At 38.6% G+C, this 72089-nt stretch overlaps 2 protein-coding genes across 8 annotated transcripts in view; both read left to right on the top strand.

Annotated features, from left to right (window-relative positions):
- Window positions 1-1975, top strand: part of LOC109423328 (14-3-3 protein zeta) — a 27294-nt gene extending 25319 nt beyond the window's left edge. For both annotated transcript variants that reach the window (XM_019698271.3, XM_062843853.1), the window contains exon 7: window positions 95-1975. In XM_019698271.3, coding sequence (XP_019553816.1) covers window positions 95-250 — 156 coding nt within the window. In that variant the 3' untranslated portion in view covers window positions 251-1975. The remainder of the gene's footprint in view (window positions 1-94) is intronic.
- A 17534-nt stretch (window positions 1976-19509) lies between these two features.
- LOC109423326 (ATP-dependent 6-phosphofructokinase) lies at window positions 19510-51857 on the top strand. 6 transcript variants are annotated; one of them, XM_062843859.1, is made up of 4 exons: window positions 19510-19659; window positions 19990-20148; window positions 42551-43047; window positions 51536-51857. In XM_062843859.1, exons 2-4 carry the CDS (start codon window positions 19999-20001, stop codon window positions 51720-51722), a joined length of 834 nt encoding a protein of 277 aa, XP_062699843.1. In that variant the 5' UTR covers window positions 19510-19659; window positions 19990-19998; the 3' UTR covers window positions 51723-51857. The 6 variants fall into 6 exon arrangements, with proteins under 6 accessions (XP_062699843.1, XP_062699838.1, XP_062699842.1 ...); XM_062843854.1 differs by lacking the exon at window positions 51536-51857 and adding an exon at window positions 44090-45588; XM_062843858.1 differs by lacking the exon at window positions 51536-51857 and adding an exon at window positions 43517-44072.
- The last annotated feature ends 20232 nt before the right edge of the window (window positions 51858-72089 follow it).

Raw genomic sequence — 72089 nt, 5'->3', positions numbered from 1 at the left:
TACTAATAGAATATTATATTCCAAAACCACACATATTAATATATCTTTCATAACTTTTTCCATATGCTCGACGACCCCCACCGCACCGCAATAGGCGTTCGATGACGCGATTGCCGAACTGGACACCCTGAACGAGGATTCCTACAAAGACTCCACCCTGATCATGCAATTGCTGAGGGATAACCTTACCCTGTGGACCTCGGACACCCAAGGCGACGGTGACGAACCGCAGGAGGGTGGCGATAATTAACCAAACTAAAATTAATGAAAAAAACAAAAAAACACACACTTAAATATAATAGAAATTCCTTTTGACTAATTAATTAAAAACAAAAGAAGAAACAGAAAAACACACACAACAAGACAAGGAACAAGACGAGAAAGAGCAGTGGAAAACACAGGCAAAAAAGGGAGAAAGCAGAATCATTTCTTGCGGAAATTGCTAAGAAGAAAATCAACACACACTTTCTTTGTGGAGTTTAACCAACCGCTCTCGCCATCTCGGGGCATTCGCAGCCCCGGGGAAAATCAAAACCGCGGCGGCGAGAGCGACTAGAAAGGAAAGAGAGAGAAACAAAATACATGTTTGTATGTATGTTCTATTTATCCCCCCTTCCCGATAATTGTTTCCATTTGGGAAACAGCCCGAAAAATTATGAAACAAAGCTTCGTTAATATAAATAGTTTCACTTCACAGAAAAAAAATGAAAGAATTGTTATTTTTTGTTTTTGTTTAACGAAACTAGAGAAAACAGGCAGCGAGAGGTTTTTAAAAAATCGCTTGTAATTTGTAATTACGCATCAAAACTACAGCAAATCATACAAAAAATACAGAGTCAAACAGAACAACACGGTACACGAACACACACGAGCATTTTTTGTTTCTGTTTGACAGCTCTCTCACCGCCTAGCATTTTTATAGGAGCGAGAGGGCAAAAATTCGTGCAATCAGCAGCAGCAAGTGACATTTATGGATTTTTCGTTTTCGTGTCAATGGAAGAATCGGGAAGAAGACGGACGTTTCTTCCGCGGATTGGTTTCATTTTCTCTTTGAAATTTTTCGGCTTTCACACGATGTTTACTCACAAAAAATCGTTTATTCCAAAAAACGTAAAAAAAGAAAATCATAAAAAAGAAACCGAATTGTATTATTCTATGCCTCTGTGTCCCCTCTAATACGAAGAATTAAGACAAAACAAACAAATCGCTAATCGGTGGAAGGAGATAAAACAAAACAAATGGTAAAACCAACACTTCTATAAATGTACACATCCCAATTGAAGTTTTTGTGATTCACACTCTGGATCCGCCATGTGAAATCGCTTTTTTGGACCAGCGACCGTGTGCGATCCGCGTAAAAACCAATTTCCAATCAGATCCTTTTTACAACCAAATGTAACACAGCAATTGTAAGGAGAAACTCTTTAACTGTTATTTGCAAAACCATTTAAGAAAAAGCAAGCAACAATGTCTTTTTACGCATTCAAACACTTACGCGACAAAAGAAAATCCAATTGAAAAGGAAGAACAAACAACAACTACAACAACAAACAACATCAATCGTTATTCGTCGACCAACACCGGCAAGACGAAACCCAACATCTTGAAAGCAGAGCAACGCCATCGCTCCGCGCCAAAAACCAACATCATATGGAAATTATTACTCTGAAAAATTGAAGAAAAAGCAAAGAGGAAGAACAAAACGCGCATAAACAAACAAAAAAGGTTTTTACTAGAAAAAAAAATACATCCATCCTTCTTGCACTGAACGAGGAGGGCTGGACGAAACGAGCAAAGCAGCAGCCAGAAGAACAAAAGAATGCTAGCGCTACATATTCTGTGAAGAATTGTAACCAGGAATATTTTTTAATTTATGGCGTTCACAAAAATACACACTCACGATTTTTCATGTATTATAACAACAACAAAGTATGGAAAAAAAACAAACAGCTAAATAAAAATGGAACAACATTAACTGTCCGATAACTGGAGAAAAAAAAGCATTGCCGACGAGTGTCCGATTCTTTTTTTTTCACGATATCGTTTTCGCTCTGAAGGAAAATTGCTGCTTCTGTTGTTGTGGTTGTTGTTGTCATTTTGTTTTCTTTTGTTTGTTTTCTTTAAAGTTCCTTTTGTTTTTGCTTGTTTTTTTTTTGGCAATTTTCTCAATCTTTTTTTACTACTAACTCTGCTGTTCGTCTGCTGTGCGAATTATCCTGGACCCAAAAATAGTCATTACATAATTCAGATTTGTTTTTTGAATGAACATTATGTGTTTCATTATGCACATACAATCACACAAATCTTCAAAAAAATGGAGACCGTGCTTCAGTTGCTGGTAACTTTATGCCTGGTTCAGCCCGGGTAGAGGTGAATGGCAAACCAAAAACAAAAGAATAACAAATTTTATTGTCATAACTTGTTTTGTCATTCATGAGTTCTTCATGAAGAGCTTAAAACAACATGTGAATAGCATAATATGATATCATATCAAAATATGTCATTCGCTTGTCATTTTAAAATTTAGAAGAATAACTACTTAATGTCTTATTTTGCTATCATAACAAATTTTGCAATTGGTGAGATATTGTTGACATTTTGCGAGTTTGATGAACTCGCAGTTTTGACACTTACCAAGAACAACATAATGACAAAATTTGAATTTTGGTTATTCTAATGGTAAATTTCGATATTTGTTTGCAATGACTTTCCATCCAAAAAACTTATAAGTTTTCATTTTATACCCTTCTTTTTGATGACAAGGGAATAACTAATTTTGATATTGTTCTATTTTCAATAACTCAATAATGGTATATTTTGCGATTCTCTATCTTAATTTTTTTGTTCTTGGTTTGCCATTGTAATGTCAAAATTTGACATTCTTTAGTTATTTTATCGAACAATGTCAGTTATTATTTTTGCCCTTTTGTCACTTATTTCAAACAAACCAATGACAAATTTTACCATTCAGTAATTCTTTTTGAATGGTAAAACTTGCAATTGTTTTGTAATTCTTTTCTGCGCGGGAGGCAACATTCAATTCACAATTGAAAGCTCGTACAGCCCCTGACGGTATTCTTTTTAACTATAACGAACCAAAAGCTATTATGCTGCTTTCACTTTCTACTCTATTCACGGTAGAATTATGAATAGGGGAACAGAGCCCAAAATGCCAAGATGGGGTAAAATGGCCCAACTCATAATAGTTATTTATGTAACGAGTTGCAAAAAGTTGATTTTTTCAGCACGAGTCGTACATTTATCCAACGAGGCTTGCCGAGTTGGATAAATACGAAGAGTGCTGAAAAAATCGAGTTTTGCAACGAGTTCCATACAAAATTTTATGCAATGATTTTTTCATAATGCAACTCATTTGAGTTGCATAATGTTCATAATGCAACTCAAATGAGTTGCATTATGAACATTATACAACTATTTTTTATTATGCAACTCATTTCAGTTGCATAATGAACCAGTTCGGAAAAAATGACCATTATGATACCAAAATGAGTTAGATAAAATAAAAATTATGATACTGAATTGCATAAAATCATTTTTGGAATTTCTCATCGTAATAGGCTGTTTTTCCTCACGCAAAGCTGTCAGGAAAAGGCCTACTTTCCCACACCAAATTAGCAGTGCTGTAATGGTTCATTACCGCACTGGTTTGCGTTGCGTAATGAGCCATTACAGCACTGTTTTCAGTTTTGGTTAACTTCTTGATGCTATCTGGATGCAGATTTGAAAACTTGTGCAACTCATCAGCAGTGCTGGAAAATTCATTTCGTCATATCTAAATTCAATCCCCTACAGCTCATTTTAGAAGCTGAACCTGAGGATATGGTGTATGAAAAACTTGTGCGGCTAGACCAGTTCTGCAAGAAAGTCACGAAAAAAACGATATTTTTCGAATATTTAAGGTAAATGTCACGGACTTCCTTCGAAAAATGCCAATGATATTCACGGTGAATATCATTTGGCATTTTTCAAATGTAGTCCGTGACATTTACCTTAAATAATCAAAAAATGGCGGTTTTTTCGTGACTTTCTTGCAGAACTGGTCTAGCCGCACAAGTTTTTCATACACCATATCCTCAGGTTCAGCTTCTAAAATGAGCTATAGGCGATTGAATTTAGATATGATGAAATGATTTTTTCAACACTGCTCATCAGTATAACCTGCTACGATAAGCCTTTCTTAAGCATGGCTATGAAAATCAGTTTGCAGATTGATGAAAATGTTTTGTTAAAAACGATCCTCAAGTGGTAATTCATGAAATTGCAAAAAACGTTGTACACAACTCGGTGCAGAACTCGATTTTTACAGTGCTCGTCGTAATTATCCAACTCGGCAAGCCTCATTGGACAAATGTACGACTCGTGCTGTAAAAATCTTCATTCTGTACCTTGTTGAGTTAACTACTATTTTGAATGGGACTTGATCATTACTATAGGTGGATGGTGTCAAGATATGTTTGCATTAAACATTCTTCTAGAAGCTAGGCCGCCAAACAAAAGGAAAATTTTTGATTTCCCAATGAAAATTCCGGTTTTTCGGGTGATTTTATTACCAGTCTTGTGTTTCCAAGGAAATTGAGGCTTACATCGAGGCGCATGGTTGTTGATGTCTACGCTATCCATGTTAGGGGTCATTCAAATATGACGACCATTGTTTAGCGGGGAGCGGGTGATATTCCATGTATTGATTATACGAAAAAAGTGGGACAAAGGGGGGAAAAGGAGTCGGAAATGCCCAAAAACTGATGGACGTAATTTTTGAATGTTTTCATAAAGTGGCATCTTACCCCATGGCAGATGGCCTTTTTGCACCACTTCCGTTTTACGAACCATTTTTTTTTAAATCGCTAAAAACCGATGAAAATGCAATATTTTTCTGAAGTATCGAGCAAATATTGTCTAGTTACTGTTACCGCTTTGAAAGCCTCACAAATGAGGCTATTTATCATTTAAAACGATGAAAGTTTGAAAAATGGCATCTTACCCCACTTTCCCCTACGAGGATGTTGAGGGTCTATCTAGGAGCTGCCGTTTGCCGATAGACAATTGGGTTTTTAAATTTTGAAAAAATTATCGGTTTTAAAATTTTATACGAAAGAACACCTTTTTATGAGCCACTATGTTTCTTTTCAGATTTTTAGAACTTTATTATGATACCTAAAATCAATTTCAAAGAGATTTTTCAATATCACCTTTTGACAGCTGGGAAACTGCTTGACAGTATAAAATCCGACGGGGGGTGATGCAATAAATCGCTCCCATACAAACTTCAAATTGATCTTTAAATGGGTTCCCGGGCACCAAAATTCATGAAAATTTGGATTTTTGCTCAGAATATGGAACTATCTCAACATCGCTAAAAAAAGTCAATTAAAGGAATATTTCAGGATACTTAAGTAACCTACTTCTATCAGGGCATGGGCTCAGAAAAGCGTCACTGTCACGAATATTAACAATTGTTGAAAAATTGCAAGTGCCGGGGCTGGGATTAAAATCCATGACCATTCGCTTGTTAAGCGAATGTGTAGCTAACTACGCCACGGGCCCCGACATCAGTTCTCTTCAATTGCATCATAAATAAAATGTTACAAGCGTGGAACTTTAACCGCGATTATCTCGGAAATTATGTTTTTGCAACTACGTACTATAAAAGCTATGTTGTAGTTGCCCTTTCAGTATCACAACGGCCTACTTTTCTTAACTAAATTAATCGGTTGCATTATGATTCATAATGCAGCTCATTTCGATTGCATTATGAATCATAATGCATTTGTTTCTTTGACAACCTGAGTTTCCAATTGGTTTCCACGGTCAGACTTGGAACGGTTAAAGCACGGCTTGCTTGATCGAAATTTCGTGTCTAGCATGATCGAACACGTGAGCGTTCCCACCACTGGAAAGCACGACCATGGGATGGGAGTAATCAAATTCAAGTGATTCACTTTTCAACTGTTGCAAAAATAACTGTTTTGAAAAGTGCCGTTACGGTGATCACGATATCATAAAAACTAGTTGACCGATTTGCATTTTTTTAATCGTTCGAATTTCAAATCTACTGAACGGTACACTTTAACGAAAATGTGCCCTATAGGTATGGTGTACGTTGTTTATGGGAATCGTGCAAACATTCCCAAGGTTCAGCAGCCTACCGCATTGTTATGTATCCTATCGTTTAAAATAATGATGACATAATCCCACATTTGCGCCCCCAAGATCCAAATATAAATACCAACAATACAATTACGGAGCAGTTTTCAACTACCTACGTCCGGGTAAGTTATTACAACGGTAAGTGAATAATGCTTTGATCTACTTAAAACAACGGGATAGTTTCGGTACGAACTGTGTAATTACTGGAAATGAACTAATAGCAATTAGTCACTAGGTGTTAAATACACAATGATTAGAAAGCTAATGCAGCCAGATCAGGAAGTTATCCTAGTAACTTGTCACAGAAGAATACAACCTGCGCTGTCGAAAATTCTTCTGTGACATGTGTGTCACTTGGGTAGGAGGAAAACCATATTTGAAAACACTGGGTGATACCATCATCGTAACTTTCCCCTGTTAGAGCGCTATTGCCCATGGAGACGCATGGTTGTTTTAGCTGCAAGCGCTTTGATGGGGTTGAATGACCCACCCGGGTGCGATGACGTCGTGTTTCCGATTCTAGCATGTTGTACCAAGCTTTAGGGCAGAGCTTTATTGCTTTATCATAAACTCTATTATGATCAATAATTAATTATTAGGAATAATAAAAAAACATCAATTATAATCACAACGGCTAGAATATAAACGACACATAAAAATGTGCATATTTTCATTAAAAAAAATAAAAAAAAATCCAGTGGAGAAATGGTGGTGGAAGCAATATTTTATAACAAAAGTTCTATAAACAAATGAAAACAGGCATAAATAAATCAAAATTACCCATAAACAATACATTTTCAAGCTAAAAAAACGATTCAAGATAAAAAAAAGTCAAAATCCGCAGCAAATAACTCAACAATTTCTGGACCACTGGGTGTTTCGTGTGTTGTCCGTTGTTAGTGATGTTCAGTCTGTGCAACCACTGGTTGAAGACGGTGTATACACTGCAATTTTTTTTGTTGGTATTCAGTAAACATAGCAGATTTTTTTTTGTTGAGCTGACTGCATTCAGCAATACGAATCACTGAGTGTCAGCAATTACTTTTCAACTTGCTAAACCATCCAGCAATTTTGACAGTTGATCAGCAACGTTGTGCTGAAATTCATATTCATATTTTGCTGATTTTTTTTGTGCTGAAAGCATTTAAAAAAAATGTTAGTTTGTTGTGTCTTTTCTATACCAAGCCAATGGGTTTATCTAACAAGGGAAGGTTACGATGGTGTCCCCCGGGAATTTCAACCTGACTATTTTAGTTGGATTCTATATGTGGAAATATGAATAAATCCAAAGCTTTTCGGGTGATGGACCAATGCTGTAGCCAGGAGGGCCCCCAAAGGTTCAAATCTCCCGAAAGGCTTTGGATTTATTCATATTTCCACATGTAGAATTCATCTTAAATAGGAATCTTTAAGGGGTTATATATGATGAAGTGCGTGAAAATATGTAAAAGTTTGAATTTTTGTAAATGTATGTAACCATATTTTTTTTTATTTCTCATTTAACCCCAAGTAACATTTTTAGTTTCTCATAGCCTACAAGCTGTTGTTACAATCAAACCATTAAAACTTGTTTTAAAGCAAAGTGATCCTTACAGCTCTAATAAACCCGTGATAAAACCCTATTAAACCTAAAATGGCCCACCCTACAGGAGGTTGTTAAAACCATTCCTTAAAACGTTATATATGCCAGTTAGTTTTGTGACATATTCTTGTAGTATATTATGCAGCATAGATAAGATTTTTTTATAGCACGCAATAAGATCAACATGCAGTTTTGAGGTTCTAAGAACACCTTAAATGAGCGATTAATACCAAAGACTTGAAATGAGTCCGCAACTAAAATGAAAACGTAACTTACAGTACCAGTACATTGCAAATTATTAATAATGCAAGAACGAAAATTACATCGGTCATCCATGTTAATAATATTTATATGCAAATTTCCACGGAGAAATCTCTGTTGCTATGACGAAAACATATATGCCAAACAAGTTTACCGGTATAATGCAATACATTGTCTCTAAATAAGACGAAGCGCCACTTCATTTTGAGGTCTTTGTCATATCGAAAATAACAATTTTAATCCCCCTTGCAAAACCATGAATTTAAATCACAATCCAATCATCAACATGGCGCACCTGCTTTGTAAGCAGGAATTGATTATAGTGATGGAAAATATGGATGCCGTCAAGTTAAATCCTCCTGGTTTTGTTTAAGATCGTTTAAGATCAGTAAGTGTTAAAGCAACATGTTCTAGAGTTTCTGTTCTTTATGAATGCGTTGCAAAGACTAGCATACACCTATTTATTCCTAACGCCTAAGTATATGCGATTCTTAAACACTATTAGGTTTTAAGGAAATGCGGATTCAGATTAAATGCTCTTAAGAACTCTCCGCTTGGCCGCTAGTCGTCAAAAACGTAAACAAACGAAAAACTTTTATATTTTTGTAAGATTTTTAATGGTGTTTCGTGTTTTTTAGGCTGTTTGAGTATTCGGTAAGTAATATGGTAGCAATCAATCAGGATCTCCGGCTGCGGCTGTGAGCAAAAAAAAGTCATTATTCGGACACAGCTGTGAGGGCGGGTTTAGAACAAATGATACAATCCTCATCCATCAGGTGCTTCGGAAACCCCGATCACAATCGGACTCTAGAGAAGGAAAATTAGTGAGCTGATGGGACATTAAACCCACTCGAAGTTATTCAATTAAAGTTTGCTACAATAAGAATTAAGAATAATTACATCTGGTTGATTATCCATTCGTTTATGTAGCTTATTGAATCTATTGATCAAAAGAAGATCGTATTTCAGTAACATTCTTAAGCTTGCTTTAATGCTTCCACTGGTAATCCTGATAAGGTTTAAGGTTGCTTTAACACGAATTTAATTTATTTATCTAGTTTTAAGAGCGATATTATATAACATGCATGCGGCTATGAAAGAAGTTTTAGGTTCAAGTTTAAATACGTACTTAACAGTTCGTTTACACTATTTTTTTGCTTGTCAAAAAGACAAACAGATAAGCTTTATTCGATGGACTTCTAGGTATCTACACACTGTTTTAAAGTGCTTATGTTGTTAATGCTGCTTTGCAACATAAACTTCTTTAGTAAACCTAAAAGGGCTTTAAAATTCCATGACAAAACCTCAATAAACAATATCTAAGATCAGAAGGCATAGAAATTGTTACTTGGCACGTCATACATAGTACAATATTAAATGTGTTAAACCAGCTTGAGAACATAAAAAATAGTACTAATTTCCATTTTTTTTTTAATTCTGAAAATCGTGTTTTTTTTTAAAGAGGCTTGCCGTGACTATGATTACAGTCAAACGGCTCAACTGAAAGCACTAACCCATAACAAAACCATTACTAGAGAACCTTGTGGTGTCCTGGAACGGTCAGTATATCAAAAAATGGTTTTCGTTTAGTTTGCAAACGGGAACGATTAAAAAAAATCTTTTTACCCTTCTTACACCCATAAGAAGGGTATAAATATCGCTCGAAAAACCGACTTTCGATCCGACTTTCGATTCGGCTCGGAGGGCCGAGTCTCATATACCAATGAACTCAGCTCGACGAACTGAGCAAATGTCTGTATGTGTGTGTGTGTGTGTGTGTGTGTGTGTGTGTGTATGTGTGTATGTGTGTATGTGTGTGTGTGTGTATGTGCGTTACAAAAAAAGTCACGCACGTTTCTCAGCCGTCTGTCAACCGATTTGAGTTCTCTTGGAAGCAAATGAAAGCTACTACATCCTAGTGGAACGCTATTGAATTTTTTTTCGATTGGACGTTTGGTTACCGAGATATCTCTCGAAGAGTACTTATGAGTCATACTTCTAAACTTTTTAAGGTTTTTGACCAAGTGTATCATAATAAATATTTCGACCGTTTGTCAATCGATTTGGGTTCTCTTGGCACCAAATGAAAGCTACAGCATCCTTGTAGATCGCCCAGAAATTTTATTTCGATTGGACATTTGGTTACAGAGATATCTTTCGAAGAGTACTTCAGATTTATACAACTAAACCTTTTGAGATTTTTGACCAAAAGTATCATAATAAATATCTTAGCCGTCTGTCAACCGATTTCGGTTATCCTGGCACCAAATAAAAGCTACAACATTCTAGTAGAACCCTATACAATTCCATTAGGATTGGACATTTGGTTAAAGAGATATCTTTCAAAGAGTACTTGGGAGTAATACAGGTTAACTTTTTGAGAGATGTTTGACCAAGGGTAAGGGTACCATAATAAATATCTCAGCCGCCTGTCAACCGATTTGGGTTCTCTAAGCACCAAATGAAAGCTACAATATGCTTGTATGAGGCCCTGAAATTTTATTTCGATTCGACATTTGATTACTGAGATATCTTACGAAGAGTATTTCAATAAGTTCTTTTTTTTATTATATTCACTTGTTATCGTGCACTTGTTTTTGACCAGTCTATGGGAAATTATTTTTCAATAAATGATGCTGACCTCATACAAAGTGTATACTAGCAGGTTATTGTTTTCAACAAAATATAAATAACAAATTACAAATACACAGGAATTTTATGGAAACTAACAATATGTTAAATGAAAGCTTTGAAGAACCAGACAGCCAAAATAACTAGCTAATGCCAAAACTGATTAACTTAGTAGATATATCATTTTTGTCGTTTTTACACCATAACCATGAATACCAAGTACTTCGGAGCTAATTTAATTGACTGATTTAGACAAAGTGTATCTCGCTGATTTTCTTACCCATTTGTTAATCGATTCAAGATCTTTTAGCAGTTAATAAAATATACAAAATTCCAGAATATGTAAGCTATTTTTTAAACATTCCATACAAGACTCTAGGAAGTGTCTGGCATTTCTGGTAGTTTAGTCCATGGTCCATGATGCTATTTTGGAAACCAATCCACTAGATGCCAAATCCACAATATTTTCTAGAACTTTTGGTCAATTCCACAAAACAAATATGTTAAATATAAATAATACAACAATAATTTCAATAAGTGTAAGAAGGGTTCTGTGCACCATAGGTGGATTAAATCGGGTTTTTAGCATTAGCATTAGCATTAGCATTAAGCGAGTCGCACAAATTCGTAGATGGTACAGTCCTAGACCGCTGGTATGAGGATTGCCTCCTGCCCGTCCAAACCAAAGCACAAAGATTTGGTACTAATCTCTGACTCTTAGACAAGACTGACGCAATCCTTGCGACTGCTGAGAGATGGGAAAGGATGGTTAGTTTTGGACACCTATGAAAAATGTAGACAGCTCTACGATCTCTCAGGCCTAGGTGTCACGGGAATTTGAGTGTTGAAAGTGGAAGGGTAAACTCCAAAGGATACGCTTGGTCAACGTTCAGGCGCACCATAGTTGGACTTCTTAGAATCAGTTGTCTGCCCGAATCATCCTGGTTTCCTCGTCATCTTGATGGCATTTGGTTGAATTACTAGATTCTTCGGTTAATAATCTGAAATATAAAATAATATTAACATTGTACGTCAAATAAACTACATATAAGTGATACAATCGCCATAGTAACATATTTTTACAATATTTTTATATCATACGATAAATGTACCTGATTCCTGCTGAAATAAAATGTTAATTAGCAGTAGATTGAAACAGAATAAACTACAAAACACAAAAAAGTGCATCAAACTTCGATCTTGGAATAGTTATAAATAAATATCAAGATCAAAATTTGATTTGGTAGATCTTACAACGCAACGCACCATTCTAAGGTGGTCTACCCACGTTACGGAGTAAAAAATAAAAAAAAGGGGTCGTTCAAGGACACGACACACAAACAGCGAACACTAAAATGAATTGGTTGAAATCGGTTTAAAACTGTTTCTGCAATCGTAATCACCGCATAGATGTTTTTTTTTGGAAAAACATGATTACGAGATAATCGCCTTTAAAGTTTCAAGTACACAAGCGCCCGTACAGGAGGGAGGTGCATAACGGTATACAGGCATACCTCGATAGTACGTACACCACCGCTTCGTTTAGAGTACGTACTATCGAAACGTACGTACTATCGAATCACAAATTTTTATTTCAAATTTCATTTTCAAATCAAAGAATGTTATTTCTAGAACGTCAGGATTGCCAAAAAATTACATGTGGCCTAAGGGTCCGTTTATTAATTACGTAATTTTGCTTGTTTAGGATCCTATTTTTATTGGAAAAATCTTCTTGTGCTCTGGGGATGCTTCGTAGAGGCATGTCGTCTCTGGGAACTTATATTGATTTTATTTGAATTATCTTTTAGAACCATCCAAACTGGTCTAGATATAATCAAATCGATCTAGATCAGTTATATCTTGTTATAGAAACATTATAGAATTATTTTCTCCTGCAATATTTATTGCCGTGATATTTTCAAAACCTTCTGAAGATTGCTCCTTCTAGGACACCTCCAAGAGTTTAATTTTTTTTACGAGAATGGATTCCTAGAGGTACCCTGGAGCTCTTGGAGGAATCCCGAAACTATCGGAGGAATTCAAGGAAAAATTATTTGATGAATCTTAGAAAGAATTCCTGTAGGAATCTTGGAATGAATTCTTGGATAAATGCCTGAACGAAATTCCTGGAGGTATTCAGGAAGAAATTCCTGAAGAAATCCTGGAAGTCCCGAAAGTATTACAGAATAAATTCTTGGTAAAGTTTCGGAAGGAATCTCTGAAAGAGACCCTGGAATCGCAGAAGAAACTGTGGAATAATCCCTAAGGAATCCCAGAAAGAATTCCTGCAGAAATCTCGGAACCAACACTGAGAGGAATTTCGGAACTGAAAGAAACTTGAAACTTGAAGAAATCCCTAAAGCAAGCGAGAAAGCGAAATTTCTTTCCCCGAATCCCACACTTCGGGTTCACCCAGAAACAATTGAACTGGTACAGCCTATAGGACAATGCAAGCCGCGGTTTCTAAAGAATTTTTTTCTAAGTTTTTGATGTTTTGTGACTTTTTTGTTTACGTTCGGACTTCAAGAGATTTCTTCGAGAATTTCTCAAAAAGTCCCCGGAATCCTCCAGGAATTTCATCCGAGATTCTCCGAACAGTTTCTTTCGGGATGTCTCCCGATTTATTTTTTTAGGGCTTCCAGATGGTTTTCTTGTAAATTCTAGCAACTTTACCCAGAATTTCTCTAGGAGTTCTTCCGGAAATTGTATCAGAAATTCTTACCGAGATTCCTTCAAAAACTCCTTGCAACAATCCGTAAGGATTTATTCCTGGAATTTCATACGAGATTCTTCCCGGAGTATCTTCTGGGAATTCTTCAGGAATTTCTCCTAAAACCCTTCCAGAAATCCTACAAGATCCCTGACAAGAACTCCATTCAGAATTCCTCTAAAAGCTTCTCCGAGATCCCTCCAGGAAATTCTCCCGGTTTTTTTTTCGGGAGCTACTTCTGATTTAAGTATTCCTTCAGGGATTCCTACAATAATTTTACCAGGTAAACTTTCTGGGATTTTTCCAGGATTCTTTCGGAAATTCCTTCCGGGATTCCTCCCTGAATTTCTTCTGGGTGACTGTCAGGAATTACTTTTCAGGAACTTCTTCCGGGATTCCTCTTAGAGCTTCTTCTAGGAATTCTTTCAGAAACTGATTCCGAGATTTCTTCGAGAACTTTTTCCAGGAATCATCTAGGGACTCTTTTTTGGTTTCTACCAAAAGCTTCGTTAGGAATTCTTGCAGACGCTTCTGGATTTCTTTCAGATGTTTGTAATGGAAATCCTCCTGGAATTCATGATGTTTTTTTAGGGTATTTTATTTTTGGAAACCCTCATGTAGTTTCTGTAGGATTTTCTTGAATAAACAAAAAGCATATGCATCTTAGTTATAGCTCCCTCCTAGAGGAATTCTAGAATAATAGTTTGTGGAGAAACCACGGAAAGAATACCTGGAAGAGTTTCAGGAAAAATTACTAAGGTAATCCTGGAAGGAGTAATGCAATGTACAACGTTCTATTGGTAAAAAAGCGTTTAGTTAACAACTGTGCAAGTGTTTATATACCACTAAGCTGAGAAGCAGTCCTCCCCAGCTGGGATGTAATGCCAGATATTATGACTGGCAGAAAATACCTCTGTAAAGTGAAGAATACTGCAATCATTACATCAAACGTATTCGTTCATGTCTTCCATTTCGTTACATTTTAAAACTGCTTATAGGTTCCCAAACTTTTTAGGTGCGCGGCCCCTTTTGTCAGTTGACGTGCTTTCGGCGACCCACCATAGAAATTCCCTCATTTGTTGGTTGTTACAGTCAGGCTCGGATTAAGGATTGTGGGGGTCCAGAGCCCGAGCGGATGTGGAGAACCCTCGGAGAAATGACCTTTTTTCCTCATTTTCGAACAGTGCTTGAGAGATATGAAAAATAAAGCTAATGTTAGCAACCAAAAAAGGTTTTTGTGGGGGCCCCTAAAATGTGGGGGCTTAGGCCTCCCCGGCCCCCCTTAGATCCGGCCCTGGTTACAGTAAATTATTCAATTGACTCTCGTGACCCCCTGGATGAAGGCCGGCGACCCTCCTGGGGGGTCGCGACCCACAGTTTGGGAAACCATGACTGAAAATCCGTGTTATAGGAGTCTGCATAACAAAAAATCATAGTATCGGAGTCTCTGCTATACGTCTACTAATGATTCGAACCCATTTTTGTAGTTTAAAAATTAAATAAATTTTGGTGTACGTACTATCGAGGCAAAATGTACGCACTAACGAGGGTACGTACTATCGAGGTACGCCTGTATCTTAGCTTCTACTGCTTGAATCTGTTTGAAAATTTGAGGCAGCGTTCTTGAGTTTCTTGAAATGTCTCTGCCAATGCCCTAAGAGAGTACTTGCAAATTTTGAAATTGTCTTACTGTAAGACAATTATTGAAATATCGCTCAAGTTTTCGCGACCCACAAAAATTCAGTCCACGACCCACCAGTGCACAGTGGGAAAAAAACAGTGCAAACCTACACTAAATTCTGTATCTCATGAACGCATCCGGCTTTTCTTATGAACAAAACGGTTTTAGGCGTAAAATTGTCTGGAAAATCGAAGGGAAGTGTTTAAACAGACCGCACGGATCATTATCCTGCTCATTTTACCCTAATTCCCCAATTGTTATTAACATTTATATGAAACTAGCTCTAAAACAATTATGAAACATGAATGCGGTCTGCCTTGAAGGACTTTTGTGAAGGATTAAGATGTAGAGAATTGATTTGAACGGATTGTAGTGACCGCATGAATGTATTTATGCTTATTTTACCCTAATTCCCCTCACATATAGAGTTTTGTATGAAATTAGCTTTACAATTCGCAGGGAATTTAAGAGTGGTATGCTAAGAAGGCTCTCTTTAGTGAATTATGATACAAGGAATTGATGAGAAGTGATTACAGTGACCACGCGAATGTAATTATGCTCATTATACCCTAATTCCCCACATATTTTGAGTTTTGTATGAAATAAGCTCCTTACTCGCAAGAAAATTATGAGTGGTATGCTAAGAAGGCTTTCTTTAGTAGATTATGATACAGGGAATCGACTAGAAATGGTTGCAGTGACTGCGTGAATGTAATTATGCTTATTTTACCCTAATTCTCCACATATATTAAGTTTTATTTGAAATTATCTCCATAATTCACAAGAAAATTATGAGTGGTATGCTAAGCAAGGGTTTTTTAGTGGATGATGATACAAGGAATCGATGAGAAGTGATTGCAGTGACCGTGCGAATGTAATTATGCTCATTTTACCCTAATTATCCACACCACATATATTGAGTTTTGCATCAAATTAGCTCCATAACTCGCAAGGAAATTATGAATGGTATGCTCTGAAGAGATTTTTAGTGGATACTGATACAAGGAATAGATTAGAAGTGATTGCAGTGTTTGCGCGAATGTAGTTATGCTCATTTTACCCTAATTCTCCACATATGTTGAGTTTTGTGTGACATTAGCACCATAACTCGTAAGGAAATTATGGCTGGTTTGCATGAAAGGTTTTGTTTACACGGTGAAGAAAAAATATTGCAGTGACCGCGTGAATGTAATTATGCTCATTTTACCCTAATTTCCCACATATATTAAGTTTGGCATTAAATTAGCTTTATAACTCATAAGAAACTTAAGGGTGGTATGCTATGGAGGGTTTCTTTAATGAATTACTTATGCTGCAAGGAATTGATTAGAAGTTATTGCAGTGACCGCGTGAATGTCAGTATGCTCATTTTACCCTAATTCCCCACATATACTGAGATTTGCATGAAATTAGCTTTATAACTCACAAGAAATGGGTGGTATGTTGTGAACTATTTCTTTAGTGGATGATGATACAAGGAATCGATTAGAAGTAACTGTAGTATCCGCGTTAATGTAATTATGCTTATTTTACCCTTATACCCCACACATATTGTGTTTTGTATGAAATGGTATGTTAAGAAGTGCTTATTTGGGGGATGAGGATACAACGAAAATGATTACAGTGACCCCGTAAATGCTATTATGCTCATTTTACCCTAGTTCCTCACATATATTGCATTTTGCATGAAATTGGCTACATAACTCGCAAGAAACTTATGGGCGGTATGCTGTGAAGGAGTTCTTTAGTGAGCTATGATATGAAGAATCGATTAGAAATTAATGCAGTGACCGCGTGATTGTTATTTTGGTTATCCTACCCTAATTACCCACATATATTGAGTTTTGTATGGTATAAGCTCTATAACTCACAAGAAACTAATGGATACCATACCATAATTACATTAACGCGGTCACTGTAATCACTTCTAATCGATTCCTTGTATCTTGTATCATAATCTCTCTTGGAAACCACTCATAATTTTCTTGTGAGTTATGAAGCTAATTTCATACAAAACTCAATATATGTGGAGAATCAGGGTTTAATGAGCATAATTACATTCACGCGGTCACTGCAATCATTTTCAATCGTTCCCGTGTATAAAATCCACTAAAGAAACACTTCCTTGGATACCATCCATAATTTTCTTGTGAATTACGGAGCAAAACTCAATATATTTGGGGAATTAGGGTAAAATGAGCATAACTACATTCGCGCGGATACTGTAATCACTTTTAATCTATTCCGTGTATCATCATCCACTGAAGATACCCTTCTTAGCATTCCACTCAAAATTTCCTTGCGAGTTAAGAAGCTAATTTGATGCAACACTCAAAATATGTGGGTCAAATGTGTGTCGCTGCCGTAAGATAGGATCTCGTGTCAGATTGTGCCTGGCCACTGCCACAGTAGTAGCAGCGTGGGTAATAGCGGTGTTGTGCAACTTCCGTCATCTCCGTGAACCTCGTTAGTAATGGAGTGTAATGCGCTGCTGTCTGTTGAGTGAAAATAATCGAAGTGCTGATTCTATACAACCCTGGATCATATGGCGCTTCCATTTTCTTATTGATTGCGTTCGATTTTAGGCAGATCAATGCAGGTGCAGTGCTGGAACTAGGTGAGATCTTTCTGATTACACTCTTTATATCCTATATAAGGCCGTTACAAATATTTATTTCACTTTTTGTCCCACCACTCTTTGGCTGGTCGAGGGGGGGGATAAAAATAATAAAGCATTTAATCTGAAAAATATTTAAAACTCATCGGATTTGTTAAAGAATTTTCACCAAACCACGAAATTTTGATAAATATTTTTTCATCTGCCCCCTCAAAATGCAAAATCCAGCCAAAATTTTTTGAAGGGGGGGAGACAAAAAGTCAAAATATAATTTGTATCAGCCTAAATACATAAAAATTGAAAATTCGCTATTTTCAATGTCCGTTCATCTATTGGAAGCTGCTTCAGTTCTGGGCTCTTTCTAAGTTGATGATTGGGCTAATAACTAATGCTTGCAAGGACTTGGCCAGGTGTGTGGAGCTGAGTGGGTCTATAACATTGTTGATAGTAGCGACATCATCAAAGTCAATGGTTATATTCAGCTTTGCAACTCCATCCAAGATTTGTGCAAGTATTATGCTATGCTATGCTACGCTATTTGAAATGTTTCTTGAAATTACGAATGAAATAATCAAAGTTTGCCTCGGTGATCGCGTCGTTTAAACAGGATAATAAACAGTTTACGCTGTTAAGTGAATTCCCCTAATATTTATTTGACAATTATAGTACCGCAACTGATGCCATAAGGGCGTGGCAAACTAAATGTTAGTCACACGAACAGTCACGATATTGGGCTTCTGTGGCTAATTTTTCTATTGTGAGAATCTAAAAAGATATCGATAGCCATATGATTTCGTCATGAATGGATTCATTGGCATAATTCCTTCCTCCCAATACGAACATACATCATAAATGGACCTGACCCGAATAATATGCCAACGCCCCTCCACGAAAGCAATTCAATGCATATTCGGTCATCAGCAAAACCGTCTCATTTTAGAAGAAGCAGGTAGGTACACACTGGTTTTTTGCGCGCGCACATCTCTAACCGCCACCATACGCACCTAGTTACTGCTCTTGGCGCGCCGCGAAGGAAACCCTGAAGAAAGGCCATCCCGAACAGCTGCTTGCCGCACGTGATTAGTTGCACGCCGCCGCAATAGATCGTCTTGGTGATGGCGACCTGCACTATTCTCCGCGTTGTTGCGGACGCAACTACCTATATGTATTGCCCCTCTCACGAACATTATGCTCCCGCTCAAAACTCGCTCGAAAGATGCCGGTCTCGCAGCCAAAAACGCACGTGTATCGGTGCTTTCACCATCAAGCGTGACTAATCAGCCCAGCCGGCTTCCTTTGCGAGGGGTGGTGATTTCATTCACTGCAACACAGCGAAGCAATGTTTCGTCATTCGCAGTGATAAATTTCATTCATTTGAAATTGTAGGTACCGGTAATTATAGGGATGGTTTGATCGATAATACAAAGTGGGACGCTCGAGAGCGTTGTTTATACTTAGAATTTTCTCGCTGTATAGAGAGGGAAATTCCTCGCGGGTGAGCTTTCGCAGATGGAAAATGTCATGAAAGCTCGCGTCATAAGAGTTTCGGGCAGTGCAAGCTACGACTCACTGAATGCCCTGCGAATTCGAACAGTTTCGAATGAGTCTGAATTGGTAAGTGTCAATCTCAAATGAAATTTGCTTGATTTTGTTGGAAAGTTATCTGAAGTGTAACAATTACGAAGATGCAAAATTATTTGGTAATGAATTTAACCTTGCAGTGTAAGTTTCATCTAGAAATGTGCCTTATTTCACCATAATTAAATCAATAAACGCCAATCGAAACAAAATGGTCGCCATCGAGCCCGCTGGGCTGAATAGCGCTCGAAGCTTTCCCGAAAGTCACCTTGAGATGTCATTCTGTGTAACCTTTCGGGGGCGAGCAAAAGGGAGTCTTCGACGGATCGTATAATTTAACTCCAGACTGTCGTTCGAGTCGTTTCGCAGTCTGTCGCGAGATTTTCACTGGACAAAAGTGAACATCAGCCTGATCAACCGAGGTCCCAAATGTTAGTATTCTAAGTGGTAGTGCAGTTTAACGATCTTAATTGGAGTGTTAGGTCAGTCGAGGTTCGATTATCATCGACGACCGTAGTGTGACAGTGAATTTTCTGTTACAGCATCGTTGACCGTGAAAGGGAGAAAATAGTTGTGCATTTCTTTGCCTGTTTCTAGAGTGAGAGAAGAGGGGCCTGTTTGGTTCAAGTAGTGTATAAAGAAAGTTGATTGTGATTGCGACGCTGGCAAAAACGAAGAAGATAGTGTTCTAAGCAGTTGTAGTGTGTTGATGTGTCTTGCTGAAAGAAAGTAAAAAGTGATTGTTTTGTTCAACTTTACAGCAACACAGTATGGCACCATTACCTTCAGTTCAACGGTTCATCCAACATGGTGCGCATAAAGGCAAGGGAATTGCCGTCTTCACCAGCGGCGGAGATTCTCAGGGCATGAATGCGGCCGTACGTGCCGTTGTCCGGATGGGCATTTACGTCGGATGTAAGGTAAGTTTCGCACATTCTCATCTGTACAACCACCGACTCTGTGACTGTGGTGGGCAAAGCAGTGCGCATTCTAAAAATACGCCACCCGCGCGCTCAATCGAAATGAGACAAACTCTTCTTCATATCCTCGAAGTAGGCCACCACAATCGAACAGTGTGCTGATCAATGGCCAAGGCAGACTAGGATTAGACGAATTCCTTTATCCAAGGTCGCACACACTACTTTCACTATCAGGGCCAGGCAGCAAGCTGTGATTTGTTTGTGCATAGCGGAGGTGGGGGTGAGATGTGAGTTTGACAGTAGGCCAGGCCCATGCGTAGTGCACATCGTTTGCACGTCCTTTCTACTTTCTGTTGCTATCGTTACCTATAACTCCACTCTAGAAAAAAAAAGTAATATATCGTCCGTCTGATGATAAGTGCTTCGACCTTGTGGCAATGTTGAGTGATGCAGATACCGGAGTGGTCGTCGGTCAGCAAATCAGATGAAACAATTCAAAGGGAGCGAGAAGAACGGGAATACACTTGAGCCGGGGCACCGCGTTATGTGCTCTTGATGAATTTCTGAACTGCTGCTTTTTCACCGGAATGTTTTAATGACTGACTATACTTTTCGCAGCGTGCTGCGAAGAGCGAACTAAGGTCACGCGACTCTTTTCGGATACTTTTAGGTTTTGAGCAGTATAAGGAGTGACAAAATTAACGAATATATGCCATTCTGAGAAACCCATTATTTTATTAATATTAATTGACATTTTGACCGTGCAGAGGAAACATTTGATTGGAGTGATCTCGACCTTATTGCATTGTTAGAATGTATAAAGTGACCGGCACAAAAAAAGATCCACCATCTAGTGGTTACAGTTTCTAATGAAAACTGCATGCAAAAGTGATAAAATATATCTTTCAATGAATGCATAACATCCATTTTACATTGCACTAAGGGCCAGAATCGCAATCCAGCGGAACTAAATTATTTACTCCAAAACGAAGCATTTCCGAAACATGGAGTCTTCGACAAAGTTGTTTGACATCAGCAGAGGCATCTATTGCTAAGAATGAAGTAGTTTGCAACTCGTCCGCATAGGTGGCGCCATCATCCAACTTCTATGTTTTACGTCCTAGAGACTTGGCGTCTTCGGCAAAGTTGTTTATTTTGGAAAAATAAATAACTTTGCCAAATAGTCGGGGCCCGTGGCGCAGTGGTCCACACGTTCGCTTCATAAGCGGATGGTCATGGGTTCGAACCCAGCCCCGGCACTTGCAATTTTTCGTCAGTTGCTCTTCCCCCCGAGAGCAGCTGGCACCTGACCCTCTTCGGAGCATATAGCTCTGATGGACCCGGAATTTGGATATCGGCGAACCGCAACTCATAATGGACCCCCAATCGAACTGGAAAAGGAACAGCAGCCACACATCAGCATCATCGTGCTCATCATTCTACCATGGACAGGGTAGAAGAGTGAAAGAAGCACAACGGCTACCAGTTCAATAAAGTAGAAAAGAATAGAATACATTTAGGCGCTGTGCAAAGTGGAAGTGCTGCGTCCAATTGGAATCGCTCACGTAGTACCCTAGTGGACAAAAGAGCTGTAAATAAGGTTAAGTGATTAAGAATAAATAAAACTTTGCCAAAGACGTCAATATTCCACAGCCTACTGTTTTCGAGTTATTTAAAAAATAAAAACCAATCAATGAAAAAACAGTTTTTTAGGCTAATTTTGACATTTTTACCAGAAACCATGTGAGTTTAATTTTTTTTCCTAATGCATATGTGTCAAACCAAACACATTGTACGGGAATATGTTGAATATTATCATTAAAAATTAAAAATAAAAATACAAATTCGAAAAAACAGTGTGAATTTCATGCCTTAATATCTCGCAAAGCGCAAAAAATCGCAACTTCAAATTTTCAGCAAATACGAAGCAATACTAGGTGAACATACTGCCAAAAATTTGGAGAGGTATTTTTTGGTGTTTTTGAGATAATAGCTTTTTAGTAACAGTATAAATATAAGTAGTTCCAGCATGTAACTTTTTACTGTTACACATTAGAGAGTTTATGTCTTCGAAAAAGTTGTTCATTTTGATTAAATAAACAACTCTTTCTTAGACGTCAAAATTCCACGGCCTACTGTTTTCGAATTATTGCATATAAACTAGATTATATTGATAAAAAATGATTATAAAACACATTTTGATGCAATAGTATGAACTATTTTTATTGTTTTTACTTTTACGATACATAGTAGGTTATTAACATGTCAGTTTCGTAGAGCTGGAGTTTCAGAATCTTCCATCAACGTCCTTTCCATCCAGGAACAGATCCACGAGCTTTCGACAAGATATTTCACGCTCTAGAATTTAAAATGATTGACAAAATAGGTTAAGCTTAAAACTTTTAAAAATGACATGCAAAAAATTAAGAGATATCTTGACCCTTGCTGACAATAGTAAACTGACATTTGCTTGACGTACTATGTATCGTAAAAGTAAAAACAATAAAAATAGTTCCTACTATTGCATCAAAATGTGTTTTATAGTCATTTTTCATCAATATCTTCTAGTTTATATGCAATAATTCGAAAACAGTAGGCCGTGGAATTTTGACGTCTAAGAAAGAGTTGTTTATTCAGTCAAAATGAACAACTTTTTCGAAGACATAAACTCTCTAATGTGTAACAGTAAAAAGTTACATGCTGGAACTACTTATATTTATACTGTTACTAAAAAGCTATTATCTCAAAAACACCAAAAAAATACCTCTCCAAATTTTTGGCAGTATGTTCACCTAGTATTGCTTCGTATTTGCTGAAAATTTGAAGTTGCGATTTCTTGCGCTTTGTGAGATATTAAGGCTTGAAATGTACACTATTTTTTTGGAATTTGTATTTTTATTTTCAATTTTTAGTTAAAGTATTCAACATATTCCCGTACAATGTGCTTGGTTTGACACATATGCGTTAGGAAAAAAATTAAACTCACATGGTTTCTGGTAAAAATGTCAAAATTAGCCTAAAAAACTGTTTTTTCATTGATTGGTTTTTATTTTTTAAATAACTCGAAAACAGTAGGCTGTAGAATTTTGACGTCTGAGAAAGAGTTGTTTATTTTGCCAAAATAAACAACTTTGCCGAAGACGCCAAGTCTTTAGGACGTAAAACAAAGAAGTTAGATGGTGGCGCCACCTATGCGGACGAGTTGCAAACTACTTCATTCTTAGCAATAGATGCCTCTGCTGATGTCAAACAACTTTGTCGAAGACACCATGTATCGGAAATGCTTCGTTTTGGAGTAATTAATTTAGTTCCGCTAGATTGCGATTCTGGCCCTTAGTGCATTGTTTTGGTAATCTGTGTTGAAAAATATTTGGTTTTTGAGGAATAAAGTGATTTCTGATAAGGTTGGGAAAACTGTTTAAAACTTGGGTATGACAGAAAAAAGATCCACTTAGCAATTAATTCTGAAACTTCAAAATTTCGCCAAATTTTTACACGTTTTACTTCTTGGTGTATGTTGTTGTGATGTTTCCGACATATGAAATTTATTTTTACATGAGTTTTATCAATTTTAGGGTAATATGGGGCGAATTTATTTTTCATGGTTAGTGGGAAAAAATTTCTCCAAACAACAGAAACTATCTGTAAGTAAGAATGAATGCTATTAATCTACAATATAACAATAATTCAGCTTGGAGACATACAGGGATGTACTATTTTGGGCAATTTTTATAAGTTTTGGTCGAATAATGCAAAGAAATGCACATGTTGTGAAGATTTTCAAGGATTATTTGATAACTCGAATCACTCTCACGTTTGTGTACCGCAATGATCACCTCCATCTGCTTATGCTAAAGCTTGCTGGAGGTATATTCTATCATATACTCATTGATTATTAAAAATTTCAATGTATTACAAGCGGTACACATGGTGCTAACTTATAATGTTAACTTTCAAAATAAAACGACACTGGTGTTAAATTATACGCACACATGAAATGAGTGATTGCAAGAGAGGCTAACGTCAAATCATGTTGGTGTCTTTGGCACATATTTTCCTTGCATTCCAATGAAAAATATTGCAGAAGACAGCTAGATGATCTGATGCTTTATTTTTTCTGTACTTTTGATTCTGAGAATGTGTGTATTGAAGCGACAGTGGAAATTGATGTTAAAAGTTAACATTATAACATTATGATTGAACACCCGTACATATGTACCACTAACAATACACTGAAATTTTTAAATTATCAGAGTGTATATGATAGAATATACCTCCAGCATGCTTTAGCACAAGCAGATGGAGGTGATCATTGTGAAACACAAACGTGAAAGTGTTTCGAGTTATCAAATAATCCTTGAAAATCTTCACAACATGTGCATTTCTTTGCATTATTCGACCAAAACTCATAAAAAAGTCCAAATAAGTTTTAGTGTACAATTAGCGTTATGTTAAAATACACATAAATAAAAAAAAATTCCAAAAAAGTACATCTTTGTATGTCTGCAAGCTGAACTATTGTTAGATTGTAGATTAATAGCATTCATTCTTGCTTACAGATAGTTTTTGGAGTTTAGGAAATATTTTACCCATTATAATAACCATGAAAAATAAACTCACCCCTAAAAATGATAAAACTAATGTATAAATACATTTCATATGTCGTAAATATCACAATAGCATACACCAAGAAGGAAAACGTGTAAAAATTTGGCGAAATTTTGAAGTTTCAGAATTAATTGCTAAGTGGATCTTTTTTCTGTCATACCCAATTTTTAAGCAATTTTCCCAAACATATCAGAAATGACTTTATTCCTCAAAAACCAAATATTTTTTAACACAGATTACTAAAAAAAATGTAAAATGGATGTAGTGCATTTATTGAAAGATATATTTTATCTTTTTTGTATGTAGTTTTCATTAGAAACTGTAACCACTATATGGTGGATCTTTTTTTGTGCCAGTCACTGTATATTCGATTTTTTTTTCATACCTACTACATTTTTCTATGAACATTCAAAAGGTGTTTTGTAATGTGCGCTATGTTTGCATTTTCTGCCTTTCTCGTACACCAAAGTGTACTGAAAGGCTATATGTTCACTTAAAATAACGAGCTTTCGAAAGAAGGCCACATCACACAAAAAAGGTCACTCACTTTAAGGTACTTTCCATTGGCCATTTTAACTATTTTAGCTCGAATTGCCCCACTGTTTGCTATTGAAAATGGTTCCGATCGGTCCAGGCATTCCAGAGTTATGGCCATTTAAGTTATCCGGACCATCACCGGCGGAAGTGGCTAACTGTGAAACTCCACAAAACCCTATCATACGACATATCAAATCACGCCAATTTGGGTAATCTTGCTCAATGTTGACGAATTTTTTTCGTAGCTCAAAAATGATGATCAAAAAATCCAAGATGGCGGTCGGAAATCCAGGAACAAAAACCACCGTGCGCGCATATTTACTCATATAAGAAAATTCTATAGAAATGGCTCAAAATCTTCAAATCACAAAAATTTTAGTTTCCCTCGATGAAACATTTTCAAATTTTCAGAGGAGATAATAGAATAGTATATCTTTCGAATGCCGAGTGCCATTTGGGTGGACATTTTTATTTGTTAATAACGGTTTTAGGCACACCGTGAGAACTAATTGGTTCTATATCCTCTAATAGAGCTGCTCAAAAGCCACTTTTGGCGAATTATTCGGCTGGTATACGGCCAACTTAAAAACTCCGTACCAAGTCTCTGGAGCGAGAGTTGTCAAAAGTAAAACAAAGAAAAAATTATTTCATTTATCTCCTGTTTTTTTTTTCTAACTTCTAAATATAGTTTGGGTATCTGTTGTACTTAAGGGGTTATATATGTTGAGGTGCGTGAAAATAAGGAAAAGTTTGAACTTTTGTAAAAGTATGTAACCATATTTATTTTCAAATTCTCGTTTTACGTCATACATAGTACAATATTTTATGTGTAAAATCAGCTTGGGAACATGAAAAAATAGTACTAATGGGGCACGTTCGGTGTAGTACTAGATTTGTAGTAATGAGCTGAATTTTAGTATGGTGAGAAGGTCAATTCTCCGTTTCTGCAATGAAATGGTGCAAAAAGCGTGGGTATTATGATTCTTTACCTAATTTGATGCTGTTTGAGAAAAACTTTGGATAACTATGTTGTTTATGTTGCAAGAAATGAAGAAAACAAAAACACTGTTGCCCAAAGTTTTGCTCAAACAGCATCAAATTAGGCAAGGAATCATAATACCCACGCTTTTTGCACCATTTCATTGCAGAAACGGAGAATTGACCTTCTCACCATACTAAAATTCAGCTCATTACTACAAATCTAGTACTTCACCGATCTGTCCTATTGCCAAAGTTATAACATTTTCTGTCAAACGTGTTTTCTTTAAAGAGGTTTGCCGTGACAATGATTACAGTCTAACGGCTCAACTGAAAGCACAAACCCAAAAGAAAACCGTTACTAGAGGACCTTGTGGTGTCCTTGAACGATCAGAATATTAAAAAATGTTTTTAATTTTCAAACGGAGATGATTTTTTCCAAAAAAAATCACTTGTTTCATGCAAAAAAAGTATGACAAAAATCATAATACTGATATGATTTTTTTTTGAAAAATGTTGATCGTTCAAGGACACGACACATGAACAGCGAACACTCAAAAAAAATTTTGGTTGAAATCTGTTGAGAACTGTTTCCGCAATCGTAGTCACCGCATCGACGTTTTTGGAAAAAAAAATAATTCCGAGATCATCGCGGTTAAAGTTTCAAGATTGCACTACGCGCCCGTAAGGGAGCGAAGCGCAAAACGCTTTCTCTTTGCTTGTACTGCTTGGATCTCCATGAAAATTTTACACAGCATTCTTAAGAAGCCATACTTTAAGATTAAAGAATAAAAAAATCGATTTTGTGCTCGACTTTAACATATATAGCCCCTTAAAAAATGATATGGGAGGGTGATGATTCAGTGGTAAACTTTGTGGTGACGAATGCAGGACAAGCAAAAAATGATCTTGAAAGGTTGCAGAAGAGGAGGGAGATGGACTGGAGTTTGTCTTAGAACTAATAAACTATGAGAATCGTGTTTGAAATCACCACAATTGCTTGAAAGATACAATTATCGTTAAACAACTACATGCCAAGCAGCATTCGAATGATCCCGATCCGTTAAATGCATGTTGAAATGTATTGATCATGGCCGACTTGAGTCTGTTTTGTTTGAAATCAATTTTGACTGATATAACTCCAAGCCCTGTGACAGCTCTGACAAATTTATTTACAGCTTGTAGGCTTTATATGGGCTTACACGGCTCATTTTAGTTCTTACTGTTTATAGTGTATATAAGCCTTAGGAATGCTTATATAGAGATTTTTAGCACTGAAAAGCTGTTCAATGGCCGTTATAATGCTCAGAACAGTGCTTAGTGGTTACCTGGGCAGTAATTCCAAGATGGCTGTCAAAATCCAAGATGGCGGATAAAAATTCAAGATGGTGGCTGTTTTATGGAGATTTGGACTCTAAAACTATGCAATATGGGTATACAGAGAGTGCGGCAGGAAATTATGCAAAAGTTTTTTTTTTCATTTCAACGCCTTATTTTCATCCATTTGACGTCAATCAATGCATGTTTTGACGTCACATCAGAAGGTACACTATGTTACCAATCTTGATGGCACAAATTTCCCAACTGGAGGAGAACGTGCCTCTAGAGCCGACCTACTGATGATACCAATCTTGGTTCATAAACGACTGGTGTAGAGTTCTTATTCATGGAATGAATAAAACTTCTAGAACAGCGTTTCTCAAAGTATGGGTCGCGACCCACTGGTGAGTCGCGGGCTGATTCTTGGTGGGTCGCGAAGACTTTGGCGATATAGTAATGCTTGTCCTAATTATTTTATGTCAAATGCTATTGTCATCCATTTTCTAATTTACAAACACTCTTTTGAAGAATCTAGAATTAAGGTTTTGGATTAAATTGAATATAAAAACTACTCTCTGGATTCTGAAATTCTTTCTAAAGCTTTGTGTTTTCAATCAAAAGGTTTGAGATTCTGAAAAAAAGCTTTCCTTGTGTTCAGGAAAAACTAAGTTCAAGTTGTTGCTTGCAGTTAGCATTTTCAATTAGATTTACAGCTAAGTCCAGTAGTTAGAATATCAGAAAAAAAAATACCATAACATCAATAAAAAAAGACAAAGGACAACAACGAACGTTTGGTAAACTTCATCAAATTATCTGTTTATTTTAATCGAACTTTCGTACAGCTTAACTTCGATATAATTCTGTTGAATTTTGATAATCTGAACTTTTACAGAAATCAGAACTCGTCAGACCATCTCGCAGAACTTTTATTCTAAAATCTCTGCATGATGTTTGCCCACTTGCCGATCTTTTTGATGTATTTTAAAAGATTTTCACGATTTTCGTATATTTTCAATGGATTTTTTTAAAGTTCTGCAGATACATATAAATAATAACCACTATATTTTCAACAACTGAAATCTGTGGTGTTCTGTAGTTGTGCATAGAGCAAGACTTATAATTTTTTCATTAGAAACATGCAAGCTTGTCTCATATCTTTGAGACATAGAATTTACTGATACTGATCACTTGGGTACCATAACCTAGTTTGACATTAAAAAAAAACACTAAAAGAGAGCATGTAAAATGAAAAAAATTAAAATTGTAAGATTAAGTGCTACGTGACGTAAGTTTATCAAAACCTATGAAAGCAATCATATGTTTTTATTGAAAAAAGTAGTCCAAATTTTCAAAAATATGACACGTTATGGAAATACATGCTGGTGTGTCGCCAAATACTGCAATAATCAAAAGTGGGTCGCAAGCTGAAAAAGTTTGAGAACCCCTGTTCTAGAACATTCTACAATCTACAGGATTGATACAGCAATGCATTGCTATACGAATCTTTTGCAACTAATACAGTGATGGAACCAATGCAACAATGCAGCAATGTACCAATGCAACAATTAAGCGATGCACCAGCGCAACGATGCATCAATGTGATAATGCAACAATGCAACGATAAAAGAATGCATTGAATTGTATAGCTGTCATACTGTGTGAAACATTTTACCCTTTTCGCTGTTTTGTTTTGATTCTGCGTTCCGTTTCACCCCGTTCCATGATCAGAATGACGCTTGAACAATTTTTAGTTTGAACGATGTGCAGATTAGAGGGAGTCAAATTAAAAAGTGTTCAGATTAGATAAGGTAAAACCAACGGGGGTAGACGAAAGTTTTAAAAATGTGTTCAGAAACCCTAAAAGTTTTACTAAAAGTTCTATAACTTTCAGAAAACTTATTCGATCTCGCTCAAAATTCTACCAATGGAGCTGCAATATAAGGTTTATGATTGGTCAAAATTTCAGCGTTTTTGATTGACGTATAAAAAAGTTATAAGCATTTGAATGAAAAATAATTTTGACCAAAAATTTGCTGTACGGACAATTGTTTGATACACTGTACCAATGCAAAAATGCAGCGATGCATCAAAGCAGCGATGCACCAATAATGCAACAATGCACCAAAACACGACGGAACAATGCAAATCTAATAATCTAGAATTGTATATGTAGGTATGATGGAACAATTTCAGCGCAGATATTTCAATAGGTTAAATCTGTAAAAAAAACTTCTTGTTTTCCCTTTCTTTCGCTAATATCGCGTCGGTCAATCGAATTTTGATGATAGTTAAAACGGTTTTCTTTTTTATCTTTAATAAAGAGTTGTCGAAAGTTGTGAAATTCCTGGTGGATAATTTTGATGGGCTCGTTTCTGATTTGTATGCAGAAAGTCCTGGACTCATCCCAGGCTCTTTCTTTTGCCCTACATTGTATCTTCCTATCTACTTTCTCCTTCTTCTCTACATATGCAACTCCAGTATATTCATATGCTCATAACGATCGCTAGAACCAGAAACAGGTTGGAATAGCCATTTCCCATCCTTTCAACTTCCACAGCACTGTGTCAATCTACCATATAAGGCCTACAAGTTATATGCAGCCAGCGAACTGTGCCGTATCATTTTCAGAGTAATGAACGCACATATCACCTTACGCCTGGCATTCATGCACCAAACGTAAACCCTCTGCCAAACAACCATTTCCCAGCAACACTCCGATGCTCCGACATCCGCATGAACTTGTCAGACTCAGTGCGGTATTTTTTTTTCACACCAATAAACCTAATCTCAAAATGGTTGACAATTCTCAGGTCATTTTGACAGAATGAGCACAAAGAGGACGGCAACAAGGTCGGTAAAGTAGAAGATATGCTTCCGGGTCATTTGGCCGAATGTCATTTGGCTGAACGCCATTTGGCCGAACGCCATTTATCCGAAAGGGTCATTTGGCCGAATGCCAGTTGGCCGAATGCCGTTTGGCCGAATAATGAATGATGAACTTAAGTGACCATGCCAATGTTCTCCACATCAGTATAGCTCGAAAGAACAGCCTGTGATGATAAGAAGAAAGGAAAATCTTCGATAAAATAGATGCAGTTTCAACGCCAACTAATCCCTAAATGACAAAACTATAAAGAATAGCCTATGATTATAAGATATAAATATTTCTGATGATCATATTGACAGTCAGAATGTCAAAAACTATTACTGAATTGTTTGATCATGATTCGGCCAAACGGAATTCGGCCACATGGCGTTTGGCCAAAGCCAAATATTTTTACAAGACAATTCACACCGTCTTCAGCCAGAGGCTGCACAGACTGAACATATTACTTACACTAGACAACGGACACACATAGAACACCCAGTGGCCCAGTGATGAATTTTTCGTTTGACGAAAAGTTTCCACCGACTGGAGTTGGAATCGAACCCACACTCCGAGGCTTACCGCCGCTAACCGTACGGTGTCTTTATCTTTATCATGTGTGTGATCTGTCAAATGACCCGAGAACTGTCAAACACTCTGGAGGTTAGGTTTCATGGTGTCAGCCGTGGGCAAGCGATTGCTTTCCTTTCCCCACATTGACTGGCAACCTGACGTAGCAGGAAAGGCCATTCCACAATGGGGGATTCCCATACAAGCAGGCAACCATCATATTTTCATCATTTTTCACGGATTGATTAGTTCCCTATTGTTGGTTTGGTCAAAATATTTTCTTACTGAACATTTTTAAACATTTAACGATTTAGTTTTGAAAAGGGCGCAACCACATGATATAGAAAAGGCTTCGATTTTTCAGTAGTTTTTTCATCTGTCTGTGCTTGGAATGCTCAAAATATATTAACAGGAAATTTTCCAAATCATTTCAAGGTTGGAAAATGTTATGTTAGTTAACAAAAGTTTTGGGCCCATTTCAAATGGAATGCAAGATGTTTTTTTCTTTTCGGTAATGACACTAAAACACCTCAATTGAAATTATTTTTACATATTTATAAAATGGTTCGTTAGACTGAATGAAAAACATAAACATCCCGAATAAAACGGTATTATATGACTATTATACAGGATATCATTTTCAGATGATTCATGCTATCATAAACAGGATTATAAATCGATGATACCAAGATTCATATCAATGATTGCAGCAATCATATTCGAAGTTTCAATGATAGACCGAATGGGTTGTTAAGTATCGTTACCATTCAAAAATGCCCTTTTTCTCGAACAAAAATTTTGAGAAATCGTACATGAAATAATCAGTTTATGATAAAATTGACGATACAGTGAATCATAAAAATAAAGAGGAAATATTTCATGAAATCTGTTTTACCGACTTCAAAAAATGTGTACACCCCTGCGGTCTCTCGGCGGATTCTGTCAAATTGGTCTACCATTCAGTGAGTAATTGTTCACTTTCAGTTTTTTCTTTGTAATTTCTTGTGTGTTTGAGATTTGAACGGTGGTTGTCGATGTTCCGATGTAGTTCCGCGGGTGTGCTGTGTACTAGGCCAAAGCCGATAAGTGCTCGCGGTTGTCTAGAACCCAGTGATGTGCGAAGTGGCTGATCAGTCGGATATTTTAAGTCAAAGGAGAAATTGGGAGATACAATTTCCAAGGATGCATGGTGAATTCAAGTCAAGCCTTTGTTGAAGCCGGAGGGGTCAATATGACCCCGGCGATGAAACCGGACATAACAAACGTGTTCGACACCAGTGATTTTGCGACAGCAGCACCAAAACAATCCGGCTCCTAAGGGATAAAGAAGGTATGTTTGCAAGTGCTTTCCGATGGTAACAGCAGCGTGAGGTACGTAGTATCAAACGCGTTCCAGTATTTAGTGTGCATGTTTTTTTTTGTCTAAAAGTTCCGGATTAGGGCGTTTAAATAAGGTAGCAATGCAAGCCAAGATGATGACGTTCTATTTCTACTATTAATTCCTGAATACAGTGGAAACAAAACTGCCAAAAACATAGTTTTGTTCTTAATTTTATTGGGAATATTATTTTTCAAAATGATTCATGTATTATTCAATACATCATTATCATACGTTTTATGATTCATGAAAAGTCGTGAATAATTGTATTTTTTCAACCCTAATAATTTTATCATATCACGATGATTAGTTATATAGTTATCATTCTACCAATAAACATCGTATGATATGCACGATACCAAGAATAGTATTTTTCTATGCGGGATATTTGCTCAAAAGATGCTGACAAATTCAGGTCGAAATCAGCTAACGAAAATCCTGCTCGAACGAGCGGAGGTCTATCAGCGATTTTGCACCATTTCCGTTCTTGTTTTCTTGCAATGAAACGTATAATACTATTAAAAAATTATTAACTCACCAGAAACACAAAACAATCAAGAAGTTTTTTTTTAATCTTCAGGGGTTCAGAACTGCATAGCATAAATTCCCAATCATTTCTGCTTCGAAAAATGCTAGCAATGAATATAACTACCACGAGCTGATTTGATTGATGATCGGAATTTGACACAGGTTTCACATTGTGCCAATTGACCGAAGATTGCACTTGTGATTCAATTTATCTCTTGATTGAATGATTTATGGTACGATCTGATCGATGTCACAGTAGCACTGAAATTTGAACCGGATTCGTTAGATGTAGCTAATATCCATAAGGTAGTGATCCAGAAAGTACTGTCAGAAACCGTAGTTTCCTTGGTAATCATGATATGCGTGTATGAGCTTGATTATCATGCAACAAAAACATTCACGTATGACCAGAAGGTGGGTGACTGTGACATTATTTTTAGCACGGCAAAAATGTAGTGGATTGTCAAATTTAGTGAACCAATGAATCCCCAGTGGTCCCGAAAAATGCGAACGGAACATGCGGATAATTAGAACCGGAAGTGTGAGGAAGTGGAGACATTGATTTTGGATCATCAATGGATCAGAGGAACAAAATTCAGTGGTTCCCAACTGAGTGGTTACGGCCCACGTCAAATAAATCTCGGAACACTTATGCGATATGGATATTTTCGAGCCTGGCTCAGTAGGTGTCGAAAACCGCTATCCTAAGCCATTTCGAAATCCAAGATGGCGACATACGGTTTGTGAAAATAATTTGATAACATTTGTATTATAGGTATTTCCTTCTTCTTCTTCTTTATGGGTCCACGTCCCCACTGGCACTTGGCCTGCCTCGCTGCAACTTAGTGTTCTTTGAGCACTTCCACAGTTATTAATTGAAGGGCTTTCATTGCCTGCCATTGCATGAATTTGTATATTGTGAGGCAAGCACAATGTTAAACTTTGTCAGTGAATACGCTATGTCCAGGAAGCCGAGAAAATGTTCCCGCCGTCTCCGGATTGGCGATCCATAGCCTTAACCACTAGGCTAACTGGAGACTCTATAGGTATCTAGAAAGGGTTTTTTTTTTGGGCTGTTTTTGGGATTTTCGGAGGCATTTCAGGAGATTCATGAGCGTTACATGAGGTTTCAGGAGCGTTGCAGAGGATTACAGGAACGTTTTTGGGGTTTAAGCAGGGTTTTAAGAGACATTGAAGGAGGTTTCAGGGGGAAATGATCGTCCCTGAAATCCCGTTTCACTTCCTAAGTCCCCTCGGACTTCCTGTAATGCACCTGATATCCTCCGAAACCCCCTAAAATGCACTTCGAGCCCCTTGTAACGCCTCTAAAACCCGCCTAAAATCTTCAGGAATCCGCTGAAATGCATCCAAAAACCCCCTAGGACTCCCTGTAACGCTCCTGAGACCCTCCATCGAAACCCCCTGTAACGCACCTTTAACCCCTCTGAAACCCGTTAAAATTCCTCTGAAACTTCCTGAAATTCCCTGAGATGCCCTTGGCTCCTTGTAACGCACATGAGACCCTCCGAGACCCTCTGTAACGCATCTGAAACTCGCTGAAAAACCTATGAAACTTTCTGAAATGCCCCCGAAAATCCCCTGTAACGCACCTGAGACCCACCGATACTTCCTGTAACGCTCCTGTTACCGCAACCACTTGTAAAGCGGCGTTCTCTCTGTATAGTGAAACAACCGTCTATTCTATGGCATTTGCTGTTAATGATCGAAAGAAGAACAATTGGGTTTTTAAATTAAGAAAAATATATCGATTTTTCGATTTTATACGAAAGAGCACCTTTTTCTGAGCCACTATGATTTTTTTCTGATTTTTAGAACCTTATTTTGGTACCTAAAATCAAGTTCAAAGAAGTTTTTCGAAATCACCTTTTGACAGCTGGGCAACTGTTTGACAGCTCCGCCCAGTACAAACTGCGACAAGGGGTGAATCGACAAATCGCTCCCATACAAACTTCAAATTGATTTTTGAATAGGTTCCCGGGCTCCGAAATTCATGAAAATTTGGATTTCGGCTCAGTTTGACATGCAGATTTAGAATATCGAATTATCTCAACACCGTTAAAGAAGCCAATTGGACTGACGAATGTATCTCTCCTATCGATAGCGAATCCTCCGTGTGTAGGGTAAGAAATCAAAATTTGAACTAGTGAAAATGTAATCTTAATTTGAACTATTTTGAAATATATTGAAATGACGTACTATGTGGGCAAATATTGTCCCGAAAAAGATGTTAAACAGTTTTTCGTAATATAATCTGATAACATAGGCTTTAAAAGCATTGAAAATAGCGTTTTTGCCATCGAAAATTAGCAATTGAAAAATCACTGTGATTTCACCTATTTCCCCCCAGAGAAAGCCCATTTTCGGTGCACCCATAGGGAAACCAACATATTTTGGACACAGCAGCGTCACAATATTTTTTGGACACTTACGGCAAAAACAAATGGAAGTGTCCAAAATATATTGGCGTAACGCTGTGTCCAAGATACGTTCGTTCCCCTACAGCTCATGCATTGCATCACACGCAATAAGTGAATACGTCAAATGAAAGCTTATTTATCGTAGAATCGACCAACCGAATAATATTCCGCATTATTTGTCATAAAATTAACAAATTTTAGTGATTCTTACTTGGAGAATGTTATCTTAAGTTGAACCATTTGTAATCTAAATTTGAACTAGTAAACGGGGTGAGCTTCTAGTGTTGGCCTGTAGATTGCGCTAGGGGTGTTGCTTTGTTTACTCTTGGGGGATGAAAAATTCCAAATTTAGTATCCAAATTCCTAAAGAATTTCGAACATTCTGAGTTGAGATTCCACTGCCTAATGAAAAATAGGTATGAGAATTAGCAGATTCATGTGGTTTTTAATTGTTTAGCATGAAATTGGCTGTTTTGTGAGTTGCTCGAGCTGCTGCCGCCAGTAGTTCAAACTAAGATTAAAATTGGTTCAAATTATGATTACGATGGTTCAAATTAAGATTAAAATCATTGTTGATGAAAAATCGAAAATTTCAATGAAATTCGGTGCAAATACAAACTTTTTACCATTTAACAGAAAGCTTATACCCGTGGCTTTCATGTACATACGATTTTACCTGTAGTAAATTATTTCTAAGTGGGAGAAAAAGTCATTTAAATTTACACTGCTTCAGAAAGCCGCAATTTGGTTCAAATTTTGATTACCTACCCTAATTTATTATACAATGCAGCGCTAGAACGTCGAAAGAAGTGCGAGTTATTTTTTAATATATTCGATTCAGTCAGTACTGTTCAGTGGGCCGTTGCATCTACGTAGTTGGTAGCCGTTAACAGATCTATGTAGTGTATTACAATAGTAGCAACAAGATTATCTTGTAGTTGGGTTGCAGGAAAACACAGAAATGTAAGATATTTATAGATTCGGTAAGCAACATTATGTAACTGTTAAATATATTTGCAGCTTTAAAGCTGTCCAGTTAGACGACTACAAAACTGTGTTTCGATGCCTCAAAGTTACACCAACAGCTCCTATAACGCCTCTGGAACCCGCTGAAAAACCCCTTAAACCCCTCGAACTTCCTGTAACGCACCTGAGACACTCCAAAACCCCCTGTAATTCACCTGTAACGCCTCTGACACCCGCTTAAAATCCACTGAATCATCCTGACATGCCCTCGAAAACCCCCTGTAGCCCCCTTGGACCCTCCGATACCCCCGAAAACGCACCTGTAATAAGGGCTGGGACACTCCACTTATTCTCAAAGTGCAATTTTTAACAGATTATACACTTTTTGATCAATAACGGCGTCGGCCAAGTCCTTACAGTCAGCTGGGAAGGAAAAGGAATATTAGAATGAGATGGTTGTTGCTGCTAGAGACCGAGTGCACTCTGCGTCCCCATAACCAGCACTCTGCGTCCCCATAACCAGCACTCTGCGTCCCCATAACCAGCACCGATAGGGTGGTTGTTAGAGGGGATGGATGGGAGATCCATGGATTAAGGGTATTTATAGTGTTTAATGCGATAGATTGTGTGTTGATTACTATGAAGGTGAAGAGGCACAGTTCGCTTGGTTGCACAATCCGTTTCTGGTTCTAGCGATTACTATGAACATATGAATATACATAAGTTGGTAAAATGTAGTAGTGCAGAGAGAGAGAGAAAGTAGATAGAAACATACAAAGTAGGAGGAGATGGACGGACTAGGGAGTGAACCCAGAACCTCTGCATACGAATCAGTAGCGGTAGCCACTAGACCACCAAGTCCGTTGAATCACCCATGGCTCGTATCAGAAGCAGATCCTGAAAATATAATGTATTGCAAACCAGTCGTACAAGAAAGTTACGGAAAACCCGCTCTATCGCTAATATTTATTGTAAATGTCATCGACTACCTTCGAAAATGCCAATTGATATTCATCATGAATATCAATTGGCATTTTTCGAAGATTAGATGACATTGACTGTATACTGTACTATATGCAGTACGCAACATATTCGTACAAAAGCTTTGATGTTCACCGTGCGTCAATTTCCATTCACTTTTCTGCGCATTCAGCGCCAGCTGCTCGATAGTCAAGTGTCAGTTGAATAAGGGTCAATGAATATTTGTAAAAGATTTCCAATGTGCTAAATTTCTGATAAAATATTAGCATTTTGGTTACATTGGATAGTGTTTTACATAGTTCTTGTTCGATTTCATGGTTGTGGAGAGTTTTTAATGGAAATCGCAGCTAGACCTGTGCGCCGCCGCGCCACGCCGCCGCCGCCTACACTTTTTGTCCCACGCCGACGCCGACCAAGGTATCGGCGGCGCGCCATACGCCGCTGTTTGTCACGCCGCCGATTTTATTTTTCGCGCCGATGATCAGTGCACAAACAAAATTAAGTTTACTTAAAGTAGAGATAAAAGAATCTCACGATCACTATCACAAGAGTTTGATTACAATAATTCATTTCTCAACTCTTAGAACACACATTCACATCTCTCCAGAAGTTTTTCAGAGATTCTTCCAGAAGGATTCAGTGATGCCTCCAAGAGATCCACCTGGGATTCCTCCCGAAAATTCTCAGGAAGAAGAAGAAGAAGAAGATCTCTCAGGAAGATCTCGACAGGAGTACCTTCAGAAATTCTTTCAGGAGTATTCAGGGATGTCTCCTAGAGATACATCAGAGATTCATGCAGAATATCCTTTAGGGATTCTCATAGGAGGTAGTATGAGAGTTCCTGCGTGAATTTCTTCAGAAGTTCCATTAGGAATTCCTACAGGAATTTCCTTAGGAACTAATCCAGAAGTTTCCTTAGAGATTCCTCCAGGAGATCTTACAGAAATTTTTGGAATTTGTTCCAAATAATAACTTATGGATGCCTCAAAAAAATTTTTCAGCGATTCTTTCATGAGTTCTTTCAAGGATTGCTCCAGAAGTTCCTTCGGTGATCACTCCAGCAGTTCATTCAGGGATTTTCTTATAGTTCCAGGAGTATTCAGAGATTCCTCCAATTTTTGCAGATGTCTCTTCAAAGAATCCTCCAGATTTTTTTCAGGGATTCCTACAGAAGTTCCTTCAGAAACCTCTACAGAAGTTCAACAGAGAATCTTATACGAAGATACGAAGATTCAAGGATACCTCCAGGAGAATTCAGGGATTACCCCAGAAGTTTATAGGGTGATTCCCATATAAGAGTTCCTTCCAAGATTCCTTCAGAATATTCATAGGAGATTGCTCGAGAAGTTCCTTAAGGAATTCTTCCAGAAGTTCTTCCAGGGATCGCTCTTGGAGGTCTTTCAAATTGTAGATTGAGATTGAGATTTTTTCAGGAAGACTCACGGATGCCTCCAGGAGTTACATCAGAGTTTTCTCCAGAAGCTCATTCAGGAATTCCTACAGGAGTTGCTTCAGGGTATCTTGTAGGAGTCCTTTCAAGTATTTCCTTAGGATTATAATCAGGCATATTTTCAGAATATTCTTGAGGGATCTTTCATGCAGTTTCTCCAATAATTCCTCAAGGATTTCCTTCTGGAGTTATTCCAGGAAAATTTTTTTAGAGTACCTCCTGCAAATCCTTCCTACCGGAATTCCTTCAAGCATTCACAAGAGACGAATCAACCAAGGGCTGAAAGTTTCTATACTAAAGACAAATCAATCAATCTTTGGTAATTCCTCTTAGAATTTCTTCAGAAATTACACCTGGATTCCTCATGGAGTTCCTCCAGAGATTTCTCCTGCACTTCATTTAGAGATTCCTCTTGGACTTCCTTCGGGGATCCCTCCTAGAGTTCATTCTGGAATGTCTCCTGGAATTCCTTTGGAGATTCCTCCTGGAATTCCTTCGTGTATTTCTCCTTCTTGAATTCCTTCTGACATTATTTCGGGGCTTTCTCCTGATATTCTAACGTGCATTTCTCCTGAAATGTCTTTGGGGTTTCCTCCTGGAATTTATATGATGATTTCTCTTAGAAATCCTTTGGAGATTCCTGCTGGATTTGCTTCAGGGATCCTCATGGAATTCTTTCAGGAGTCCTTCTGGGATTCCTTTGGGGTTTCCTTCCGGAAGTGCTTCATATATTTCTCCTAGAATTCGTTCCGGGATTTCTCTTTAATTTTTTTCGGGACTTCCTCCTAAAATTCCTTCGGGGATTTTTCCAGGACTTCCTATGGGGATTCCTCTTGAAAATCGTTCGAGTATTCCGCTTGACAATCCTTCGGAGATAACTCCCAGAATTCCTTCAGGGGTCCCCTCTGGGATTCCTGCCGGGATTTCTCCTGTAAGTTTTTCGGGGATTTCTCCTGGAATTCCTTCAGGAATTCTTCCAGGAATTCTTCCAGGACTTCTTTCGTTGATTCCTCCTGAACTTTCTTCGAGAATTCCTTCTAAAATTTCTTCGGCGATTCCTCCTGATATTTCGTCTGGGATTCTTCCTGAAATTTCTACGGGAATTTCTCTTCGAATTTCTTCGGGGATTCCTCCAGAAATTATTTCGGATTTTGCTCTTGGAATTCCTGCGCAAAATTCTCATAGAATTATTTCAGGGGTTTCTGATGGAATTCCTATGAGGATTTCTCCTGGATATTTTTCGTTGGTCCCTTCTAGAATCACTTTAAGGACTTCTTCTACAATTTCTTTTAAAAATCTGGAATTTCTTTGGAGATTCCTTCATTAAATCCTCCAGGGTTTTTTTTTTCGAGGATTCCTCTTGATATTCCGTTGTGGATTCCTCCTAGCATTCCTTCGGGGTTTCCTCCTGGAATTCCTTTGGTTATTCCTCTTGGATTTTCTGCGGAGACTCTTCATGAAATTCCTTCAAAAATTCCTCATGGAAATACTCAAGACTTTCTCCTGGAATTCCTTCGGAATTTCCTTCTTGTATTTTTTCAGTGATTTCTCCTAGAATTCCTTTGGAAATTTCTCCTGGTATTCGAAGATTCTTCCTAGAGTTCCTTCAAGGATTCCATCTTAAATTTCTTTGGAGATTCCTCCTGGACTTTCTATGGGGATTCCTCTCAGAATTCCTTCGGGGTTTCCTCTTTGAGGAATCCGCTTGAAATTCCTTCGAAGATTCCTCCCGGAATTCCTTCGGAGGTGCCTTCTGGAGGTGATTCCTTCGAGGATTCTTTCTAAACTTCCTTCGAGGATTTCTCCTAAAATTCAATCGGGGATTCCTCTTGATATTTTGTCGGGGATTACCGGGATTGCCTAATAGAATTCCTTTGGTGATTTCTCTTCAAATTTCTCCGGAGATTCCTCCTGGAATTCCTTTCGGAGTTCTTCTTGAATTCCTACATTTCTCCAATAATTTTATCGGAACTTTCTCTTGGAATTCCTTCGAGGATTCCTTCTATAGTAGTTTCGGGGATTCCTCTTATTCCTCCTCCTCTCGGGGATTTCTCCTGATATTTCGTCGGAAATTCCTTCTGGATTTCCTTCGGGATTTCCTTTTGGAATTCCTTTGGTGAATCCTCTTCGAATTTCTTCAAAGATTCCTCCTATAGTTCCTATGAGAATCTCTCACGGAATTTCTCCAGGGGTTCCTCTTAGAATTCCTCCGGGGATTCTTTCTAGAATTCCTTCGGAGTTTCCTGCCGAGATATCTTATGGGATTTCTCATGGAATTCTTACGGAAATTCCTCCTAGTATTCTCTCAGGGATTTCTCCTGGAATTCCTTCAGAGATTCCTTCTTGTTTTTTTTCGTTGATCCCTCCTAAAAATCCTTTCACAGTAAAACCGCACAGCACTAAAATGTGTAAGCTCAACTCATACGTGCATAATTTCCAGACCACACAAAAATGTGTTACAGTTACACATTCTCAAAAACTGCTCGTACACTCGTCTAGATGCGAAATGTCGATATTTTTTGTTTTCCAAGGTCACTAGTAAGCTTAGCTAGATTGCTGAACAAAAAAATTTGCGAATTTAACGATTTTGCGGACACAGGAGCTGATTTTGTGAATGTGCAAGGGTTATACATTTTTGGTGTAGTCTGGAAATTATGCACTTTAGTGCTGAGCGGCGTTAGCGTGTTGGGATTCCTTCTCGAATTTCTTTAGAAATTCTTGCTGGAATTCCGTCGGGGATTTCTCCTGGAATTCCTTTGTAAACTCCTGCTGCCCTTAGGATTCCTGCCTGAATTCATTTTAGGAATTCTCCTGGAATTTCTTTCGAATATTTATCCTGGATTTCTTTCTGGAATTTCTCGAAAACTTCAACCTGGGATTTCTTCAGAATTTTCTGCAGGGATCTACAAAAGAAATTCTGGAACCACCTGAGATTCCTGCAGAGTTTTCTTCACGGATACCTTCAGGAGTTTCTTTCAGGCTTCTCTTAGGGTTCCTCCTGAGATTCCTCCCTGAAATCAATCGGGGATTCTTTAGTGAAAATAGTGTTACCCAATTATCAAGTTTGATAGCTTCTGAAGGTTTTGAGAAAACAAAACAAAAAACTGTAGCAAAATCAATATTCTATTGCCGTTTATTTGCAATGGAGTAATGCAATATGCATTACATTAAGGATACCGGTAATGTCTTAATATACTTTTCATATTATAAATATTTGTTATGCCTAACATTGAAACAGCCTCGAGTACTTCGGCACCCCAAACAAATAAAGTATTAAAACTGTTAAAAAATTGAAAAAATGTTCTAATAGGTCTAATCACTGGTGGCAGTGACGGAGCCGAACAAAAATAAAAAAAAGTATTCATTCTAATGTAATAGTTTGAGAAAGTTCAGACTGCTAATTCTAGAGCATAATGACAACTTTTTTGTTTTGCCAATGTTGAAATTATGGTCAAACTTTGGTCACGCCGATTACGCCGCCGCCGCCGAAAGCTGCCACCGGCGTGACATCGATGACGCCGCCGAGCAAAATATAGTCGGCGCACAGGTCTAATTCATTGACTACGAAATGACTGAATAGGTGAAAGGAAAATTGACAATGTCATTTTATGGTTTGAATATTCAGTGTGGAAATAGTCAAACTCGCGCAGATTTTGCTCAATGACTATGAACATTTTGCACGCTGACTATACGGCTCAGTGCCATAAACAATTATCATAAATTTGTTGACGATGTGAAGAATAAAACTGATTCGTCCTTGTTTTTTGTTCCGTTTCCTCCAGGTCTACTTCATCCGTGAGGGTTACCAGGGCATGGTGGACGGCGGTGACCACATCGTGGAAGCCAACTGGTCCTCGGTATCCAGTATTATTCATCGGGGTGGTACCGTCATCGGTTCCGCTCGCTGCATGGACTTCAAGGAACGAGCCGGCCGCTTGAAGGCCGCCCTCAACTTGGTCACCCGTGGGATCACCAATCTGGTGGTGATCGGAGGTGACGGTTCGCTGACCGGTGCCAACCTGTTCCGGCAGGAGTGGTCCAGTTTGCTGGACGAACTGCTGTCGGCGGGTAAGATCACTCAGGAACAGCGCACCAAGAACAAGAGCCTGCACATTGCCGGCATGGTCGGTTCCATTGATAACGATTTCTGCGGAACGGACATGACCATCGGTACGGATTCGGCTCTGCACAGGATCATCGAGGCGATCGATGCCATCGTCAGTACTGCCTACTCGCATCAGAGAACATTTATCATGGAGGTGATGGGCAGACACTGTGGGTAAGTTTTGCGGTCCTTTGATGGACATGATTCTAGGATTAGAATAATCAACCAGGAATGGTAGTTGGCGTTATAGGAAATCGATTACTGAATCGAGCAGCAACATTTAACGTTTTGAAAAATAGGTTAAAATCCGAAGGTTTGTTTTATCTGAAAGTATTGAATGGATAGTTTACTGGTAAAAGGTTTTCATCACAATTAGCTAGAGGTACCTACATATAACATAATGATTGCAATTTCAATTTGACATCTAACATAGAATTGAAAAAAAATGATACGAATTATCGATCACTTTCAAATTACTCATTCTATTGAATACTTTCAGATTGAAAACTATATCTATCCCACCTTATACTGCTCCTCATTTCGGTAGCTCCTTCCAAATTAGCAGGGACTTTTAGGATATTTGCGGCGCTTTCCATCAGTTTATATTAACGGATGCAATTCTTTCTTTCCCATTGGTGCGTAGCTATCTGGCTGTTGTTGCTGGTGTTATTTCCGAGGCAGATTATGTTTTCATTCCAGAATCGCCTCCTCCAGTCGACTGGGAAGCAAAGCTTTGCACCAAACTAGAACAGGCAAGAATATTCTCTGTGTTAGGAGATAACGAGGAATGTGACCTGAAACCTTATAGTTACTCTGTTGAACATATTTCTTACTGATTGTGTACACCCTTTGTCGATCACCAATGTTTTTCAACATCCACAAAAATTCTTCTACATTTCCTGTTTTGAAATACTTTTGTAAAAGATTTTTTTCGTTGTTTGTACCATCTACTCGCGCCAAAAATCAATCAAAACTCAAAGCGCCAGAATGACCCTCCGTCCAATACAGTCTGCCCCTTTCTTAATCTTTTGTGTTCGACCGTACTCCTTTCTAAACCGTGTTCAAACGACGATGCAACCTCAACTGTATGGTGCCAAAAGCAGCAAAACAGCAAAATTCATCCAGATTAGAAAGTCAACAAAATTCATAAATCAATGACAAATTCAGCACACTAAAACCCAATCAAACCACCGTTCCATTCCCCCTTTTCTCGCAGTTATCTCGCGGTAGTCGCCGGCCTGTGCATTGAGGCTGATTACATTTTCATTCCCGAAGATCCACCAAAACCCGATTGGCCCGAAAGAATGTGCTGTCAATTGAATCAGGCAAGAATCCTCCTGTCTAGCAAGCTCCTATTAAAAAAATCAAATCATAATACCATTAATGCCGACTTTCGCCACTTGCTTGAAATTAGTTCCCAAAAAAAAGTATTGAACCCATTAACATCAACTTATCAGACTTTCGCGTTTTGTTCGGTTTGATTTTCCAAATTTTACTCACATCCCATTTGTCCACCTCACCTATCGAAATCGTCGTGGGTTATCAAACGACGACGACATACATTTTATGCCGTTTTGTTTGCAAACGCGTGCAGTACCGCTTATCTCTACCACACTCTCCTTCTCTCGTCTGCGCGCCGCAATCATCCGCATTACCGAGCGAGCACCTTCTAGAGGTGTTCATCATACTCATCATCACTAGAGAATCACCTAATAGAGTGTTAGTTTTCCGTTACCGTGTAGCTTGATTATTCAAAATTTAAAATCTTCGATGTTGGCGGTTAGCAAAACTGGTAGCTTCCTTATCGTCGCCGTTCTCGTCGTCATCGAGAGTGAAAAGAACACGATTGTTTGTTTTGTTTCGAATCCCCCGGTTGTTGGAGCTTTTCTCGGTATAACCTACCTCTAGTAGAGTCTCGTGTGGCTGTAGTTTGTTTATTTTAGTGATTATATTGCACAAGGGCACAATAAATGCAACTTGCTTCACGTGATACATGTGGTGTTGCTTATCGCTATCGAGCAGACGACTGATGCAGAAGAATGTTACATTAGTGCACTTGGGGATGACGATTGCATTATTACGTCTACATCGATTGCAAAAGTTCCAAAGGTTGATTATAAGCTGCATTGCTGGATGTTATTAGCGGAATTGTAGGTTCAAATCAAAAGCCCCATAATATGTGAATGCTTGGACTACCAAACAACTTTGCCGGCGGTTACAAAGTTTTCAAAGCTATTTGTACACATTGACATGCTCACTAGCACTACCTAGCAGCAAAGTTCCGAATAACCCTTCATGTGTAAGCTCTTGGCCAACCAAACAGCTTTGCCGAAGACACCAACTGTTTCAGTAATCGAGATCCTGGTATCAGATATCAGTAGGTTCTTCTCCTCCATTTGGGAAATTTGTGCCATGAACACGAGCCTATTCATCATCTACCCGAGCAAGAAGTTAAGGAATTAGGGATAGGAACAGGTAGGGGAATACGAACGTCACCCTAGAAGAGGGTATTATCGCATAAGCGTACCACAATGGGTTCAAACAGCGCCCTGCGAAGGGCACTATGAAACGCATAAAGCGTAAAGAGAGCCTATAGGTCTTTACCACATCAGGTTAAGAACAACAGAACAGCGTGAAGATTCAGCTTTCTTAAGTCAGTTTCACTTAAGTGTTTACCGAATACTCGGAAACGCAGTTGCGCAAATGCTACGAAGCCTCCGATCCAGCCGAACGTCGTCTGTTGCAACTCTTTCTACATTGTTGTGGTCTTCACAGACCGTAGAGGGCATGCTTCTTCAACAGCTTCCATGATGAAGGCCGTTGTAGTGTCTAGTGTTTGGATGATGAGTATCCATAAAATTTGGCCGCATCCAAATCAGTAAAGAGATCCCAGTTGGTTGACCGGGGATTCCTGAAACGCAAAGTTTGCGAAGTAACATTCAAGTGTTCAAAAAAGATGTAGCAATGGTCAGATACAGATTCCTTATCTGACACATGGCAATTGGTCATCTCATGACTAATTCTGCTAAAGAAAAGCGTTATGTCTAACACTTTCTCTCTGGCAGATACCATGAAGGTTGGGCGGGTGTCTATGTTAAGTAATCCAAGATCTGTACTACTCAAGCACTTCATCAATCTGAAGCCTCTCAAGTTAATGTCTGAGCTGCCCAGATGATATGATCAGCATTAGCATCACTGCCAACAAGTAGCCTAATACCTTTTGAAGCGCAGTATGTGATGACTTGCTTGAAAACATCCCTAGGGGATGGTTCGTCTTGCGGTAAATAAACCGGACAATAGACGTATTTCCTGTTGAAGTTTCCAACAGATACATCAGTTGAGATAACGCATAAATCTCTGGTGGTTAGTTCAGTGATAAGTGTAGCAATGATTGCGTTGATGACAATCACACATGCTCGAGGCATGACACGCCGGTTCACAAGGTTTCCTAAATAGAAATCCCTCTTACGAAAGTAAGGTTCTAGGAATAAGGCCACTTGGGCTGTACCATTTTGCATAAATCTGCAAAGATTGATCGTTGTTGTGCATTTATGCTGAAGATTGATCTGAGTTATACTAACCGTAGCCACTACCCAAACTAGGCAAAATCATACTCTTTACAATTACAGTACAAAAAAACAGTAGCAATAAATAGGGATGGGAAAACTCACTTGCAAAGAGTTACACTCACTTGCTGTTTTCTCATCTCAGAAGCTTGCAATCAAGAAATGATGACTTTTGCCTTGTGATTTTGTCTAAAAGTTTGCCGAATACAGTAAGGGTCGCACACGCATACTAAAGTCGTGACAGAGCTGTAAAAGCGACTCTCCACGAGGTGAATGTAATTTACATTCACCTCGTGGAAAGTTGCCTTCGCAGCTCCCTCACGAGAATTGAAATTATCGCTCGAAATTTCTTACTTTTTTCGTTTTCTTTGAGTGTATTGCCGATGTGAACAATGTTTTTACACACTGAGCAAAAATTCACATTTTTGCCTTTCTCGTACACTAAGTGTACTGGAAAGGCTATATGTTCACTCCAAAAATGACTTTTTGATAGAAGGCCCGGAGGGTCGAGTCACATATACCAATCAACTCAGCTCGACGAATTGAGGTGATGTCTGTGTGTGTGTATGTGTGTGTGTATGTGTGTGTGTATGTATGTGTGTATGTGTACAAAAAAACTCACATCACTTTTTGGCAGTAAACATCAACCGATTTTAATGACCGACGGTTCATTCGACGCGGAATCTGGTCCCATTGTTTCCTATTGAAAATGGTTCGGATCGGTCCAGCCGTTCCGGAGTTATGGCCATTTAGGTGTTCCGGACCAGTACCCTTGGAAGGGGCCATACATAAAAATGTAACAAACATATACATGCGACACATCAAACTGCGGCATTTTCGATTACCTGATAATCAGTTAGCAAGAAAACAGTCTCAGACCATATCTGAACCGGTAGTGCCCCGGAACCGGTTCCGGATGTCCCGCTGGAAGTGGCCAAATATAAAAGTGATCCAAAACTATGCATGCGACACATCAAATCGCGGCTTTTTCGATAACTTGATGAACAGTTAGCAAGAAAATAGTCTGAGACCACATCTGAACCGGCAGTGTTCCGGAACCGTTTCCGGATGTTCCGCTGGAAGTGGAAAAATATAAAAGTGATTTAAACCCATGCATGCGACATATCAAACAACGGCATTTTCGATGACTTGATGAACAGATAGCAAGAAAACAGTCTCAGACCATATCTGAACCGGTAGTGTTCCGGAACCGGTTCCTGGTGTCCCTCCGGAAGTGGCCAAATATAAAAGTGAACCAAATCTATGCATGCGACATATCGAAGCGTGGCTTTTTTTTTATAATGAAAGGTTGGCATAAAAAAAGACTCAGATCATATCTGAACCGGTAGTGTTTCGGAACCGGTTCTAGGTGTCCCGCCGGAAATGGCCGTATATAAAAGTGAACAAAACTTATGCATGCGACACATCAAATCACGTCTTTTCTGACAACTTGATGATCGCTTATCAAGGAAGTTGGCTAAGACCACATTAGGGACTGCCAGTAGTGCCGAAACTAGTTCCGGGTTTCCCTCCAAAAGCGGCTAAATATAAAATTGAACCAAACCCATGCATGCAACACAGCAAAGCGCGGCTTTTTTTGGTAGCCTAATAAATTAAGCAAACAAATAGGCTCAATCCAAACCCATGCATTGAGGTATCGCGGCTTTTTAGGTAGCATGATGAACAGTTGCAAAAAAAAAATAGGCGCAAGCCATATCAGTGTGTTACAGAAACGATTCCGGGTGTCCCGCCAGAAATGGTCAAATGTAAAAGAGAACCAATACCTGCGACATATCAATGACTTATTTAGTAACATGATAAACGGTTAGCCAGCAAATAATCACAGACCATATTTGAGAGAACTGGTAGTGTTCCAGAACTGGTGATGAGACGAGTAACTCACCGGAAGTGGTAAAACATAGAGGGAAACCAAACCAGAGCGGCGTTTTTGATAATCTGATGAACGGTCAACAGGAAAATAGTCTCAGGCCACATCTAGAACTAGTAATAGTATTTCGAAATTGGTTGCGGGTGTTCAATTGGAAGTGATCAAATAGAAGTGAACCAAAATCATGCATGCAACACATAAAATCGTGTTTTTTTTCAAAAATTTGCCAAACGGTTAGCAATAAAATAGTCTCAGATAACATTAATATTCGGATTTTTAGGTAACCCGATGAACAGTTGACAAGAACATAGTATCAGACCATATTTGAGATAACCGGTATCGGACCCGCTATTGATCAGACCCGCCAATGATAATACATAAAATATAGCCTAAAGTGTTCTAAAAAAATAGTTTGCCGAAAATCACAAAGTGATCTGTGATTGTAAATGAAGTCAACCTTCTTCATGCATTAGCTGACGCTCACCCCGCTGCCGTAGTGAATAGAATGGGGTCACAATGATGCCAATCAAGATCCCAATGCATTTTGCAATATTTTTTAGCTCTGTTTTGCTGTTGAACATAACATCGGAATATGTACCAACAATAAGTTTTCCAAATCGATGTTGGCTTTGTTAAAATTGTTGCTTTTCTATATAAAGGATTCAGGAACGTTTTGGCTAACGTCGACGGAAAGATCATGAGTATTTATTCGACGAGAAAGGCACTATCACCACTAGGTGGATTAATCCGGGTTTTTTGTTTAGTTTTAACTCTAAACTATTGGTAAACAGATGTCCACTTTCTTTAATAAACAGTCCTTACGGTTATTATAACTCAGATTAATCTTCAGCTGATAAAATAGCAAGTGAATGTAACTCTTTGCAAGTGAGTGTTCCCATCCTTGGCAATAAAACCAGATCGGTGTCGATTTGAAAGCGCAAAAGACGATGTTACACGGAATACACTGTGCAAATCGCATAATGCGAAACCACATAGATAGGTGAAAATTTTAACTAATCAATAACATCTTCATAATCCCGCCCTTATTCAGCCTCAAGTTTGAGACTGAAGAAGGGCAGCTGATTGTTTCGAGTTCGGAGAAACACAAGGACTATTGCTCCGGTTAGTGCTGTAAGGGCAAAATACTGTGTACCCTAGTACTCCACAGGTTCCGTTAGCGGTTAGGTTTTTATTAGGCCCCTCTAACCAGTCATTCCTAGGCACTGTAAGCATAAAGCCGCATAACACCATGAATTAGAGGTCACCTGACTAGTGGACTCCTATCACTGGAACAGGTGGTCCGTAGTGTTATTCTTAGCCAGTTGAACGAACCGCTACCGACACTACACAGCTATCTGGGCTGATCGAGGAAGGAAGTTAATATTGCTGATCAACTTCATACGGGTTCGACCAGCCGCGCGCTATGTATAACTGAAAAAATGTTCTATAATAATATTTTTTTTGTGCACGATTCCGAAATCAGCACATAATAATGCATTAAAAATGTGGTCGTTGAAAGAAGACCCAAGTAACCACGGTGCTGAAGCCTTATTGCATGCAGATATACGGTGTATTTAGAGCAATCATTACTTTGCATGAACACTTAAGGTTGATTTAAAGTGGAAATGGCAATTATGCGACTGATTAAAGATTATACCAGTATAATCGTAATTTGATTCTATAATTACCCATTTCCACTTTAAATCAACCTTAAGTTTGCATGTAAAGTAATGATTGCTCTAAATACACCCTATATCAGCCTCAACACCGTGGTTACTTGGGGATCATGACTTTCGTTTTTTTTTTGTAAACTAGTGTAATTGCTTGATGTGTCTTTTGTTTTTTTTACTTGCAAACATATGATATCTCAAATACAGCACCGGATTTCAAAATGTGGGGGCTCGGGGCCTTAGTGTTGTGGGAACTTCTTCCTAGAAAGTATATTTTTGTCCATACAAAATAAAAAACGACTAAAATTATTAATAAATCCAACAAAAAATATGTTGTTGCGGAAGAATTGGAATCTAGGACATAACAGCAATCCAGTTTCGAAATTCTAGTGCGAAAACGATGCTAAAAGAAAGGTATATGAGGTACAAGACATCTTTCGTGCTCGTGACATTAGATTCCACAGATTTAGTCAGAATTCATGACAAAGTCCCTAGAGAAATTATAGCAGAAAACTCCAAAAAAAAAGTCTATAAACATTTGTAGCATAATCACTGGGGTCGTTTTTGCGACAGCTCCAAAGAGAACTTCTAACGGAATCCCTGATGTTTCTCTGAAGAACAATAAGTCTATTGCCAAAAACGTGAAACGTAGATTTCAAACAAATAAAAATAATTTTCCTATGGGGAAAAATACTACAGGCAAACGGACAATAATATTGTTGAGAAGAGTATGCGCAAAAAACCACATCCGACTAGTTGATTCATTTTCTCGTATGCGTGTGTGTACTCCCTCAATGTCCCAAGGGCAAACAGGGCGCGATATAAAGAAGATTTAGTGAAATAGCCAGAGTTCCGACGTAAATAAACAAATCTATTTTTAGGCTCTTCATAACGGTGCCACGTGTGTAAATGCATTGCTCATATCAACCTATGGTCTTTTGAAGCAACTTTCAAATATCGTGCATATTTGTGCCACACAAAAAAACATTATGGCTCTTACAAATAATCACCGAGAAAAACTCCAACTACACTCAAAATTCGAATTATGCACGCCCGCATCCCTAACCGATTGGCTTCTTCAAAACTTTTCTGTGTGTTTCTAGGTATTTTCTGATTGAAAACTGATACTACTATGATTGTACTGAATCACATGCTGATAGGTGTTAAGAAAACTCATACAATCACCCATGTCAAGAGCTCACCCGACACCACACAAAAAATCCGGAACCAAGCATTGCACTTCCATCAGGTTAAAATCGGAGATCTGAAATGTCGTAATCGTAATTATAATTGGACATGCTTTTGGTGCTAGCAGCAACCCGGTGATATTGATCCCTGCCAGGAAGAATTGTTATGGTTATTAATTGGCACGAATGAGGAAAACTGTCAACTAATCCTGCTTCGTTTGTAGTGCTACGACTGAAAGAATTCAACATCATATGATATTTTCCCCCCCCACTTAAATGCATTATTACTTACTGTTTCTCATTACCACACATCGTATCACGCTCACCCATTTTATTGTTACCTTTTTGTAGTTACTTGGCCATAATGGCCGCGTTAGCTTGTGAAGCGGACTTTGTGTTCATACCGGAAGATCCAGTCCCGAACAATTGGCCCGAAAAGTTGTGTAAGAAAATCCTACAGGTACGCAGTCCCGCCCTCTCCACAGTGGGCAAATCGGCTCTCCCGGGTAACGCTTTGGTTTTCCTATTTGTATTTTAGTTTTTTTTTTGTTTCTTTAGTTACAATCCGTTTTTCGTTTGTGTCAGTTCTCCTCTGGGTGATTTCGGACAGTCAACTCTTCCCTAATGCATATGGTATATATCAATCACTGTTAATATCATCAATCAACAAAAACTATATAAGATGACTTCGGATATTTTTAGCAGTTTTGGTTTTTTCGTCAACAGGGGGTTTCTGTTGGGATAAAGGTAGCGTTGATCGCTTAGGTATAGCGACGAATTTTCAGGTGCGTGAGTATTGGCAGTAGGGGATTTTTTTTAATTATATATCGTACAAATTGGTACGAAGGTTCTCAGAATTTAATAAAAAAAAATGCACAGGTAGGGTTCATATATACACTCCCAATCAAAAATTTGGGGTCACCCCCTCAAAAACATGTCATTTTTTAGGCCCATACCTCCGCCGCTTTGCGTCCGATTTCAAAACCCTCTATCTCATTCAAAAGATAAAAAGTCAAAGAAATTTTGAACATGATTTAAATGAAACTTTTACAAAAATATTTGTATGTAAACTTAAGCTTAAGTTGCCAAATTTTCTATAAAATGAATATAAACTTATGGCAGTATCGCTGGAAATTGGGTCGACCAAGTTTCACGATTAGAGCCTTAATATAACCTATTTTCTATTAGCTTTGAACTGCTTTTTACCGAACTTAGTTAAAAAATCTAGAAGAAAATTTATTAAGTAAATTAACTTTTAATGTCATCGACCAAAAGTTTGGGGTCACTATCGTAAAACATGGAAAAGTGATTTGTTGATATCTTTGTCATCTTTCATTCAATGTTAATTCTTCTTGGCTTATTTGAAACATAATGAATGGTACTTACTGCATAGACATTGAACCACACAATTTATTAAATTTACATACTAAAACTTAACGTAAAATTGCCTCATTTTTTGTAATGTGGTGAAATCTGTTAACTTTACATAACATTTTTAAATATAAAAATCGTTGAATACGTTAAATTAAAGACATCAAACGTAAATTTAGTGAATGAGCCAAAAAGAATTAAAATTGAACTATAGATGACGAAGATATCACCAATTCATTTTTCCATGTTTTACGATAGTGACCCCAAACTTTTGGCTGATACATCATATTGAGGGGTGACTCCAAACTTTTGGTCGATGACATCACGAGTTAATTTACTTAATACCTTTTTTTCTAGATTTTTTATCCAGATTCGGAAAAAAGCAGCTGAAAGCTAATAGAAAATAGGTTATATTACCGCTCTCATCTTAAAATTTGGTCGATATAATTTCCAGCGACACTGCCGTAAGTTTATATTCATTTTTTAGAAAATTTGGCAACTTTGGGTTAAGTTTACATGCATAAATGTTTGTAAAAGTTTCACCTAAATCATGTTCAAAGTTGCTTTGACTTATTATCTTTTGTATGAGACCTATGGTTTTTGAAATTGGACACAAATTGGCGGAGATATGGAGCTAAAAAAATGCATGATTTCGAAGGGGTCACCCCAAACTTTTGATCGGGTGTGTATATGAACGAAGGGAGACCTGATGACGAGAAAGAAGCGTTCTACGCGCAGTTAGAGCAAACATATGATGCTTGCTCGTCGCGCGACGTGAAAATCGTTGTCGACGACATGAACGCGCAGGTAGGAAGGGAGGAAGTGTACAGATCGGTAATCGGGCGAAACAGCCTGCACGCCGTATCGAATGATAACGGCCAGCGATGCGTAAACTTTGCAGCCTCCCGTGGTATGGTAGTCCGAAGCACATTCTTCCCCCGCAAATATGTCCACAAAGCCACCTGGAGATCACCCGACCATCAAACAGAAAACCAAATCGACCACGTTCTAATCGACGGTAATTTCTTCTCGGATATAATCAATGTCCGCACATACCGCAGTGCGAATATAGATTTGGATCACTACTTAGTCGCTGTATGCATGCGCTCAAAACTTTCGACAGTTATCACCACGCGTCGAAGTCGAACGCCGCGGCTCAACATCGAGCAACTTCGTAACGTAGAAGTGGCTCAAGACTACGCGCAGCAGTTAGCAGTGGCCCTACCAACGGAAGAGCAGCTTGGCGCAGCTACACTTGACGATGGCTGGAGGGACATCCGATCCGCCATAGGTAGTACCTCGGCTACAGCACTAGGCTTCGCGACTCCGAATCACAGAAACGACTGGTACGACGGCGAATGTGAACAGTTGAAAAACGAGAAGAATGCAGCATGGGCGAGAATGCTGCAACACCGTACGAGAGCGAATGAGGCACGTTACAAACAGGCGCGGAACAGGCAGAACTCAGTCTTCCGGATGAAGAAGCGCCAGGAGGAAGAACGAGATCGCGAAGCGATGGAAGAGCTGTACCGCGCTAAGGACACACGAAAGTTCTACGAGAAGCTGAACCGCTCGCGCAGAGGCTTTGTGCCACAAGCCGACATGTGCCGAGATAATCACGGCAATATTCTCACGAGCGAGCGTGAGGTCGTCGAGAGGTGGCGGCAGCATTACGATGAGCACCTCAATGGCGACGTTGCAAGTACCGAAGGTGGCGTGGTAACAGATCTAGGAGTATGTGCACAGGACGAAAAACTTCCGGTCCCTGACCTCCAAGAGATTGAGGAGGAGGTTGGCCGGTTGAAAAACAACAAAGCCGCTGGAGCAGATCAACTACCAAGCGAGCTTCTAAAACACGGTGGAGAAGCACTGGTGAGAGCACTACACTGGGTCATTACCAAGATTTGGGAGGAGGAAGTATTACCAGAGGAATGGATGGAAGGTATCGTGTATCCCATCTACAAAAAGGGTGACAAGCTGGATTGCGGGAACTACCGCGCAATCACACTACTGAGCACTGCCTACAAGATACTCTCTCAAATGTTATGCCGCCGTCTATCACCGATTGCAAGAGAGTTCGTGGGGCAATATCAGGCTGGATTCATGGGTGAACGCGCTACAACGGACCAGATGTTCGCCATCCGCCAGGTGTTGCAGAAATGCCGCGAATACAACGTGCCCACACATCACTTGTTCATCGATTTCAAATCGGCGTATGATACAGATTCCCGGATAAACTGATACGGTTGATCAAGGCGACAATGGATCGAGTGATGTGCGTAGTTCGAGTATCAGGGACACTCTCGAGTCCCTTCGAATCTTGCAGAGGGTTACGGCAAGGTGATGGTCTTTCGTGCTTGCTGTTCAACATTTCTTTAGATGGTGTAATAAGGAGAGCGATGATGATGGTAAAGGGCTCCAGGGAGGAATCTCCGCGCCCGCCACCCCGAATTTATATCGACGGTGATGAAATCAAGGCGGTTGAAGAATTCGTGTACTTGGGCTCACTGGTGACCGCCGACAACGACACCAGCAGAGAAATTCAGAAGCGCATTGTGGCAGGAAATGCAGCTTACTTTGGACTCCGCAAAACTCTACGATCGAATAAAGTTCGCCGTAACACGAAGTTAACTATCTACAAAACGCTGATTAAACCGGTCGTCCCTATGGGCACGAAACATGGACCCTACGTTCACAGGACCAACGCCCCCTTGGAGATTTCGACCGGAAGGTGTTGCGTACAGCGGAGTGCAGATGGAAGACGAGACTTGAAGAAGGCGAATGAATCACGAGCTGCATCAGCTGCTGAGAGAACCAACCATCGTCCATACCGCAAAAATCGGGAGGCTACGGTGGGCGAGTCACGTCATCAGGATGTTGGATAACAACCCGACTAAAATGGTTCTCGAGAGTCATCCGACCGGTACAAGAAGAAGTGGAGCGCAGCGAGCTAGGTAGGTTGACCAAGTGGAGGACGATCTGCGGACCCTACGCAGAGTGCAGAACTGGAGACAAATAGCCATGGACCGAGTGGAATGGAGACGGCTACTATGTACAGCAGAGGCCACCCCGGCCTTAGTCTGATCGGTAAGTATATGAACAAAAACTAAATAGAAAAAAATCAAGGTCGCCTTTTTTTCCGGAAAACTCCAGTGAAAAACAACATGTTCCACCGACACCATGGACATACCTACTTTGAAAAATAATAACTCAAGAACGAAGCATCGTAGATACATTTCTTTTTGTTTTTGTTTTGAATTTTAAGCAAATTCAAAAAAAAAATACAAAATAAAAATTGTTTTCCACAAAATTTTCACAAAAATATGTGTCTACGATGCTTCGTTCTTGAGTTATGATTTTTCAAAGTAGTTATGTCCATGGTGTCTGTGGAAAATGATTGTTTTCCACTGAAGTTTTCCGGAAAATTAGGCGACCCTGATTTTTTTTTAATTTAGTTTTTGTTCATTTATATATGATCCCTACCTGTGAAGAATATTTCATCAAGTTCTGAGAACCTTGTAAGATAATAAAAAAAATCCCCAGTAATTTGACCCATACTGATATGAAAAACAAAAAAAATAAATAGAAAAAATGTCAAGTCTTACCTCCTGAATCAGTTCTTTTGGACTCCCAGAAGCTCCGTTCAAAATTTGAGCAAAATCGATTAAGTCTACGGGGGCGCTCAACGAGCTTGAAGCTTGTATGGGAAAGCTTGGCCAAATGTATGCAGAAATCTTAGGTTTTCGAATTTTGCCACCAGGTGGCGCTGTAAGCGTTCAATAAATAAATCCTTTGGTATGGCGCTGTCCATAAACTACGTAGACTCATTTTTGGCCATCTCAGAACCCCCCTCCCCCCTCGTAGACTATTCCCAAGTAACCAAAAGTTCAGATAAAAGGGTACTTTATAAGCTAAGCAGCTTGTTCGAGGTAGCTCATTAGCCTTCTAAGCAGCTTCATTTTTAAGTAATTTTGGAACTTGAAAGTTCACATAAGCGCGCTGGATAGCCTTCTAAGCAGCTTCTGACAGAACTTTGACAAAATTCACGCAGAAACAAAAATGTGTTTTTCAGAATCACAACCCTGCTGGTGGGTTTGTGACTCGCGTCTGGAAATTGCTTCTGATAATTATATCTTCACACATGTCGCTGTTATGTAGATTTGAACTGGATCCTCCTGGGTGATAGCCTGCCGACTTACCGCTGCGCTGCTGAAGACACTTGACAAAGTCAAGCTTACTTCATTACTGTATAAATGTGCAAAACTAGCTGCCGACAGAAAATCGATTCAAGTCAGACTTTACCTGCTGTCCACTCAATCACAGCTGTAGTACTGTGGTAGAGCGTGGGGTTCTCACGCAGCGACTATCGGTTCGAATCCGATAGGCGGCAATTTTTTTTTGCTCAAGCCTAGTATTCGTTGATTTGATAAATTCATATTTATCTTTCATTCGTGTATGCTTGAACAGTTGTTTTATGTAAAAGAAATACATTTAATATTCATTGAAACACTATGCTACTGAACTGAACTTCTATGAACTTGAAAGTTCAGACAAAGTTCCGAGTAGCATCTTAAGCAGCTTTAAAGTTCCGCGAAGTTCAGATAAAGTTCCGAACGGAACTTTCTGGCTGCTTAAGAGGCTAACAATGAGCCTTGCCGGAACTTGTGACCGAAGTTCCAGCAAGGCTCAACGTTAGCCTCTTAAGCAGCCAGAAAGTTCCATTTGGAACTTTATCTGAACTTCGCGGAACTTGAAAGTGCGTTTTGTCATGAGAAGCGGAACTTTTGGTTACTTGGGTTGCTCATACAAAATTTTCGAAATTTGTATGGAGCGTAGACTTTAGCCAGAGCCCCCCCGTCCCCCCTTAGAGTCTACGTAGTTTATGGACAGGCCCTATTCCTAAGGTATGTGCATGAAGCATTGAGATTTCGTTATTGATATTATTCCTTTACATGTACTGGAAAAACAACAATAATGTTTCGCCTCACTTTACCTAGGGTATAACTTTTTTCACAGGCATCGGATCACTGTGCGGTCTTCGACAAAGTTGATTGGCATATAGTCATTTCTGCATACATTTGGCCAAACTTTCCCATACAAACTTCAAGCTCGTTGAGCGCCCCCTTAGACTTAATCGATTTTGCTCAAATTTTGAACGCAGCTTCTGGGAGTCCAAATGAACTGATTTAGGGGGTAAGATCTGGCATGTTTCGATTTTTTTGTTTTTCATATAAGTGTGGGCCACCCTAATTGGCAGTATTAGTTGCTGATTGAGGTATCAGTCGTCATCCGTCTAGTTAGATGGCAGGTGACTACTGCGTTCTTTCTCTTTATAATTTAGAAACGGTCATCGATAGAGCTAGCCTCGCTAAGGCCTGCGTGGCCATGGTGGACTAGTTCCAACAGGTTATAGGCCCAGGAGCGTGTTCCTTAGCATGTTTCGACCGGAGAAAAATCGGTCGCATGAACCGCGGAGTCAAAGCAATCCTTAGGCAGATGGATTGCCTGCAATGGAGGACAGGATCCATGGGAACGAAAGGCGATACGGGTCAACTGGATGACTGCTGGCTGATCAACGGACGAAGGAGTTGGATGGCAGAAGGTATTCGCTACCGAAATGCTTCCGCTGTTAAGCTCCTCCTGGCACCATGCTTCTTCCGACACCGAAGACCTTCTGCCTTCCAGCTCCTTCGGCCGTTGATCAGCCAGCAGTCCTTCAGTTGGCCGAGATCGCTTTTCGTTCGCATGGATCCTGACCTCCATCATTGCAGGTAATCCATCTGCCCAAGGATCTCGTGCTGCGAATCCGCGGCTTATGCGTCCGATCCTTCTCCAGATTAATACGTGCTGTGGAACACGCTCCTGGGCCCATAACCTGTTGAAACTAATCCGCTATGGCCACGCAGGCCATAGCGAGACTAGCCCTATCAATAACCGTTTCTAAATCAGAAAAGTGTGACGGTTGCTGATTGAGGTATCAGTCGGCAGCCGTCCAGTTAGATGGAATGTGGCTAGGTACTGCGTTCTTTTTCTTTATGATTTAGAAATCGTCATCGATAGAGCTAGCCTCGTTATGGCCTGCGTGGCCATGGTGGACTAGCTCCAATAGTTTACTCGGCCAAATTGCCTGAAATATGGTCGTATAATTCAGGTTGGCAAAAAAAGTTTTGAAGCCAACTTTGAGTTCAACAGGCTCAACCCATGACGAAGAGAACAAAGCTGTCAGTTCCACTATTCTTGTTTGAACAATCATAATTTCTGGAATACAACGTGGGGAAGAGTTGACTGCAGCAAGTAATGGTTTATGGTGGAACATACCCGACTCAAATGATCCCTACTTAACCCTTGGTTGACTGTCCAACCAAACCTATACAGTTGTACGGTTGTAGATAGTACTAAACTCAAAATACATATTCTTTTCAAACAATGTCAAAAGCGTCCACGAACCCGGTCCATCTGTTCAATGGATTTCACCTGTGTTGTATTGTTTTCGATTGGAAAAACATCGGCTGTACCTAGTTCATGTTCAACCTGGTTGGTGGTGTTACACATTATGTAGAATGCAAAACTAATGACTGCGTAACTATCGGGAAACATCATTAAAAAACTTAATATCCGAGTGTATTGTGTACAAATTTGTATACTGTAGCTTAGATTATACGTTCCATAACATGTGACATCATTCATTTACAACATCATACCGGTTTAAATTTATATCAAATCGAGATTTGCTTAGTAATTATAATTATACATTCCAAGTTAGAACTTTGATTAAGAAAATATAGACGGCCAAATGGGAAGTCAGCACTTGCACAGATCAAAGGTGGAGTTGTAAAGACGAATTGATCCATTGTCATTTCTGATTTTGCTGCAATCTACAGTAGCAATTATTCAACACTCCGAACCAAGTCCTTGCAAGCATTTTTATCCCATCATCCTTTCATCCTATCATCAACTTAGAAAGCATCCAGACCTAAAACAGCTTCCAATTGATGATAGGATGGTAGAAATGGTAGAAATAGTAAAAATTATCGAAAGATGTATGGTCATAACAATATAGTATAAAAATAAAAATTGGAAAGATCTCACCAATCGGACGGCCATCGCCTAGATTTATTTCCTTTTCTGCACTATAATGCACTCAAACAACGTATTCCCAGCAAGGAATCTCATATGAACTATGGAAAAAATAGTAGGGACCAGTCATTAATGACGTAGCATTTCAGGGAATCTGGGTAGTTTCATGTTATGTTCTGTTTAACTTAACTCAATGTTGGCTATATGCCTGGATGATCTCTACTATAATGGATTTCACAGCAAAAAAGGGTAATGAAAATCATAGAAGAGATCCTTATGAACTTTAAACTTTTAGCTAAAACTTGAAAGAGTTTTGTGCGGAAATTGTATTCAATATTCTTGTAAATTCACTGGAACATTTTGGAATAAATCCATGGCTGAAATTCAACCAAATTTGTTGGAAACTTTACTGATACAACACTAGCAAGATTTTTTTTTATTTTAATTTGTTAGTGAAAATCGTCGGAAAATACATGACTCAATGCTTGGGAAATTTAAAATTATTTTCTTAAAAAATTCTAAAATGAATGGTATTGGAACTCCTAAAATATTCTTAAATTATTTTCTGACAAAAATTGTGCAGAAAATGGCCACCAAGCTCCCGGAAAATTTCCACCCTTTTTTACCTTTATACATTTTAGGAATTTACTAAAATTGTGTATAATATTATAAGCAGCTATTTTTTTCCTAACTTGAACCATAAAAAGTGTCAACCCTATATTTTTTCTGAAGTTCTACTGTGCATTTTTTTCTAAATAATATAAAAATTAACATATCGTCCCAAAAATAGTGTTAAGTATGTAACCTGGAATTCATCAAAACACTTCTCTAGCATTTTCAAAACAAAAAAAACTGTGGGAGTTCAGTTCTAAATTCGTAAGGTTATTTTGGCTCCAGAAATCAACTCAATAAACTTCCCTAGAATTCCGCGTGGAATCCCTACTAATATTTCTGAAAATATTGTCAAAATCCTATCAAAATGTTCAGAAAAAACGAATTTTTTAGAAATTTTTAAATCAGTATCTCAAGCTAAAATAAACTCAGGGATTCCATAAGCATTTCCTCCAGGATTTGCACTATAAGATACACAATAGGTTGCAATATCATTATCCCTCTTGTTCCCGTTCATGCACCTTCCCACTATGATCTGAACATTCATCGAGTCTTCATCCTAATGTGAATGTTGATTGCGATATTTCAAGAATTCTTTTAGATTTTTTTATAGAGATTTCTTCAGGATTCCAAAAGTTTTCCGAAACTTCCAATGTGAACTTTTCTTTGGATTCTGGTTTGAGTTTCTGTAGTAATTTTACTAGCAGTAAGCTCGTTACGTTTTTTTGCCTGCAATTCTTGAACATTCATTTGTTTAAAAAGTCCTTCGGGGTTTTCTTAAAGAATTGAGTCGCCACAATGGTCGACTTTGGCACCTACTCACGATTTCGAGGGCACAAATCTCTTCGTAAACAAAACCAGTGCACCCGAGCTTTTTATTTTAAGCTAATTACAAGTGAACAAGAACAGAATAATGAAATACATTGTTGTTTGAAGCTTGCTTCTTGAGATTTGTGCGTCTGAAGTTTCGATGCAATGTTGAAGCGGGATTTCAAGACGTTTGTCCTTAACTTTGACGATAAATGTGATTCAAACCACTGAATGAAAATAGTTCAAATTTTGACCACATCATTTCGTATATTTTCTGACGCTGCAATGAAATTTTCATAAAGCTACTTCCATTTTTCACTAAAATACGATTTTTTGCAAATAATATGTTCAAAAGTGACTTTTTTCACATAATTTATCATAACTAAAAATATAAAATTTCTTTTAATTTGAAATTTTGACCATACATTGTCAATATACTGATGATGAAGCGATGAAATTTTCAACCAAAAATATTGAAAATTGCCATAGTTACAGAAGATTGAACTCCATCCTGGGCGATTGCCCGCCATCGCACAGTGGGAAAAATCGACCCAAAAAACGGATCTTTTAACGCCGCTGGTTTCGGTACATGGAGTTGACCATTTCTGACGTAAAAAAATACGAGAAATCGATTGGTGCTAAATTCATTCACCGCACGGCACGGGAAGTGGTCCATTTTGCCCCATTTTGCCCTTTTTTCATACAATAAGAGAATAAAAATGTACTTTCAAACAACAAGCACGACTGTAGATCGTTGAAAATAGCTGCAGGTGTAATAGGAGGTTCATAGCAATCATTAAAATACATGGAAGATCCTTTCAAATGCTTATTTTACCCCATATGCCCCAACAACTGCTGGAAATTTACACTTTCACCTAATTATGAATGGATTTTTAATGTTACTGATTTGAAGTTGATTGTTTTGGCATAAACAAAATGCACTGAATCTATTATTACCAAAATCATCTGAGAGAGTTGTCCAATTTGCCCTATTTTGCCCTGTTTTCATATAAAAATGAGATTTAAAATGCACTTATAAGAAACAGATACTGCTAAGGAACGTTGAAATTAGTTTTAGGTCCAATTGGAAGCTAACAGATATCACGCGCATATATGAAAGATATTTTCCCTATTTTACCCTACATGCCCCTAAAACTGCTGGATGATCACATTATTTGTATTGTTTTGTAACATCACCCTACATCATGGTTGCAACATGAACTGCCCATAACTGCATATTTGTAACATTTGCAGTTTTTGTCAAAATTGAGTTAATACCGGTGCTCATCTCCAAATCATCAGTACTTTCATCTATCCAATTGAACTTTTCAAGTTTGTTCCACAAAATGTGAAAAAAATACCAAGTCGTTTTGTCTCATTAACAAATATTAACGAATGTAACCGCATAACAGTCACACTGGGAATACATACTGGCCTCATAACGTACAACCAATGATATTTTGCTCTAATATTTTTTTTGAACCATTCGCCCAGCATACAAGAAGAGCTGTAGCAGATTTCATTGCAAAGTAATTAACTTTGAATTTTTGCCAATTTTTTGAAATTTAGATCCTTTTCCATACTAGTGCAAGTTGCAAACTTTGAGCTCAATTTTCTCCAATGCCTACTTTTGTCGAATGTGACTGTTATGCAGTTATGGGCAGTGAAGTCATTGATCATTTTTGATACATACAAATACAGTTTATCGATAAGCTTTATAATCATTCACGGGAAGGTACAAACAGATGTCCATTTTACCCCAATTTGTCCTGATTTTTTGTCGTCTCATGGATAAATTGATTTCTCGTGTTTGCTTATGTCCGAATTAATCGACTTCTGGTACTGAAACCAATGTTATTAAAAGGACATGTGAAATATTCTGTTATTCTGTTATTCTGTTATAATCAACGCACCCCCTGGCCGTGGCCAATCTGCGTTGTTTCGCTGGGCGATACGTCTACCAGTAGACTTGTATCTGCCCTATGCTAAACCGATTAGCATATCAAGTCCTTTCCACTGATGAGTAGGCTCGAATGTCCCGCCCCTCCCTATAACCCATAGGGGGAAATAAGGAGTTTCCAGTTTCAAGTATTGTATTGATTATGACACCAACTCTTTCTATTTCTTGGGAAAAAAATCACTAGACTTGGATTATCAGACTACTATTAATAATGAACGTAATTAAGATACAAGTTTACATACACAATTGTAAAAGCAGTGTCAGATACTTTAAAGTGAATTGAAAAATGTGAATAAGATAAATTGTAAACTTTTTCGCGGCGACACGAATGCTTCAATAGTGTCATAAATAAAGGCGCAAACAAACAAATAATTGATATTGAAGTATGCATATTGAAGTATTTATCTATTAGCAAAGTAGTAGAAAGAGTTGGGTGCCTGATTATAAAATTGTTGTACTTATCTTGTGTGTTTCGGACAAGTCCCGTTTGTGTTGGCCATTAGGACACTTCTTGCTTCAAAACGGTCGTTTCTGGAATGGAAAGAGAATAATTGGCCGCACAACTCCGCAAATGGGCGGCCCGCACATATTAGTATAATGTTGCAATGATTGAAAATAATAGAGTATAATTGTTAATCTATATGAATACTGCTGCTAGTTCAGGTTTCTCACCCTCCACGATTCTCTAGATACTGTTATAGCGTGTTTGTTGTAAATTTGTTAATAAGTGAAGCCTCCAAAACAGTTACGTGAAGTTGTATCAAAATTCTACAGAGTGTTGGGGAAGGGGAGGGGAAATAAACATACTTCTTCCTACACCTAGCAGTTCGGATCTTCTGTTCACACTGTCATTCCAACCTTCTTTCAGTGTGAAACGTTTCTGGATCTGGAACGGGTGGTATCACTTTACGCTACTCTTCTATCATGAACATAGATAACTACTTTTAAAAATAAAAGTTTTGTCCTACTACCTATTTTATACCTGAAAGATGTTAATTGGTCAAATGTTTCGTTCAGCAAGTCTATGTCCATATTGATGATACAACCTTTTATTAATGAGTAATAATGTTGCTCACAGTTGTGAGGCAATATAACATTCAACTCGTTGAGGGCAAGTTATGAACCTACAGAAAATTTCTTATTAGGCTGTTACCTCTAAAACTACTAAACACATATTGAAACGTGAAATTGTATTGTAATAATTGATCCTAATCTTAACCCTATCACTGGAACGCGTTTGAAGAAAATTGATATTGCTAATGATTTGGTTGGGCATTAAAAGTTTTTTTGGTTTCGACAATAGTCACATACTATGCCCTACGACATTGACGATTCTATTGTCTATGGCTCACCTATTTCGTGCCACCCAGCAGGGACTTGGTCTGGTACCCAATTCAGTACATCCGCTCCACGCAATGTACCGCACCTCTTTTGATTTGTGATATATTACGCGGAACATTACTCTCTTCATTCGGATAGCGGCTATGTAACCCATTGGATTAAAAGCCTCCATCAAACATGAAGCGATTAATCGGAGACTGAAGACTCTATACCAAATTTGGCTCAGAGACAGGTAATCAGTGAGGTCAGTTTTTCTCGTTTGTCAGAGACGATTGATACGTATTAAGGCGAAACTGGAAGCATTTCCTCACTTTTTGGTTTTTGATTTTTTATTAAATAACGAAGAAATATTTTCAAAATCGGTTTTCGTGTACATGTAGAGTATGCATCAAGGTATCTTCTGATTTTTTTTTGTGGTGGAAAATATTTTTCGTTTTTGCAGAAACCATTTTTGAATAAAATTTCACAAAAAAATGGTTTCTGCCAAAATGGAAAACATTTTCCACCTCAAAAAAATTCAGAAGATAACTTGATCCATACTCTACGTGTGCACGAAAACCGATTTTGAAAATATTGCTTCGTTATTTAATAAAAAATCAAAAACCAAAAAAATGAGGAAATGCTTCCAGTTTCGCCTTAAGACAAACTTTCCACTGCATCTGCCAGCAATAATCGGTGATCGATCAACATTCCGAGTACCCCAATTTACACAAGAATGCCAAGGATCACCGCTCATGCTTTACAATACAGTTGGAAAAACTAGAACAACACCTGGCCACAATGATGTATAAAGCACTAAAGCGGACCGGAAGTGTTGGTGAGCCAGCCCCCACCACAATATCAATGCTATTCAGATGCAAAATAATTTTAGGGCTCAATAGTGAATCGCATACCTTCCAAAACCAAAAAAAAAACAATAATCCACAAAATGCCAAGCAAGTCATAGAAAGAAAAAGCGCCCGACTGTTTATTTTGTCAATTATAACAAACGGAAACTTCCAACTTCACCGACTCACCAGTCACCCGAAAAAAAATGTTCCTTCAGGTCTGGAAAATATATTATCCCCAATTAAGCCCTTAATCGAATTGTCCGCGTGGTCTTGTAGTACCCCTGCTAGATAAGAACCAGTCATTGCCATACATATTAAATGCTAGACATGACCCCATGGATAGCATTTGCATATGTATAAGCTTTGCTGATGTGACTTTCCTATTAGGCAATTCTCTCATCTCATGTTTGCCTTCAAAACCTTGTCAAGCTTAGAAAATTGAAGCTAATAAACAATACATTACAAGGTTCCAATTCCCATAGAATGAGATCATTAATTCGCACTACAACACCATAGGAGATAATGTCACATTGGCTGATTACAGTACAAATGCGAAAAATCTCCCTTTTCCCCCTATCCGCAACCCGGGGACGCGCCCTGTTGGATTTCGAAAGCCTCGGAGAATATTACAAACCTTCAATGGCATTCCCATACACTAACCCACATTGCCCATTCAGGGGTCTGACTGGGCCTATTACCCTCCCTCAGTTTGTAATATTCTCACCAACTTGGAATTATATTTACCCGGCACATAAATGACTTCGACAAATGTTCGATATACTATGCAGCATCATGATCAGTATAACTATATCAGATGACTTGAAGATCTGATTTTCACAGAATTGTTTGCCATTGATTATACATTCAGCTATTCCAATCACTACTGCAAAGCACATCGTCCACATGCCTAAAATCAAAGCTTCCTGGAAGATATAATCCAAGCCCAGGGTAAAAGGACATGTGAAATATTTTACTTTTTTCTAATTCTTGCTTTTGGTGGGGAATTGGGGCATAATAAGCATTAATCTTAATCTTAATATGTGTCAAACATGCACAAAACTGATTAAATGTAGCATCTTTAATATATACATATTGATACTTTAAGACGGCCTATTTAGTCAGTTTTGTTCATATTTGACACATTTTATCAAATGCTTACTTTACCCTTAGTTCCCCATGAAAAGCTGAAGTTATAGAAAAAGTCATATATGTATATATGATTGTATTTTCGATTACATTGGTTTCAGCACTAATGAAAATAAGGGATAATAATTTAATTAATTATAAATTCATTACATAACAAAAAAAAATCAGAGCAAATTGGGGTAAAATGAACAGATGTTTGTACCATTCACGGAATGATTCTAGTATAAAACTATAAACCGCATTTGTATATCAAAAATTATCTCATTCATGTTTTGCAATCAGTGACATTACAAAACCATACAAAATATGTTATTATCCAGCAGGTTTTGGGGCATGTAGGGTAAAATAGGGAAAAGGTCTTTAATATACGCGCATGATTACTCTTAGCTGCCAATTGTTCCTCAACCTTATTTCAACATTCCCAACAATATCTGTTTCTTATAAATACATTTTAAATATCCTTCTTATATGAAAATAGGGCAAAATGGGGCAAATTGGACAACTCCTAAAAATGATTCTGGTGATAAAAGATTAAGCGCTTTTGTTTATGCCAAAACAATCAACTTCAAATCAGTAACATTAAAAATCCATTCATAATTAGGTGAAAGTGTAAATTTCCAGCAGTTGTTGGGGCATATGGGGTAAAATAAGCATTTGAAAGGATCTTCCATGTATTTTAATGATTGCTATGAACCTCTAATTACACCTGCGGCTATATTCAACGATCTACAGTCGTGCTTGTTTGAAAATACATTTTGATTCTCTTCATGCATGAAAAAAAGGCAAAATGGGGCAAAATGGACCACTTCCCGTGCCGTGCGGTGAATGAATTTAGCACCAATCGATTTCTCGTATTTTTTAACATCAGAAAAGGTCATCTTCACGTACCGAAACCAGCGGCGTTAAAAGATCCGTTTTTTGGGTCGATTTTTCCCACTGTGCATCGCCTTGACCTGTGGCCAGGTCAAATTTCTGTCGACTTTCTTCATTCCATTTTTGAGGCTGCGCCGCCATGAGCCTCTAAGTCTGCCTCTGCTGGGTTCCAATCTAACGCTTGCTTGCAGATTTCGTTCCCACCCCTGAGCAGAGTGTGACCGACCCACCTCCTCTTTCACTCCCAAATTTCTGTCGCTATCGGCTTTTGATGACATCGACGATGGAGCTCCACGTTGGAGATCCAATTGTGAGGCCACCATGTACGAACTATATACCGCAGCAGGCATCTATTGATGAAGACCTGCAGCCGTTGAGTGTTCTCCACTGATACACACCAGGTTTCACTGGCGTACAGCAGCACAAATTTCATGTTCGAGTTGGAAATTCGGATTTTGGTGCGTCGACTAATCTGATTGTTTTTTCATACATTTCTTGACCTCGCAAAGGCACCCTTCGCCTTCTTGATCCGTACACCTATGTCGATCTTGGTGCCACCATCAGCCGCCATTTGACTACCAAGATATTGGAAGTTTTCAACATTCTCTACTGCTTGCCCTGCTACCGTGAAGCTGGAAGGGTTGACCGTGTTTACATCCAACGATTTGGTCTTGTTGACGTTGATGGTAAGACCTGCCGCCGAGGAGCGATCGGCAAGATCGTTGAGCTTACTTTGCATGTCAGAGCGCCGTTGAGCTAAGAGAGCAACGTCATCAGCCAGTTCGAAGTCATTTAGGTGCTCCCATGGGCTGCCACAGCAACGCACGATTGGGTTTACGATCAATCGCACCTACCAGAATCTCGTCGATTACGATGAGGAACAGCAGCGGTGATAGCATACATCCTTGCCTCATTCAGTTATGCAGTACTCTGCACATAAATGCCCTGTACTGTGCTTCAATGAGGCCTATAATTTTCTCTGGTACACGTCTTAGGGCTCTCCACATATGTTCGTGATTGAGGCGGTCGAAAGCTTTTTCGTAATCAATGAACATCATGTAGAGAGATTCTTGGAATTCATTGATTTGCTCCAAGATGATGCGAAGCGTGACAATATGGTCCACACGGGATCGTCCGGCATGGAATTCTACTTGCTGCCGCCGGAAAGTAGCGTCAATCTTTTCCTGTATCCGGTTAAGGATAACTAAGATGTCTTGCATCCAGTCAACCGGAAATGTCGCGGTTTCCCATATGTTGCAGAATAACTGATGCAGTAGTTGTGCGGATACTACGGGGTCAGCTTTGAGCATCTCAGCTGATATGCGATCGACCCCTGGAGGCCCTGTTCGATTTCATGCTACGGATGGCTGTTTCTATCTCCTGCACTGATGGAGCTTCGGTGTTGACACGGGTAATGCGTCGAACCCTGGGCGGATCATGCTGAGGTGTTGATGGCGTGGCCAACACTTGAAATGGAAATGCTCGAACCAGCGTTTCAACTGGTCAGTAACTGCTTAGACGTGTATTTCACGGGCATCGTAGCATTCTTCTTAGTCCCACTAAGGCGACGTGAGACCAAAGATGACGTGAGACCTCGTAGAAGATACGAATGTCTCCGGTATTTGCGGCTTTCTCGTCTTCGTCGGCTAGGTAGTCCGCCGACGCTCTTTGGTCGCGCCTACATGAGCGCTTCACTTACTTCTCGAGAGCTGAATGGCGCTGACGGGCAACGACTTTGGCTCCTCGTGTTTTCGCTCGCTCTAACGCGAGGATCCTTCGCTCGTCTATCTTCCTCCAGGTGTCACTGCATTCTTCGGGTACGTAGCTCACCCAAATTATTCTGGCGATGAAGGCGTTCTTGATGGCGCTCTTCTACGCTTCCACCTTCCGGAATATCCGCAGCACGGTTCTCCAGCTCCTCGACGAAGAACCTTTTCATCGCAGCGTCTTCCAGTCGGCTTGTGTTGAACCGGTGCCCGATTTTCTCCTTCTGCCAATGGATCCTCGCAATGCGCAGCCGGATCTCGCCGATTAGGAGATGACGGTCGGACGCAATGTCGGCGCTACATCAAGAAGGCTCCGTCTCCATTTCCGGCTGATGCAGATGTGGTCGATTTGATTTTCCGTGACGCCATCACGGGAAACCCATGTCACTTTGTGCACTTTGGGAAAGAGCGATCCCCTAACCACCATGTCATTGTTGCCATAAAACTCTGCAAACAGCTCTCCGTTCTCGCTCATTTCTCCGAGACCATGGCGTCCTATTACGTGCTCATAATCCAAGTTGTCGGAACCAACCTTCGCGTTGAAGTCACCCATGAGGATCTTGATATCACCTTTCGGAATCTTGTCCACGACAGCATTCAGTTGGCTGTAAAAGTTCTCTTTGGTTTGCATTTTTTTTTTTATCGCTGAGCAGGAAACTAACTCCACGGTGACGAGAAGCGTGTTCGCCTCGTAGGCCAGAGTATAGCAGAATTTGGCACAAAGCGCCAATCTGTGTTCTCCAAACTTCGGCCAATGACTTCGCTCAGTCCTAGGATCTCAAGGATTCATACGGCATGCCATGTGCCAGTTTATCCGTGTCCGTTGTTTCGTGCTAAAAGTCGTTGCCGTTGAATCAGTTCGTAATCTTTCATTTTCGGTTTCTGTAACGGTTTTTGGGTTTCGCCTAAGGTCCTCTATCCACCGTGGTGGGACTGCCAGTACACAGCTTCTAGTGGAGGAGCATTTCATACTCATGCCATGAGCCTCTTCAACCTAGCTGAAGTCAGATGAACAACAGCCCCCAGACTTCACTACCAGCTAAGCACACAGCTCTTAGCTGGCGGTCTTTGTCATCGAATAATAAAAATTCAACCATCGCGCAACATTAACGACAATGTCGCAACCCGAATTTGTTGCGACATTCTACCCAATGCATAGGTTTGTCCCATACTTGAACAGAATAGCACAAAGATCGTGCACCACGAGTTTAGAGATTTTTAAGGCCTGCATTGTGATTTTCGAGCGGTAACTTCGAGTCGGTAAACACTGCAACGCTGCTGAAGATGTATCATCAAAAAGGTTCTATTTTGGTTTGGTAAATATTGATTATTCACGAGTTGAAGAGTACGCAACAAATTCAGCTTCCGTTTTGTCTGAAACAAAAATTTTCGAGATCATGTCATTATCTGTTACCAGTTGGTATAAAGAGTAATCGCCGCGTCTTCTTTGTTGCTTGTTTTGTGTCTCTTTTGTCTGATAATTCTCATCACTGATTTAGGCTCAATTCGCGGTTTTTTTGTGACTTTCCTGGGAAAATTCTCCTGGTATTGGCCATTCGCTTAAATTTTGTTTAGTAGGTTTCATTGGAATGCATTCTTTTAAGCTCCAGTTATAAAATATTAAGTGCGTGACATCTCTAGTAAAATTTTTCGGTCAAATAGACTAGAAGAGCTCCTTTGCAACGTCTATTCGTATACCAGGGTATGTCTACGGGGATGCGTATTTTATATTGCGAAACATGTTTAAATTAGAGAGCGCTATTGTGCGCAACAACGAACCCATCTTATTTTACTGGTACATGAAGAACGTTCAGTTGAAAATTTTGTTTTGCAAATCGAACTCAGCATTTCTTCAGAAATATAGTAGGTAATTATTTCAATCATTGTGATTTGCTTTGGAAATTTCTTTGGGAATTCCATCGGTATTTACATCAGTATTACAATCAAAATTTTTGTCGATAAAATTTATGTAAGTATATTATATAAGTAAATTATTTCGATACTTTTTCATCATTTTTTTTGAGAATTTCTGTGCAATTGCTTTTGAACTTGGTTTGGCAATTTCTTTGAGGATTTCTTCGGCATGTTTGTTTTTTTTTTATTTCTGCATTTTTACTATTGGAAATTGATCAGCAATATCTTTAAAATTTTATTCTGAAATTTCAACGACAATACCTCTGAAATTCCTTTTGCAGTTCCTTTGCAAATTTCTTCGGCAAATCAATTATAATTTCTTTTGTAATTCTTCGTGAATTCATTAACTTTATATTTATTGCATTCAAAAATTTCTTTGGCAATTTGTTTCAAATTTAATTGGCATATTTTTGAAAATTTATTCCGAAATTTCTTTAACAGTTCCTTTGGCTATTTCATTGATATTTTTTCAGCGGTCCTTTTGTGACTTTGCTTGAAAATTCCTTTGGCAATTTGTTTGGAAATTCCTTCAGTAATTCCTTTCGAAATTTCCATAGGCTGCTTTTTTTGCAATTTATCTGAAAATTCCTTAGGCCATTAATTTGGAAATTTCTCAGACAATAATTTTAAGGATTTATTTCACAATTTCTTAGGTATCTTCTTTGGGAATTATTTCGGCTATTTCATTGAAAATTTCTTCAGGCATTTCTGTGAAAATTCCCAGACTATTCCTTTGAAAATTCAAAAATTCTCAATTGGACTTGCTCAAAGAATTTACAAGGGAATTGCGATTTCCAGAAGAATAGCCGAAGAAATATGAAAATGGAATTACCGGATCAATTGCAAAGGAGTCCTCGAAGGGATCCTCAACTACAAGAAATACCTGGAAAATTTTCCAAATGAATTGCCGAATGAATTTCCATTAAAATATCGGAAAAAATGCCTTCAAGAGTTGCCTAAGGAATTCCGGAAGAAATTATGAAAGCTTTTCAAAGGAAATTGGCCAAATCCAAATCCAAAATAAATTACCGACATAGATGAGTTGCCGAAGAAATTTCCATAAACATATTTGAATGTATTTACAACGAAACTTTCGAAGGAACTCTCGAAAAATATGACGAAGAAGTTTCGAAAGGAATTCCCAAAAGAATTGCTGGAGGAGTTTCCTAGGGAATTACCAAATAATTTTCCAAAAAAAAAACCAT

This window comes from Aedes albopictus, unplaced genomic scaffold (assembly GCF_035046485.1).
Source record: "Aedes albopictus strain Foshan unplaced genomic scaffold, AalbF5 HiC_scaffold_59, whole genome shotgun sequence".
Lineage (NCBI taxonomy): Eukaryota > Metazoa > Arthropoda > Insecta > Diptera > Culicidae > Aedes > Aedes albopictus.
Note: the sequence above shows the minus strand (reverse complement) of the source record. Positions and strands in the feature narration are given on the sequence as shown.

Coding starts and splice junctions, on each gene's coding strand:
- LOC109423326 (XM_062843856.1), top strand. CDS start 19,999: ATGGCACCATTACCTTCAGTTCAACGGTTCATCCAACATGGTGCGCAT. Junction 20,149..42,550: donor GCATTTACGTCGGATGTAAG/GTAAGTTTCGCA, acceptor CGTTTCCTCCAG/GTCTACTTCATCCGTGAGGG. Junction 43,048..44,089: donor GTGATGGGCAGACACTGTGG/GTAAGTTTTGCG, acceptor CTTTTCTCGCAG/TTATCTCGCGGTAGTCGCCG.